This window comes from Athene noctua, chromosome 6 (assembly GCF_965140245.1).
Source record: "Athene noctua chromosome 6, bAthNoc1.hap1.1, whole genome shotgun sequence".
Lineage (NCBI taxonomy): Eukaryota > Metazoa > Chordata > Aves > Strigiformes > Strigidae > Athene > Athene noctua.
In genome coordinates, this window is record NC_134042.1 from 24473923 (window position 1) to 24546011 (window position 72089).

Genomic DNA, 72089 nt, shown 5'->3' on the forward strand with positions numbered 1-72089 from the left:
ACCTCCTAGATTAGACATCAACCACAATGCAATTAGAGGTGTGGTAGGAGCATACCCAAGACAGACCTGTGCTGGTGGAGCTAGCTCAGATACAGCAGCAAGGTGACAGCACAGACTCAGCGTGGGCCAGCTACACACGTAAACCACCTGCATGTCCCCAGTGATGCTAAAACTACCTCTTTGTCAACATCAGGGTAAGCAAGCTGACAAAGCTGAGGAATCCCCCCTCAGAAGCTCTTTTCCCCAGTGTTGTTTAGTTTACCCTTCCTCTGGACTTACAACCGGTCACTCTCTAAAAACCACTGCCTCAGGTTGCTCCAAATTGCCCATTGTGAAGGGTCCTCTGACAGAGCTGTCAATAGAGCCTTCATCACCTTCTGGGACATGAGCAGAGCTGCTGGGAGCTGCTGGTCCTGGGCACCCTTGTCCACAGCCAGGTCCCTCCACACACACTGCCAGGAGGGCAGTGCTGCAATTGCCCCCCCCCCCCCCCCCCCCCGAAGCTCTGGAAAACGCCAAGAGTTGTGAAGCACCAGTCTGGCCAGCACTTCACAGTAATCCCAAAGGATCAGGAAAGCACATATGGCAAAACTCAGCTTCAAAGATGAGCCCAGAGAAGCCAAGATCGCTGCATAGCTTTGGGCTTTGAAGACCAAAGAAAACATATTCTCACAGCATTACCTGGGCACTGCTGTCACCGTACTCTGCACACCGGCTGCAACAGCAAAAGCTGAAGCAACAAGAGACCTCCCACATCCAATGGGATGTGTCTCAGCTGCACAAGTCATTTGCTCTTTGTATTTTAAAGACAAGAACACTGTTGGTGACAAACAAATGTATTTGGTACAGTAAAAACACATACTTCTGCAGGTTTCACCACAGAGCTGAGATTTATATGGGCTTTGGAAAGCTACAAAAGCAAGTATTTGTTCCTTTCCCATACCAAATGCTTCCGATAACAACAGTCAGCAATCTGGTTATACAAGCCTTCCCTGACAATAAGGGGAAACCTCCATTAGCATCCAAAAGCTGCGGGCTGGAGTAGGTGATAAATAATAACCAGAAGTGATTTTATGGCAGACCAAGCCAGAACAATATACTGGACTCTGGCTCACCAGCAGTGCTCCTAGGTAATCTGTAACTAGCACCCCACGCTTCTTTCCAAACCAAGTTATCTACAGCTGCTGCACAAAAGCAACCTCAGCAAATAAGTACAACACAAGCGTAAATCTAGATGTTGAGAGAGCTCAAAGAAAGATCAGTAAGCAAACAGGAAAAGTTGATATTCTATAGGGTATATTAAAAATCAGACCAAATACAACCAGAACACTAGCATAATAAATATAGAAAGGATATTATCTATAACCTAAAGTACAGATGTCCTTAAAACAAGGAAAAGGATAACCAACCAAAGGCTTAGAAAATGGGATGAACCAGGAAACAGACTTTTAGTACAATCAGAAAGGGTATAAATTTAAAACAGTATAGGAACTGAAAGGGAAAAGAGTGAGCAAAGAGGGGAAAGAGGGACAACAGCAAAACAAAAGCAGGAATACAACAGAAAAGAGCAGTCTTGTCAACTTTCATCTTCCTAAAAATAAGGATTCTGGCTTCAAAATGTCATTAAATTAAAATAAAAAAATAAATATAAAAACCTTCAGGATTTCAAGACTGAAAGGACTTCCCTCCCCCCGTTTTTTAAATAAAGAATGGGCTTAACCTTATTTTGTTTATTAAAGATTTTGACTGTGTGCAGAGCCTGCACTTGGGTGTGCCTTGTTTGGCACTGAGTTGCAATATAAACAAACTCCAGCTGTGATGCACAAAAAGCCTAGGAGTAGTGGAGAGCTTAATGTCTCTAATGAATGTCTGTTTGGACATAAAATGAGGCATTAGAGGCTCCAGATAAACTTTGGCATGTAACACATTCCTAAGGGGAATTAGTTTGCCACTGCCATGCTCTGGACATATTTGCAAAATAGAGATGGTGACGAGATCAGAGTACTTTCTTCAGTGCTGTGCCCAGGCACAGTCATCCCTGTGCCTCTTTTTTCACTGCAAGAGCTATGGCAGGTCAAGAAGAGGAGAGAGATGTGAAGGAATACTGTGTTTAACTTACCTTCTGGTCTACCCTTTTAAGCACTGCAGCTATGTCTGAAACATAAACCATCTAAAGTAAAGGTTTGTGCCACTGTAACAGAGAGGGGTTTTTCAATGTAGATAAGCTTTTCAAACCAAAAAGTGCCTGAAAGTCAGCTTTCAGTAGGGATGAACAAGACCAGGTTTTCGAAGTTTTCATTAAACCCACAAGCCAGAAAATAATCAAAACCTTTCTGATCTCTGAGCATCACAAGATCACCATGCAGTGAGTGCACTCCTGCTGGAAAGTCGAATCCCTTTGTGGGCACAAGCCATCCCCACTCAGCTCCACCATCCTCAAAGCACAGAGCTGTTACTTGATTCCATACTCCCCTGCCAAGGTTTCACAGGCTAAGATAAAAGCACAACTAAAGATAGCTTATGAATCTCATATACCTGAACTCTCAGTCCAGAAGTCAGGATATTTGCTCTTCACCTCAGGACTACTCTCTACCAGGCAATGTTACATATTTCTATGATGTTGCTTCATTACCTAGGCTCTCATTAGTCCCTACTTGCCCAGGCTTGACCACAAGTACTTAGATCCATAACAAAAGAGACATCTAACTCACTACACTACTGTGCAGCCTACCTCCTACCCTTCACAAATGCCAGGAAAACATCTGGTTCTTAGGCCACCAGCTTGGGGCTGCAGAGGATGGCACAGGCACTGACCCCACACTTCCCAGTCACTAAAGACCAGTTGGAGCCAGTTCTGGAAAGTAAAACAGGAGTTGAGACTGACCAGAGACAGCGAGGTGGTAGGGGCCAACGAGGTCAGCTACGGAAGAAATAAGGTCCTATACAAAAACATTATTTCAGCTTTTCATGCATCAGTGTGCTGGGTTTGTGTGGTGGGTTTTTGGTAGCAGGGGAAGGGGTACAGCAGTGGCCCCTGTGAGAAGCTTCTCGAAGCTCCCCCAGCTCCAAGTTGCACCTGTCTCTGGCCAAGGCCCAACCAATTAGCGATAACATATTTAAGAAGGGAAACCTAAGAGGGGGTTGGGGGACTCTGAGGAGGAGTTACAAGACAGACACCTATGCAAACATCAAGGTCAGTGGAAGGAAGGAGGAGAAAGAGGGGGAGATGTGCTGGAGCATGGGACACCCCTGTATCCATGCTGGGATGGCAGGGCCACCCCCCTGCCACCCATGGAGGTCACTAGAGGAGCAGAGATCCGCCTGCAGCCTGTGGAGGACCCAACACCAGAGCAGGCAGCTGCACTAGGCTGGGACTCTGTGGGAAGAAGCAGCCCCCGTTGTTGTAGTTTGGTGCTGGGAGGACTGCAACACATGGGCATGACCCACACCAGAGAATCTCAAGAAGAATGCACCCCATGGGGGGGACTCAGGGTGGAGAGAGTTTGTGGAGGACCGTCTCCTGTGAGAGGGCTGCCATGTGGAGCAAGGAGAAGAATGCCAGAAGAGTGCTTTACCCCACCTCGGAGGAAGAAGCAGCAGACTGACCACACCCCCCATCCCCTGTGCCACTGGGGGAGGAGGTAGAAACATGGGGAACAAAACAGAGACTGGGAAGGGAGGGGTGGGGGGAGGTGTTTTTAAGATATGGTAGTGCTTCTCACTGTCTCATTCTGTCTGTTAAGTTTCATTATTGTTAGTGTTTTGAATTAATGTCCTTTTTCTTCCCCTAACAAGCCTGGTTTTTGGTTGTGACCATTAACGGGTGAGCAAGCCCTTCTTGTCCTTATCTCATTCCTGAGTCTTCTGATTCATTTTTCTCCTTCCCAGTACTAGGGGGGAAGGGGTGAGTGAAGAGCTGCGTGGTGCTCAGTTGCCCTTTAGACTCAACTCAAACCATGACAGTAAGAAAACACCTAAGACTGCCAGAATGCAGCAAAGTTGCATTCTTCCACAGGTGTATGGTAGGATGTATCATAGAAATAGTATGCTCACAAAGTGCAAAAATTCATTATCATAGTATCAAACAATAACAACAACACCCACACAACCACCATCTGAGATAAGTCAGTATAAAACAAAGTCAGTTCCCCCTGTTCCCAAAGCAAAGCATAATGTTGTGGACATCTACAAACCCTCTAGCCCAAACTGCCTGGAACAGGCCTGGCTCTAAGCCAGCGTGTCCAGGTAACTAGCTTCCTCAGCTGCCTCTTTTCCAGCCAGGTCATGGCCTTCAGAAGTGGTTTCTAGCAAATAGGAATTAGTAACACCTGGTGCAAGGCTCCATCTCCCTTCAGAAACACTTTGTGAACAGGAACTTGGTTTCATCCAGTTTCCTGTGTCTTCAGATAATTGCAACAATCATCTGCTCTATCTAGTGGTTCACTATAAAAACAGTAATTAATAATCAAAATTTTGAAACACAGGTATCTAGTGTTACTGGCATAATTAGGAGCTTCCATTGAGTAAGACAGGAACATTCAATACCAGGCAATCCCATCTTTCAGTTCAGTACCATATAATATAAAATGGCCCTTACTTCAAGTCAAGATTGAATCATCCTATCACCCTACCAAAACTCCAAAATATAAGGCATTAGGAAATTTTTTTTTCTTTTTTTAATAAATTACTGGATTTCTACAGGTTAATAAAAACCAAGAAGTCCATATGAAACATATGTTCACACAAAGTATCAAAAATTTATTCCATCCTTTAGAAGTGCCTTTGTTCCTTGGAAGAAAGTTTTGAATGCTCCTCAGCTTGATGTCCCACTTTAACCCAACCTGGACACAGTTAATATCATCAGAAGTGAAGAAGGCATAGAACTAATTTCATTGGATTACCCAATTTTTAGCCCTTCATTATGCCAAGAGAGATTGTGTTAGAACCAGTATAGGTCTGTAGGAATTAAAAATCTCTGGTGTTTTTCCTTCTCAGTTATCCCCAGTTACCTTCCACCTCCTCAGCTGTTGCAAAACTCCCCATTAAAATTAGTGGGAATTGATCTACAGATTATGGCAAGCAGCAGAAACCTTTCTCCCTAATTTTCTAGGGCTTGCCCTGGTCTCACCCATCACCTTCTGGCTGTGTTGCACAGTGGAGATGAGGTAGCACCGTCACCACTGGTGGAACAATAAACACCCAGGCTGAATAAAGACGAGGTAGAGTTTCGCGTGGCTTTGAGAGGTCTGAAACAATATCAGAAAGCTAATGGAAGTCCTACCTGAATGTCTCTCAAGGGAAGGCAAAGAGCCTTTTCCACGCAACTCCTAAACTCAGCCCAAAGTGCAGTCTAAGCTGTGAGAAGCTTTCTGGACAGTTCACCAGTCATCTACTCATTACAAAGTACAGCAAATGAACTTTCATCAGAAAACATTTTAATTTTATTCTTCACTTAAGTTCCATGTACCTAACTGCCCTTAATAAGAAGTAACATAAAACCTCACATGGAGCTGCTCTGTACTGCCACAGACTGAACTTTATCCAGTACTGCAGTCAGCTCAGGCTATCTGCAAGTTTTCAGTCCTGTGCAGATCTGAACTGTTCAGCCAAGGATTTTGCATCAGCAGTTAGTTCCCTGTTGATTTGCCTTGCAGATAAGAGATTTCCAGCTTCAAAGCCTTCAAATGGGCACACTTCATCAGCGTTAAGTTCACTTTACAGAAGCATTTACACTGAGTGCAAGGAAAATACAAATGTTTATGCTTTGAGAAAAGACTTTTATTTGGTTTTCACACATATTCAGCTCCACTTCAGTGGATTTAGTTGGCTTAACGTTTGAATTTTAAGTACCACTTATAGAGGGAGAACAAGTAAGTGGTAAATATGCTGCACTCAGCAGACAATACAAACAGGTAGTGTGATCTCTCCCAACAGTTCAGACACACCAAGGTGCAATCCTGACACTTGGCAATCATCAATGACACCAATGTTTATTGACTTGAATGGGCCTGGGATAGCTCAGCATTTTGGCTAGGCTACTACTCTAACACCAGAGTTACCTAATCCCTGCACTATCTGAAGACAACTAGGAAATTGAGAAGGAAGTAAGAGCACTGGCTCAAGTCAAGCTGAGACCTGTCCTCTATTCACAGCTTGTTGCTATGCCATCACCATTAAGGCATGGGGCTCACGAGGTCAAACCACAAGGCCCCTCACAGCAGCACAGCTGAGCCTGAAGCCAAGGAGCTGGGCCTCTTGTAAGCGCATACTAAGTGGAAAGAGAATGGAGCTGAGGGAAGGCAACAGGCTTCATTTCTTAGAAGCACCTGAAGTGATAGGCTGTATCCCTACCAGCTTCAGCAAAGTTTCAAAACAAGCTACAACATGTTTTCCCCAGTGAGACTCTGAACAAAACCTAAAACACAAGTGTCACAAAATTATCTGCTGCTATAATCTATACATCCTACACTACTGTTTCTCTCTACTCAATTTCCTTTTAGTCCATCAAAAAGCGGGCTTTCATCAGTGAGCATCAGAAAACCACTGAGAATTTCTGTGGAATTTGTTGCCTTTGCAAATTCTGATGATAATCTGACAATCTTCCCAGGCTCAGTGTGCAAAGCTCTGCTCTCCACTCCAGAGACCAGCCCTATCAATATCCCGTGTCCCTCATTTCCCTTCAGTTTCATTACCTGTATCAAGTAGCTTTGGACAGATGCCTTTGCATTACTTTAACACTGAAGTGCCTCATTTATTCAGGTCAAGATGAGCCCTACAGAGAATACATTTAGCTCACAGTTTCTCATCGGCACTCCCTGCTGCCCTCCCTGCAGCCTGCCCTCCTCACCTTCCCCCACCACTTTCCATCTCCAATTCCTCTCCGCTCCACAAAGAACATGTCCAACCTCTGGAGATCTCCCTGTCTCTACCCTCTCCTAGCTTCACCAGCTCAAAGTAAATGTTGCACACTTCTGAAGGCTGCCAGGAAAGAAAACATTATGGGAAAGAAGAAGGGAATATTTTCCTGGGGGCAGGGGGTTGTCTTATTATCTCTTGCCAAACATATGCTATAGTCATTCAAACTTTCATTTTTAGAAGTGCTGATTTAACTTGGGGCTCCTGTCATCCTTTCTTTAATGACTGCTGTACTGCATCTCCCTTTTAAAAGGAGATTAAAGTGGCATGGGAAGCATCATACACCTGATCAGAAGATCTCCTCCCTTTCTGTAACAACACAGACAGACACTTTACTAGCTCTGGATGCAATTTGCAAAAATTTTAAAGTTCCTTTTTCTCCAGGCATTGTATACAAAGTGTTTGCTAAGATGCCTAAGTAGCATCCTTGGGTGGGAAGAAGGGTGCCAATCAGTATTTCATACTCAGTGACTGCAGTGCTGAGAGCCAGAAATCATCAAGCTTTATAATTGATTAGGCCACATGATCTATTTGCTACGTATTCAGTGGCCATATGACATGTCCTCCCCTCCTTAATAACTAATATGCAACTCTTCCCCATCTTCTACTCCTCCCATCACCTGATATGGGTTACCATTGCATACAAGTGCTGTACGTGGCTCCAGAGGAGCATGGAGCAGACTGTATGGTATCTAGAGAGAGGTACTGATCCATGGGCCATACAGTTTGCTTTATCACATACACAGAGTTCCTTCTAGAAGGACAGGTAAGCTAAAAAGAAGAAAAAACTGTTCTCTTTCTTGGAGAATGCTGTGAGGTCTGGATCACATCAGGAGTTAAACCTGCCCTGTGGTAACAGTGACAACTGAAGAGGAAAAGAAACATGCAGATGTCATACTGAGGATTGATTAGTTACGTGGATGAGGCTTCCTGGGAACACACACCCCTCTCACTTGGCAACGTTACACAAAACAGTAATGGCAGAGAAATACCTACCCAGGCTGCTTTTGGGAGGGGAGCACAGCAGGACACAGCCCTGTGGGTGGCAATAAAAATGCTTTCTGACACAGAGCCAGGCGACAGGCACTCCAGGAAGGCCTGCCAGAGGTGGTGCTAACATGTAGGGAGGGATCAGTTGAGAAAGTAAACGTGACAGCAACCAAGAAGTGGTAGACCGAGTAATCCTTTGGAAGGCTGAGTAAAAGATTAAGAAAATTACCTTTAAGACAAGGTAGACTCAAAACAACTTGCCTGTTATGAACTCTTACTCTGTATTAAGGGAGGGGAAAAACAAAAAAGGAATCAGGGTGACAGTTCCTCAAAGAAATTACACAAAAACTCTTTATTTACATCAGATAAAAGTGGAGAAGTGTACAGAAAACAATCTAGGTCATACTACTAAAGATGAGTATAAAAGAATAGCAGAAGTGTCTGGGACAAAATCATGAATGGCAATACAAAGTGAGATGTAAATAGGAAGGGATATTAACACAAATATTTCAGCAGCTGGAAGAGTAGGAAATTTAGAATAGGAATTCAGAGAGGAAGAAAAGTGTCAAAAACCAGCACAAGTCCAAAACATTTAATGTCATTATACAGGAGGCTTCACTATACATATCAGCAGGATGCAGATAGAATACCAACAACAAAAAGGGTAAGATTACATATGGCACAGTTACTCAAGTATTTCTAAGAAAAATATTTTAAAAGTAATGAAATAAATGCAGATTCACAGATTTCTTGAATTTTTAACCCAAAAGCCCCAATAAGAAGAATAGGTTACTATAACTTCGCCACCCTTTCCATATTGGTTGGGCATGATGTTGTTTGTTCTAGAATAATAAAAAAAAAAAAAAGTGGAATTAATCCCAGAAGTGTTGACAGTCATCCTGGAGAACTCATAGGAAGTTTCTGGCAGATGGAAAATCTACTGCACCTCTAACAAGGGGAGGAAAAGAGGAGCTGGAAATTAAAAACCTGCCATGTTCAATTACCAGAAAAACTACTAGAATAAATCATACCATCTGTAAACCACCAAAGGTACTGAAGCAGATGAATGGTAGGGAACAAATCATACCAAACTAAACCAATCTAATTTCTGTCTACAACAGACCAACAGGCCTTGTGGACAGGGAAGAAGCAATAGATGTCAAAACTTAATTTCAGAAAAGGCCTATGATGTTACCTAACATGACAATCTCGTAAGTAAACTGCAGAAGGAAAAACTAGATTAAACCATCATAGGATGGCTGCAAAAGTCAGACACTATTCCTAAGGGGTAAATATCCACAGTTCCCTGTCAGGAAGGAAAAATACATTGAGGTAGGTGTTTCATAGATAACTGCACTGCTTCCAACTTCATTCAGTGCTTTCACTAATAGTCTGGGCAGTGCAATAAACAATCTTATTAAATTTGCATATGTATGAGAAAGTAGGGAGCACCGCAAGTACTCTGGATTGCAAACAATTCAAAATAAACAAAGCGGAGAAGCAGTCAGGAAAAGCAAACAAACTGAGCAGGAATTTATGGCAAGCATTGCATTTTCATAGTAACACCCAGCTGAATTAATCTGTGTCAGGAAATGGCTAGCAAGGTAACAGCTCTTGAGAGGTTTGGAAGGCAACAGATACCAAGCAGAAGGCAAGACAATATAATAGCACCATGAAAAGGCAAACATCAGACAGGGATGTATGAACAGGATCATTTCATGTGTCTTTCGGGATACAATTGTTCTACTTTAGTTGACACTAGTAAAGCCTCAGATAAAATAACATCCAGTTTCAGAAGATTTGAGGCAGTTTATCTTATAGAAGACTGTTAATTCCCCATCTCATCCCTCCAGCCTTCAAGTATGAAAAACCTGTTGCAAAGAGAAAAGGAACAGTCATCTTTGTGCACAGTGAACAGGAGAGGTAGTGACAGGCTTAGATGGAAGCAGGATTATGGTTACAGATGAGGAAGACCCTTGTAATCTGAAAGATAACAGTCCCACCCCACCACATATTACCTGGCTTGTTCCTTTATTTGTACGAGCATATGATGCATACCAAAACCATCTTGAAAAGAAACATAAGGACAAGAACAACCAGAAGACCTTTTGGCTCCCAAAACTGTAGATGACCCCACTGACCACAAAAACGGACTCCCTTCTCTTCAAAACCACATATTGCTTTTTGCTGTGCTAGCAGTCCCCTCTGCACAGCTGGGAACAGCTGGGGAATCAGCCACTTCCAGACTGACTGATGACACTTCCTTTTCACTAGTGCAAACTCCCCCTCTCACTGACACCTTGTTAAAGGGTAATTTGGGGGAGGTTGTCATTGGTTGATGGCTTTGTGACAAAGTTGATTTGACTAGAAACTTTAAATTTACAGCTCATTTAAAAGCATAGCAGTTATTGTTTGACATTTGTAACCCACCTGACATTCTGGCTTGTTATACCAGTACATCAAGCTGGTATGACAAACAGCCAATTAAATGGAGAGCAGGGACAATTTTCACAAGCTTCACCCACACTGTAGAGGTGAGCTCTAATTCCTTGAGTGCTGTCACTCAAAACAAGTCACTGCATTTAGAGTTGTTGCTGACAGGGTTGCAGAGATGAGGTGTAGTTACCCTGACGTATCAATTGAGCTGTCAGTGGGAAATCTATCTCATTCCGAGTGAAATTTTCAATCAGGTGTAAAGAAAAGCTGGAAGCTAATGCATTTGAGGCCAAACACGTAGTGTGGATTGAGGGATACCCAATCTGGACATGTGCTAATAATGATGCTACAGTCTCCCCAGTACTCTCCTAAACTCACTCAGATGTGAAAACAAGGACCAGAGGCTGAGTTCCCCCAGGTGAGTGACCATACTATGGCATTTCAGCTACATAAGTAAAGCTGGTGCTAACTTCAGCTAGCAAGGACAACCACATCCCTTACCCATTAAACTGAATATAGCGAGAATAAAAATTCATGTTAAACAGATCCTTGTTTTTGCCAAGATGTCAGAACCCTTGTAGTCCAAAGCAGCTAAAAATTACCTCTAGCAAGAGCAGAGGCTCCCTCCCACCCTTTTCAACTACTGCAAAAGGACACAAAATAAAGGTCTGCTCTCTGTCTGAAGGCACCTAAGTGATGCTGTTAAAGTGTTCTGACACCTACAAACAAGCCAGTTCTTTACAAAGTGCTTTTTTTCTTGTTGAAGATCCAGGACTGGGAGACAACAAAACATCCCTTTTTAACAATTCTTCTTAACCACACATAGTTTGGGAATTCACAAAAGAACATCAACAGCAATTCTATAATAACCAAAAGGAAAGAAAAAATTACCCCATAAATACTGACTACAAAACCAGGCTGTTTTCTCTGGTTTACAGTTTCAGGCCTTTCAAGAGAACATAAATAAGTTATTTTCAACTTCCACGAGGAACAGCCTCAAACTGAATTAGTGGAAATTAGATTCTTCTTGCCATCCTCTTCCAGAAACAATAGAGAAAATGGAGATGAGACATTTTGATTTCTTAACCGAAGAGTAATTCATGACTATGACATGTTAAATCTCCAGTACAAAAGTCCCTGGATGTGAATAAGGATGAATCAACCTTTAAGCCCAGAAGACAACTCAGGACATGCATTCCAAGGCAAAAAACCACTTTAGTGTTGTACCAACAACAGCAGAGTATGGGGCAAATCCATGAGACATCTATTCTGAAAACAGAGGTCACAAGAAAGTAATTCTGTTCAGCTCACAAGCTGCTCAGTTTTATAAGGAACAGAATTCCACAATGTTGCGGCACATGCCTCTCCTGATTGTTTTTTTCTTTTTTTCATTTCAAGCTCAGAAAATAGTGATTTCCATTCTGTTGTTTTCAGTCTTAATAACTTTTTATTGACTAATACTAGCATTGACAGAAATACAAAATGTTGCTATAGAGATCATCTTGGGACCACATCACCACCGTCGTCTCAGCACCTTCCTTGTACTTTCTCTGTCATCCTGTGAGTTTCTAACACTTTGGGTTCTATATAATTCTCCTAATGCCTGCTGCTTCAGTTACTATTATGATCCACGTGAATTTTTTAGTGTTGCTCCTTCACCTGACTTTTTCCCTAGTCTTTAAAGAACAATAGAAAAGCTGGTTCAAAGGGACTTCTAGAGATGACCTAGTCCAACCTCCCACTGCAAGCAGGTACACTGTCAGCACTAGTTTCAGTCAGGTTAGTCATGGCTTTGTCCAGTCAAGCCTTGAAAACCTTTAAGGACAGAGGTTTCACAACCACTCTAGGAAACCTGTTCCTAACTCCCAACCATCTTTGCAGCCTCTTCTGGATAGTTTCTTGCCAAGCTTCTGGAATCAAAGAGCCCAAAGCCAGACACAGTATTGCAGCTGCAGCCTCCACAGCATGAAGAAAATAATCATTTCCCTAGATCCCTAGATCTGGTGTCCATGTTCTCCTACTGTAGCTTAGCATACAGGCTGACATATTTATGTTGTGAACTCACTGTTGGCTCATGTTCAGCACATGCCACCATAACTCCCAGGATCTCTCTCAGCAAGGCTGAGGATTTTGTACTTTTTGTCATACTGCACGAGGTTTCTGTCAGCCAAATCCTGAACCCAGTCTCTATCTTTCAGCATATTAACTCCCTCCCTCACAGAAGAACACTGTCTAATAATCAGAGTCATCTGTGAAGATACTGAACATCAGTCCCAGTATCACCTTAGAGGGTACTTCACTTTTAGTCACCTTACAAAGGAACATGGAGCAACTGATTTGAGTCCAGTGATCCAGCCAGTTCAAACCACCAACAAACAGTCCATTCACTTCACTCATACTTCTGGTGCAGATGAAAATGCTGTGGGAGGTTGTGTCAAAAGCCATTTTAAAAGTCAAGGTGCAAGAACATCCACCACTGCCCTCATCCACATAACAAGTCAGTTAATCATGTAAGGCTGTCTAAGCAATGCTTTTACAAATCTCCTTTGTAGGCTGTTCTTACTTCTTCCCAGTTCTTGTGTGTTCTTTTTTGGCCTAGTTCACTAACAAGCACCTTGCTAACATAAGTAAGCCTTTTGCAAAAAAAAAAAAAAAAAAAAATTAGAAAAAAATTCACCCTCTTCAACCTCATAGGTAGCAGGTCACACCAGACCCTCAACACATCATCAGTGTTATTTTCCATGTCTTGCTTTCCTTTGTTATTGTAACCCAGTGCTTTACCCTTGGTAACTCCAGTCTCCAACTGTCAAAACACCTGTAGTAATTCAGCAGGTGAAACAAAACAGACATGAATCAATTTGTTTCTCCTATCCATGTTCCCTCTTACATCTACCATCCTTTTAATCTAGGCCTGAAACTATCTGAGAAAGTACACAGCCATCAAAAACACTCTAAGGCACAATGCAAAGGGTTTATCAGTAGCTGTATGGAGAATTCAGATGTTGCTGACATACCAGGCAAAAGAGGTTTTCCCAGCAGGACTGCTTCTTGCAGTAGGTAAAGACATCCATGACACTAGTATATCATAGGATGCATATATGTTGGCTTTAAAAGGAATAATTACTGGCATCAATCAACTTAGAGACCGCATCTACTCCCCCAATCACAGCCAAAGAAGAAGGAATGAAAGGCTTGAACTACGTTTGACACTCATCTGAACAAGCCTTACGATTTTCAAAAGACACAAGAGAGAACATCTGTGCTCACACATGCACACCACATTTAGCAGCAGTACTGAAAACCAAGACGTCTAAAGCTGCCCACCTCACACCACTCAGCACTGCGCAGAGACGAGAGCTACCACCTCTGCATGCTTCAGCTTGTTCGGGATTCCTTGCAAACACTTTCATTCGTTTCAGCATTAATGTAACACTTTCAAAGGAAACACAGAGAAGCTGCACAAGCCTTTCTGCAGGGCACTCTCAGATCTCAGCATGAGGCATGATCACATCGCACAGGCACACCCTGCAGCTGTGTCCCGACCCAGAAAGCCTTAGTTCCACAGAAGGGGCCTCTTATTCCCTGGGTATAGATTGCTCCTTGCTCACTTTTCAGTGAAGCCCACCTTTCCATTTGATTAGATACCAGGAAATCAGCAAACCATCTAAATATGGTCCCTGTTTCTGTGGCCTAGGGCAGTCAGACTGCACATTTTATCCTCAGTCGCTTTGATCTGAGCACTGCTTTTCTGTTCAGCCTCTGGAATACTCTACAACCAGACCGGGGGAGGGGGAGATGACTTTCTGAAACACGGTTAATGATCAAGAAAAAAATTTCATATAATCACCCACGAATTCAATCCTGGGAACTTTCTGATAATTCTGATTTAAATTTAGCAAGTATTACCCAAGCATTTAAACTTCATGGGTCTTGAGATGCAATACAGGTGGCTTTCTCTCCAAAATGTTAAGTTTTGAGCCGGTAACATAAGCAAAAGAACAAGCTGTCATGAGTCTGGCACCTGTGACTAAACACTCAAATTCAGACCAGGTGTGCTTTTAGATAACTCCTCAGATGATACGATAGCACAACCTTATTTTGCCAGCAAGAATATTACGCAAAGATGTCTTCCAGAATTTCGTAACCTTACCACTGTGTATTAAATAGTAGCACTGAAAAACACATTCTGAAGCATCAATTTCTTGCTTTTTTATAGCACATGAAGTGGGAACAACTTGACAGAAAAATAATCCAAATGGAAGAGAGAACAACCGCTAAACATTACAGAAGCAGGAGAGGAACACAAACCTTGGCCAAAGGATCTAGACCAAAAATCCTCATGTGATCATAAATAGTTTTTCTTCCTAGGCAGGCCCAAAACAAGCAAATGAACTTCACAGAAAAGACAAATAAGATCAGTCATTGCCAGGACAATTTTTTTCCCCAAAAATTCTTTTGGGGGGCTATGTAGTAAATCTTCTTTTCATTGTGAAACACGGGCTTGAGATACAGTGTCTGTCTCAAATTGCAGAGAGCATAAAATGCAAGATATGCCAAGACATTCCACCTGCGGATATGAGCATGAATAAAAACCAGACACATCAGACATGATGTTGTAGCCATATAAATATTATACTGATCATCTGTCGGTTCCAACTATCAGATAGTTCTTAAGCAGGGAGCTTGTACAGGAACATTCAGGCTTGTGAAAATTCACATCCAAGTTTTAATGAGAAAACAACTGGCTACAACTTTAAATTGAATCTTGGGCTTCCTTCTCAAACATTATCTGAATAACCTAACAGGATGAAATAAAATAAATAATATTAATTTTTTGTGGGAAGATAGTAGTAAGCTGTTTATAATCATACGGTTCATTTCCAAAACTCAAGCAACAGTGTCACCTATGAAATTCGTCAATTTTTAACTGTTAAAACACCCTCAACCTAATCCAGCCTAATGAAATTTATTGCTGTGACAAGATCAATAACATATACAGCATGCACCCTTCAAGGTTAAGAAAGAACAACAAAAGACCAAAAAAAGTAAACTCTTCTGTTAACATATAAAAGTGCGTTTCAGCCAGTAACAGGCTGTGACAGAAGATCACCACAATGATCCTGCCAACGCAGAGGATGACCATTCCCTGCATAGACATACTATCTTTTCCAAATTTCTTATGGTTGTAGCTGCAACTGCCACATTCTATATCCAATTTAGCAATTACTGCTCCATGATTATCTGTCTAGCTTAAGACAGGTGTCAACACTGCAAGGTTTTCCATCAGTTCATTTCATCAAAACATCCATTTATGTAACACAAGATGTACCAGTAAAACCTTCAAATGATTATTCAGTCACTAATCCCAAACACCATAACTTCAAACGTTTAAATGTATAAATAAATCACCATGACATCCTACCAGTGCTAGCAGGTGACTTTATGGCATGAAGGATCTTCAACCCAGGTGGAACCATAGACCCACACATTCTAGCCACGCAGTCTAAATATGCAGTGGCATAATCAGAGTGGTATTATCACCCCTCTAATGTAAGGCGTAACTGTTATATTTACATGAAATACTTTCTTTTGTCTAGTAAGTTTTGGGGTTTAGCATTAGTATCAGCTTCAGTTTGAAAACAAGATTACACTTTCTGTTTAGGGAAACAACTCCTACATTTTTCAAAACAGCATAAAATCCCATTTTGCTAGAGTTAAACTTTCACAGAAACCAGAAGCTTTGTAAAAGAACTTTCAATCCTCAGTTTGTCCTGTCACTTGTCCAAAGATAAACAAAATTATAATTTCCAGACTCTATTGATATCAATTCCACTGTATGCACTTTCCCTGTGATTTCTCATAATGCACCAATTCCAAATTAGAATCTCTGTAACTCATTTAAAAATTCCTCCAGAATGAAGAATGACAGTAACAGAAGTTCTTCTCCAGACAGGAAAGTGGAATCTCCTTAACAGACTCCAAAAGGCCAAGGAGTTATATTCTTCTGGCACCACTTACCTTAGCAACAGCAAAACACAGGGAACTCTTGTAAAATAAGTCTCTGACACTTGACAGGGCTCCCTCCAAAATAAAGCATACTTCTGTACATCCATATTAAAAGGCTGAAATACTTGATCCATGAACAGATGCAGCTCATAAATTGTACACGTATATCATCTTCTTGTTAACTGTTAAAATAAGCAGTGCTAGCTCCAAAATAAAGCGCTAGCCAGTGCCTTAGTTTGGTTTGTTTGGGGTTTTTTTAACACAACAAGAACTCCACCCACAAATAAGCCAAATTCTGTTAAGCATACATGTTGGATGGCTTGCTGAATCCACAGAACACTTCAGAAGTGGCAGCAGCAACAGAACCTTGGCACGGTCTGACTTTCAGTCAAGGCCACCTCCCAGCTTCTGTACATTGTGTTAAACATCTAGGAGTAAGATACTGTGTAACATAGCTCCCCATTTTATTTAACCGTAAATACTTGTAACATTTGAGATAGGCACCTGCTGCCACTGCAAAATTGTTGCAAAAAAACCTGGACTTCAATGATACTTAAGAAATCAGATCAGCATTTGAATCAGGTTTACATCCAGGCCTATTCAGCTCACACCCAGCCAAACTCTCGGGGAGTGGATGGTCATGATTTCTTAGTCTTCAATCACACTATGATACTTTAGATGAAGATCTTGTGATGAATGTGAAGGTTAAGAAAAGCAGAGGGGTTTCTGCTGAAATCCCACACTGGGATATTTCAGATCTAGAATTTCATCTCTCCCCATTACAGAGAAAGGAAGTGTGATCCAGCTCTGGCCTATGATGCCAGATTTTCTCTTTAAACCATCATTACATAAACAAAAGGCAGAAAAGACAGAAGCTATTGTGCTCAGTGATGACTACTGTTTAAGGCTGACCTAGCAGATCAGACAAGAGAAACCATGCAAACCAGATGGAGAGCTTCATGCTTTTTTCTCTTTAAAAAAAAAAACCAAAAAACCACAACCAACACAAAAACCCCCCACCCCACTGGTGTCAGGATAACATGTCAGCAAGAGGGGAAGAAACTGTTTGCCTACAATAGGTGTTGTAGAAAACATGGACAAATTAGCAGGTGAAAGGAACTTCTGGCACTGAAAACCTTACTGAGGTCCCAACTCTAGAGTATGCTGCTCTGGTATTTCAGAGGATGGCTTCTGTTTCCACAGCTTTGCGTACAACCCATTTATCTCATGGTTTTTCAAGTTGGGTCTCTTCACCTCAATACAACCTTCACTCGTTGTTAGCTAACAGCAGGTACCCCTTCTTCAGTATTTATAATGCACACTTCATTACTGCACCCAAGTGAAACAGGGCATCGCTTCACACCATACCAGTTGCATCAACTGGCAGTAAACCAATGCATATCCATCACACCAGATTTACCTCTACAGTGCTATGCCCCTTTCACACTACTTCCTTCTCATATTGAATGTTTATACAAAAATACAAACAAATGGCTTTCTTGCTAAATTTTGCTAAGAAAGTCTCGATTTAGGATTCTTTGGTGTTTTCCTCACAGGGTAGTTAAGAAACCAGAAAAAAAAACCAACCAACCAACCAACCCACAGCCTCTGTCTCCAAACTAATTGCTACATAGTAATTTCTGACAAGAAATAAACAGGGTTTTTAAATATATATATATATACACAAAAAGAAATAAATGGGGTATACGTATAAATATAACTGATCCAGGATATAGATACATACACATCCTGGATCAGTTTCTGGCTCTAGACTGGCTTCCTGCAATACTATGCCTCAGTTTCCTCTTTTGGTTATGGCAGCTGCTACTGCAAAGATTTTTAATTATTGTTTCTACAGCACCCAGCCCTCATGTCAGCCAGGGTGCCTCTGCAGAGCTGGCTCTGGAAGACACCACAGTCACAGGCTACTGGGCTCCTGCCAGAGCAACAAGCACAGCGAGTCATCCCACCTGGACGAGATGGCCTGGACACACCTTTTGCCAGCCTCAGGCTGGGGCTGGCTGATGGACCTGGTATTATCAGTTGTGCTGTAACACAGTTAATGCATTTTTAAACATTTATTTCTGATGACTCAATCTAAACCCCAAGAGCTATTACTATTAAAAGACTGACATAAAGCCACTCGCAGGGTTCTCAGATTTTTCCCCCCCCCTCATTTCTAACAATTATTTTGTCCTACTTTATATAAATTACTGATGGCTCAATTATTATCACCCAGTTTAAACAGAAGTATAATCGACCAGCTGCCTCCAAATGGTATTTAATCTGCCTTTGACCTCCAACTTGCACAGAAAAAGCATACGGTTCTATCAAAAAGAAGATATGCTCCCCCAACTAATATGACAACAGACTGCAGTGGAAAAACAATTTGGCAGCCTTATGATTCAACTACTGCTCTAATTTAATGATTAATTAAATCCCTACCAATACTCTTACTTTAAAAAAAGAAAACTTTCTCTGCTTCACAATTACCTCCCCTTAAACCATCTCTTCACTGGATAAACTTTACGAAAAGGACATATTGCAGGAATTTTCTTCTAGAAATTCAAACTCTAGTAACAACAGTATTTTATTCATGAAATTATTCCACCTTTAAGAAAGTGTCCAGAATCTAAAAGAACAGTCCAAGACTATGAGATTCTTGATTTATAATTAAAAAAAGAAATGCTGAAAAAGACTGTACTCAAATTATCAAAAAGTATGGTATCGATCAAGCCCACTGATTTCAACAGAAGTTGCATAAAAGATAAAAGAGTACCTATTATTACTAGGCTATTAAAAATAACACAGTTCTTTGGTCAAGTATCATTTTTCACTTTTTGAAAAGTTCTGACAGAAGTAAGCAGCATTCGGAAACACATTAACTTCTCAAAGAAAGTTTTGCATCAAAGCTCTGCTTTTAAACTTTTATTTTTTAAACAACAAAAAAAAAATCCTCCACTTAAGAAAGTTAGGTTGTCACCATCTTACATTTCAGAATACAAAACTGAAAAAAATCCCTATAAAAAAAAAAAAAAGACAGGACTTCAGCCAAGTATTCAGCTACTTATTGCTGTAGTTCTAACTCAAGTTAATTTAAACCCCTACGTTTTGGTCGTTTGTAGCAAGAACATGTTTGGAACACTAGCGGCAATAGAAAACCCCTTTAAGATCCAGACATAGTTACACTGTTGAGTGAAAATTAGCAGAAACCATAACCAATGGAACATAATAAAGCATCCTGTAAAAGTACAATTGAATTGGTAGCTAGAAAAAGAGGGTAGATTTAAAGTGCTATCCCAAAGCCTAATGTGGGCCTGTATCAGTAAAGAAAAGTCCTTTTTCCCTCCACTAGATAAAGCTCAAAAGCACAGCACTACTCCAAGAGTAACAAATGCAGTCTTCACTCCGCCTCAATGCCTCATCTCCCCTACCCTCCTCCTCCAACAGGTGGAATGCAGAAACTTGAAATAATTCTAATTCCAGATTTAGGCCATATGCACAAATATACTGTTGAACAAAGTTTGGACAGCAAACAGTACACCTGAGTTCAGTCATACAAACTAACTTTTGTAAATAGCATTAGACGAATATATCCATGTCTCTAATATGAATCTAGATGTATTTTCTTACAAAACGCATTAATAGAAATATCCAGGCAAATACATACCATACAATAGCAAAAGCTTTAAGCCCCATTTAATAAGATGACTTTCTGATTAAAAATAGAAGGCAATTAAGATTTACTCAAATTTACTCAAAATTACAATTAAGAAAAGCTTTCACAGTGCAATATTGAAACTGTCACAAAGTTAAGAAAATACTGATATCAAAGTACAATCACAATGTTAAAGTAGACAAAACTACTATACAAGGGCATATCTTGTAAAATTAAAAGGAATGAACACAACATAGGGGACACCTCATGTCCCTGCTCTACATATCTTGTTTCCTAGTCTTCAGAGTTGTAATTGTGTTTTCTGACATCAGTAGAAGTCTTGTTAAAAGGAAGAGGTTCATTCTTCTTTGTAGACCAGATGTCAAAGCCCGCTTACTTCTTGAAAATACATTCTTCATCACTGCACAATTTCAAAGTAGTGCAATATTGCCATGATGTGTTGAGGCATGAACACATAGCCCGTGTACAGTGCCATTCCAACAATGGAAACTAGCATGGAATCTGAATTACAGTTGAGGAAAAAAGCATTTGAAGTAGAAAGCGCATTAGACATCATATAACTATAGCATTAAAACTTTCCTGGTAGCTATCTTATAACATTACATTTTAAAATCAGACAGGGTCAACTGTATTCAGCAATTACAGCTACAAAAAGAACCAACTGAACACCAAAAACCAGTATACCGGCAGGAATGATTAGCTGAATTATGGAAGGACGCCTTGCAAGTTATCCACTGCCTTGTCATGGACACAAGAGGATGGGCCAAAGTATGGGAGGCATGATGGAGGAACAGAAAACGGGTACTGAGAATATAGTTTTTACATGCATCCTCCTAGGTGTTAAGCAAGTCTTGCAGAAGCCAACCCTATTCAGCCAGGAAGAATAAAGTCAACCATCACAAAAAAAACCAAAACAAACACAATAATATCAATAGCTGTACTGAGTAAGAGTTCTTCTTTGTGGATGACCTACTCATTTTTAAGCAATAGAATAACCTAATAAATTAAATTTATGATGCACAAAATACATCTGGTGTGAAAGTTATACTGTTAGCATAAAAAAGTCAGGAAACCTCAAATTCATTTCTGGCTGCCAGTGTTCTCCATGCTCTAAATCACTACATTGCTTGGCTCATTTGTCCATCTGCATGTCATGCTGAGACTCCTCCTCATGAGCAAGCAGCGCAATTTATGTACTGTTTGGTGATACTTACGAAAAAGAAACTGCAAGGGGAGTGAAAAGTGTGAGTAACATCGTGACATGCACTTAACTATTTCACTCACAAAGACTCAAAGCCATGCTGATGCTCTGAGGCAAGTTGTGTACCGAAATAAACAGACACTCGTTAATACTTCAATACAGCAGATCACACTGTAAAACAAACTTCACATGAAGCTATCTGCTCAACAATCTTAAGATGACCACTTTCTTAGCTGAACTCCTAACAAGGACCTTGTGTAAAACTTTATACAGAGGAGACAACTATATATGTACAACAGGACCTTTGTCAGGCTCTAGGGTTCTTGAAGCTTATCTAAAGAAGTTACAGCATCAGATTACTGGAAGATTATGCCATTCAAAGTTTAAGGTTGCAAAAATTGAAAAGAAAAATTTTACAAGTACTGAAAATTAATAATAACCTGTTTATTTCATCCAACTACCTGCTGAGATTCAGTAAATTTAGACAGAAACACTATCAAAAACACTGGAGATTAACAAGCATGATAACACTGGACAGCAGTACTCGGTTTCCACAGGTGAAACCAGAGGAGTTGCGCATGCTCTGCATCTTGGAGAAATCAAGTCACCACAGCACACATGTAACAAATGCTCTATGACCGACTTCCCTGTGGCAGAGCAGAGGTATTAGTTGCACTTATTAGAGCATACTAGCTGCTTGGTGTATTTTTAGTCACAGATGATTATACAGTAAGAGATACTAAAATGAAGGTCAACCCATAAATCCACGTTTCCATACCAGCACTCACTTCTGATTCTGGAGCACAAGCACAGCGAGACACGGAGCAGAGCCACACTCCGGTAGCTCCCAAGGCCGCTGTGCCTGCGCTGCATCCCTACAGCACCCAGCAGACCTGGCCCACCTATGGCAAAAACGTCCAGTCTGAGGACATAAAACTGTTTTGCTGACCCAAGATCGCAAGCAATAGTTGTGCCACTCATTACATTTGTAAGTTAAGTGGCAATATGAGCATTTTATAAAAGTAAACAGGCACACACGATTTCATTTACTTAAATATTTTGCATAAGCTAAAAAGCTGCACAGTTAATGCAAAAGAAAAAAGCACTCATGACTAATGTAACTGCAAGGAAAGCAAAGGTGATGTAGACAGGACACAAAAAGAGGAAGCTACATTAGCAAGGAACACAACATCTTGAAGGTAAGAATCCCTACCTAAACAACTGTGCACAGTAAGTCTATAAATATTAGAAAAGAGAAATAACAAGTAAACTCCACTTGTACTGACTTTACACAGGAAAAAATTAAACATCTGCTCACACAGCTGTAACTTGGGCAACCAGTTTTCTATGACAATTGCTAGACAAATGCGAGTTTCTTTACAAAACTGACCAGTATCTCAGCAAAAGCAGCTTCTCACTACTTACACCCACCTCTTCGTTAATGTTTTGGTTAATTTCCGTCTTTGCCTCTCAACACTGAAGATGGCTCAGGGTCATTCATGTGAGACACCATTTTACATCAAAGTCTAAACAGCCACACTTAAAAGAAAACTAACAACGCTTGAGAGAATACACTGCCTGTATGAAAGGGCTGGGTAAAGAGGCAAACCTCTAAGAAGCCTTTGTACAGATGCCGTCAGGTAAGCATCTATCAAGTTCTTCCACTCCGAAAGAGCCAAGTAAACTCACCAGCTCGAGGATTAAATGCTCATCTAGTAAAAATCACGTGACAAAGCACCACGCAAACCTCAGCTTGCAAGGTTTTGCAGCGTGCACGTTTACTTTCCACTAGACAAAAATACAACAGAATTCACCAAAGACACCTGTGCTTAACTGAAGGCTTGAGATTGCAGTGCAAAAGACGAGAGAAATAACTACTACAGAACTCTACAGAAGAAAAATTAAAGGAGAAATAGCTTCGAGATATAAACTTAAGCCCGAGCATAAACTGCTGGACGCCCAGCGGCAGGACATGGGTCACCAGCATAAGGGATGTTCCCCACCCCGGGAGCACGTCAGTCCGCGAAGGTGAGGAGCTTTAGCCTCTGTCTGCGGGCGGGGACAAGCCCCGGTCCCGGGCGGAGGCTGCCGCTCCCCTGCCCGCCGCGGGCACCGGCCGCGCTCGGCGCCCCAGGCCAGCGACCCCCCTGCCCGGCCCAGCCCGGCCCGGCCCGGCCGCCCCTCGGCCCTCACCCCCGGGAAGCCCCGGCGGCGGCCACCCGCCCTCAGCACGGCCACGGCCCAGGCGCTCCCCCGCCACCGGGTCGCCCACCCGGCACCGCACCCGCCGGGGAGGCGGCGGCACGGCCGGCGGGGCCGCCTCACCCGCCCGGCGGCCTCGGGGCGGCTCCGGAGCCGCCGCCAAGCAGGACGCGGCAGGGGGAGGGCAGCCCCGGCCGGCAGAAGGATACTGAAGACGGTGCGCTCCCAGGGCTCCAGCATGTAGAGCGCGGTGACCAGCAGGTACTGGTAGTACAGCCACGACATCTGCTTCCAGGCCGAGCCCAGCGCCATGGCGCGCCCCGCGCTCTCCCCGCCCGCCAGCGGCCCTGCGCCGGGCCCAGGCCGAGCGGAGACGGGGGGGGGCGGCGGCAGCCCGGGGCCCGCCCTCCCGCCGCCACCGCCGGGCCCGGCCCCGGCCCCGCCCCGCGCCCGGGCGGCCGCTGCCCCCCGAAATGGAGGCGCTGGGGCCCGTGGGCCGCGCCCGCAGGCAGGCCCCGGCGGCGCGGAGTGCCGGGGCGCGGCGGGGATGCCCGCCAGCACGGCGGTGCCCTCGTCCCCTGCAGAACGTTAGAATCCAGCAGGGCGGGCCAGCCCGTGTCCGAGCCGATTGAATCACATGGCTGACCGCGAACCTGCCGGAATCAGCCGCTCTGAGTCATACCTGGGAGATGGTGCTGCAGCCTATTTTCTCTCATCCTATTTAATCTGAATTGATATTCTGGGAATAACACAAGACCCGGAGACTGCGCTCGGCAGGGCCCACGGGAGGTGTGTTAAAAATGCTCTGCAGGGGCCTCCAGTGTCTTAAGTTCTCGGAGTGTAGAGGCCACCCAAAATCATGGCCCAGATAAGTAAAGACCTTAACATCATCCAACTCTGTCAGATTAATCCTGTATGAATAGGAAAAACAAAGAGGCAATAGATTGACTGCTTACTGTAACTCTTGCTAACTTTGCACTTCCCTCAGGCACTTGGGACCAGAAAACAAGAGGGCATGGGACACCCCTGCCCCGACTGCTCACTGCCCTCCGGTGAGGAGAAACGTGCAGAGTTGGGCCCCTCCGGTGAGGAGAAATGCGCAGAGATGGGCCTGGACTGCCCGACTGAAAGGCTGCTGGCAGTTGATACTGGCACTCTAGAAGGCGCTAGTTGAAAGCCCGCTGGAAAGGGACTTCCACACACACTGAGTGGTGTGATTCTGTTCATGCAGCCACCGCACCCCTACGTTCACCCGTGCTGTTGGAACAATGAAAAATAAGGAAATGCACTCACAGGAGGATGCACTTAGAGGTTATTTACACAGCTGCAAAATACAACTACAGTACCAGAAGATAACTGAAAAAGCAGCTGGCAGAGGCAACTTAAGACTGTACTGTTTTGTGTGGCAGAATCTGAAAAGGATTCAATTCAACCAGAAGACATTCAGACACACTATGCAGATGTATTTCAGCACGAGAAGAAGAAATGAGAGCATTCACGTGACTAATACCGCCCACGACTGGCTACAGGAGCTGTTGTTCCTATCCAGGAGCACTGTTGTTTGTAGCAATTGCTGCTGGAGGAGCCTTGTGTTGGTGTTGCTGCTTGAAAAACTGGTGGTAATTTTGAAAGTGTCCTTTCTATATAAACACGTACAAAATTCAAGGACAAGTAGGGCATTCAGTGCAACCAAAACATTACTCCATTTCAAAGCTGCAAGAACATTATCAATATGGGACAAACGAGTTCCAGTCCTGGGTGCTCCTACACTTCCTAACAAGCAGCTCTGCAATCCAAGTGATAAGGCAAGCAAGAAGCAGCAGCAATAAAGTAACAGGGATGTGAGGAAAGGTAGTGTCTAGAGGCATGCCAGCTTCAAAATCTCCATCTGCCCTGACCCACCAGGTGGTGCCCATGCACCTTACACCTTTTTGGTATGGTGCCTACTGCGAGACTTTTTTTGCTAGTTAGCCCCTTAAGAAAATTGACAATATTCCTCTGTATAGTTTCCTCTCCTGTGTCAGCTCCATTCTACCCTGCTTAGGGACTGCCATCATCTGTTGTTCCTCCTGCTGCCACCTGCATCAACACTTGAGCCCTTGGACTACATCCCTCCCAAAATGTTCAAGTTTCCAGTAGCTCTGTGCAGAGACCCTTAACCCGGCGCTACGCAGAGCCTTCACACTTCACCTAGAGTGGGAAGACAGCTACATGAAGGCAAGCATGCCCTACAGCACAGACTATATCCTCCCTCCACGCTTCTAAGAAACAGTTCTTCATATGTCCAGAATTTTCCATATACACCTCCTGGCTCAGGGCACACAGTACCAATTTATCCCACTTCAGATGATCCCACAGCTATCAATGTGCAGTCAGACACTCCACTAATCAGTCCGACTGTAGGGAGCAAAGAGGCAATAGAGATCTCATATCAGGCAGATCCCAAGCCACAAAACCAGTATGGGCTCAATTTTGATCACCAGTTGCATGTGCAGAGAGGAAGGTGCACCACACTGGCCAACCAAGCATTCAGCAGCTGCCTCAGCAGTTCTCCACTTCATCAGAGGTTAAGTTTCTGCTGACTGGAAAATAGTAAGTTAATGTTTTGCTTATGTAATCCTGACAGAAGAACCAACGTATTTTTTTTCTCCCTAATCTTACATAACACTGTAGAATGAGTTTGTGTAGGTTAGTAAAATACAGCACCAGGGATTACAAAAGGTAACCAAAGAATCACAATATTTTATTATAATCCAAGGCACAAAAGAAGTATATTCGTCAGGTTCCTATCTCCTAAGTTAAATATTTCTGACAATTCCTCAAAGCACATATAACAAATCATTCCTCATACTATTAAAAGAAAAAGCATAAAGATGAGATTTTTTTCAGACAGACCCTTGTTCAAAGTGAAGTGTTAAAAAAATACCAGGCTATTAAGGAGATGTTACCTACTAGTAAAAATCAAGAGTTGACCACTCGGGAGCATGCCTGGAGGAAAAGAGGGAAAGATCCACTGTTAACACTGCAGTTGCTTCACAGACTAAGCAGGAAGTCTAAATATCAAGGAGCAGAAGCTCTTTATGTTTGTATAAAGAAGCTGTAAATCTACTAAAGAAACAGAAAAAGCACACAAACTAGCTGTATGGTCATAGATCTGACCATAAATTTCTTTTTAAGATGTGTCATTTTAAGGAAAAGGACAATAGAAAAAATGTCCAGTGTTTTCTTCATATACATATTTACATTTAAAACTCTTAACTGTATTACTAGGCATTATGTTGATTTAAATGATCCATGCCAGAAAGATCCATGCCAGCAAACTCAATATAAGCTAATCTTCCACTATGTATAAATAAAAGTTTCCATTTTTGAGATCTTAATGGGCCAAAATTCCAAATATGATGACAATTCCTTCTTTATCAAACCTACCTGTGTGCAACTCTACCAAGAATACCAGCCTAAAGAAGCCAAACATCCTGACTGAGAGTTGTTTACCACGTGCCATAGAAATGACCAATGCAGCTATGGAAAACCAGTTACTATACAGTATTTATTCTAAGCAGCAGTTCTAATACATGAGATAACAGATAGTATATATACAGGGAATGATCATAATACACAGATCTTACATTGTATTTACAAAATTTTAAATTCTCAGTGATGCAACCACCTGACAGCATGAAAGAACAGTGCTCTCAAAAGCACGCAGTTAACTGTATTGCTTTTGTAAACTCTTCAAAAATCCAATCGCTATAAAGTTATCTGATGAAAATGCACATTTAAAAATACATATTTAAAAAAGGTTAATATGACTGCATTTCCGATACTTCACACAGTCTTATAACAGTGCAGGATTTTTTTCCCCTGCTTTTGCACATTAGCAATGGCTGGCTAGAACATTGAAGAAGTGAAAAACTTCATCTTTATCCATTACTGCCACTTCAGTTGAGCATTCAGTACATAATACTGGATGATACACTTCCTCCTCTTCTTCATTTGATTGTGTAGAGGTAGTTTCTTTGCTGTGCTTCATTTTCTTACTTCTTTTCTTTAGCTTCTTTCTGTATTTCAGAATTTCCTCTTTCTTAACAATGCAGTTCATCACAAACATTGCTCTATATTGTGTCTTGTAAGATTCATGTCTACGGAGAAGGAGAGAAAATGCAAGTCATACCATTAGTAAAACTCTGCTTCCAAGAAATCAGTTATCATCATTGGAAATGGGATTAAAGATAAGAAGTACCATGCCAAAGAGCTGAAAGCCAAATAAATACAAAGTTTCATAAACAATATGGAAGTCACAACTACAAAAATAATTTAAAAAATAGAGTCGTAGCCATTGGTCTTGCTTTTAAGGTGTTTTTAAAAACATGCTGAAATAAACACCCTGGAGTACAATGGTACTGGTATTACAGAATTATGCATTGCTACGTATAGCTGATGATAGGCAAAAGATCATGACCGCAAATGACTCAACTACTGGCATTTATATCCTAAAATGTCTTGCAAGCCTGAAATTCCTTATTTATAAATAGCAAACATCGACACATCCCACTTGAAAAGCACGTCTATAATAAAATATAAGATGTAGTTTCAGCTGTCATCAGTATAACAACTGCATAGCTGGAGTACGTAGCAAAATTCAGGGCTGCAATTCAATTCAACACAATGTCCCTCAGGCTGCAGTTTTACAGCAGCCTAAACCAACATAACAGGTGGCTGCAGAAGTCCTATCTCGACTTCTGCTGGCTTTACTGCTTGCATAACACTGTGCCAAACCATTTCAGTTTATTAAGCCCACAAAAGACCCGCTGGACAACAAAAATGGACCATTTTCTGTCAGCAAACTGAAATACTTAAGTACAGAACAGGGTCTAGGAGTACCAGAGCCAGCAAAGGGAAGAGAGTGAGAAACAGCCCCCAGTACTTAAATGATTTTAGGCTGCTGTGGAATTTCATCCTCAATCATTAAAAGTAGTCAATAAATGAGAGGTAGTTTACTCCTCAGCTCAAAAGATTTCTTTCTCCTTTACTGCCAGTTCCAGAGTCCTTTCCTTAGCATGGGTCAACAGTACTAACTAGGTTTGCAGTGCAGTCAGATACCAGAGAGCTGCAAAACACCCCATGGATTCTCACCTAAATGCTTTCCAGGCACTTTTAAATGTAACTACACTCAAAACCACAACTGCTAAGACTCAAACCAAGTAAGAATACACTATCTTGATTTTGCTTAATCCTCCCCTAAACAAGGCACTTTTACACAAAAATAACCGGAGTAATTTTATGCCTCTAAACATCAACACAATATTAAAAAAAAAAAAAAAAAAAATCAGCCTGAACTGCCTGTTTTAGTCTCCATGATTAAGTAGTTTACCTTCTCCACTATGCTAAAGGTCTACCCTGTTCTTCCTCATCTCCACGTTGCAGGTCAAACCAATCATCTTTCTTACAAACTAGCATTCACCCCTAAATCTGCTTCACATACACCTGCCTTCTTTACCACCTCGCAAGACAGACTTGATCAAATTGAATAAACTAAAAATACTAGTGACTGAAAAAAAAAGACATTACAAAAAGACGCCTTATTGTTTGCTAATTACCTCTGGCAGTCCAGGCATAACGTTGTCATGCAAGCAGGACAATTCAAAACAGCATCACTGTTTGGAACAGCTGAAGGTTTTGGCTGCTGCTGCTGCTGCGGCAGCACTCTTCTTTGATTACGGTACCTACCGATTCAAGAAAGAAGGAGAGACAAAAAGTGAAATTACATGCCCTTACTGTCAGCCATATCAACTCAACTGTCAAACCTTTTTTATATTAAAATACACCAATTAATATTTGTCTCCTTCTGGATACCCTTTTCCCTAACTCAAAGGACACAAATAAATAAGCTGCGGGGAAAAACGCTAACCAGTACCTTTCCATTTACTCTGTACAGAGAATTTTCACGTCTTGAGACAAATACATCTGGCATGAGAATATGTGCTTAACCACCTGTCCTGGGTTGCAGTGTATTCTATTACCATCCTCATGAGCTGTCGAAATCAGGTGGGGCAGTGTTTCTTTGCTTCCCCCCCCACCTGCAGACTATCTTTCTGCTAATGGCCCATCAATGCCATGCAGCATGACTCATTATCCCATTGTGAGATGCTCCACCCAAGGGGAGAAAACCAGCATTCCATCCTGGATATAACCTGAGATTCTGAATACCAGAGAGGCTCTCTTTTTCACGGGGTTTCCAGAGGAGAGGAGCTACTTAGCCACCACTGGACTTTCCTGAGGAAGAGCAGATTTTTTTTTCCTACAGAATCACTGCTTCGGGGGGACTGCAGCCACCGTTCTACCAGACTGCCACCACCACCCTGATTAACAGGGTGTCAGGTCGTATCCTGACTCTGTTAGTTTAACTCAGTGTTATCTGCCTTTATTTTGTGTTTTTGTTTTTTTTTTTTTTTCTCCTTATTAAATTGTTATTCTGACTTGGTGTCTCCCACTAGTTTGTTTTCAAACTAGCACACCACCTTCTCCTCTGATGAGACAGGTATCTCAAGTGCAATCCCTGCAGGCATAACATTATCCTTTTCAACAGATTTACATGGAGAATTTTACTTCTGCTGCAACAACCATTTTTTTACTTCACCCTTAAAAAAACCTCTCAGTAAAGCATCTTTGTGCTATGCCTGTTTTATCTTAACATTTTGTGGCTTGCTAAATTCATAGATTTCCAAAATTAGAAATAAAATATTTAGCAGGAACAGATACTAATTTAGCAATCAAAGTATCTCACAACCTCTTCATCCACAGCATGGTTATCTACATACAAAACTGGCATACAGAACTAGAAAGTCTTGATTTTTAAAAAAATTGCAAGTTTTAGAATTGTGTAATTTTGAAGACTTCACTTCTACTACACAGAAGCCTGTAAAAATTTTATGTCTAAGTTTAATATGCTGTAAATTCTAAATAATATTCTCACTGTATGGACTTGACAGTATAGGCTTTTTCTCTATATTCCCCATTTTTGCTTAAATTTTTCAGTTTATGTTAAACATCCTACAGTTCAAATTTTTATGGTCTCTTACCTCCTCCTCTGTGAGTCCACCCAAGCTTGGTCTCTACTGTCTTCTTCTGGGTCATACAGCAGTTCATCATTGGAAAGAATCCGACGCTGCTGATGTCTTCTGTTTTTCCAGACATCCTGTGTAACTTGAAAGATTTGTGCAACCACATGTGACATCCGTCAGACATATAATGATTCTCTACTTAAATAATCAAAATATCAGTTTTTCAGTTTTCCTTTTCCATACTCGCAATAAACTTAAATAACTACACAAAGGTCTAGTTCATCTCTCCTCCAAATGCACCACCCCAAAGCCTTAACGCACCTTATGTACACAGGGATGCATCATACAATTCCAAGAACTACACTGAGATGATATAGGCTGGTAATGGTCCCCAAAAGGTCACCTTCAGGAACCCTGATCCCCCCCAAGAGATTCTACAGGACCTGAGAGGGTGAAGGCTACCGTGAAGATGTCCTCCTCTCTTCTTCTCAGATATTTACCTATTTTATCTTCATCCTCTGAATCAGAATCGAAGTAAATGTCATCATAGTATTTTGAAGTGGTGGCAGGTGCAGTCTGCCCAGTACTTGAGGAAGTACCTGTGCGTGGAGTTAGAGAGAAGTGGTAAGAACACCCTACCAAAAGGATAGCAAGTATACAGCCCAGAACAAACCTTCATTTCTAAGTTACGCTACCCAGGAGTGCTCTGCTTTATCTGGGGGTGTTAAGTAACAGCTCTCCCAATTTATTCCCACATCCTGATCATCCACTTCGCTCGTGTTACTTCATTTACAGATGCTCTCTCAGAACAAAGCTGCTCACTTCCTCTGAGACAAACATCAGGTACAGTTCAAATGGAAGCTTTCTCCAAGATACACTCCCTTTAGGCACAGAGGATACCACATCAAATACGCCTGCCTCTGTCCTATATAATCCACACATCTTGGACACTCCACAAATCTTTTTGTCATGTGAAAGAAATACAGATGTGACACATTGCTTCACAAACTTTGATTACAATAAAATTCACTAAAAAAAAATCCCCCAAAATTTCAGGGCCACAGAAGTTCAAAAAAGACCCAGATGGATTGCCAATCATGTGTCACAGCCTGTCTGCAGCAAAAATTCTATTATGTGCTGAATGGACTGCACAACCAAAACCTAAAGAACAAATCTGCCCATAACACAGATAAAACTAACAAACCTGCTAGTCAAGTCCCTACACTGAGGTGAATACTACACTGATTCTCCAGGAAATTAAGAACACTTCACTAGGTATTTTGTAATAGGTAGAAAGAACAGATGCTCTTCAAATACCAAAGCAATTAATCTCTTGCACCCATAGTACACAAACTCCAGAACACAGATGTTATGTACATGTCATACATCCTCACTAGAGTTTTACAATTTGATGTAACAATTATGAGCAGGTAAGGGAGGAAGAGATTAATATTGTTCCTGATTGATTCTGCCAGCTGATTTGGGATTTTAATTTACCATGTGCATTCCTTTCTTCAAGAAAGGGCTCCAAATCTCGACAGCCACCTGGAGCCAATAGACAAAGTACAAGAGACCACAACCTGCTCAAGACGTTTCTAAGATACAACTTAAACCAAAGAAATATTGGAAAAAAGGTGACTGAAAGCAACAGAGAGAAATCATATTAAAGCAAGAAATCAAAAGTGCAGAAACATCAAGTCTTAGAAAAGTTTAAAGAGAGGCATTCACTGATGCGGCACCTGGTGACCATTTCTGCAGAAGCAATCAGCCATTTTTTCCTGTTGGCTTCCAGCAGCACTGGACTACCATCACACACCTCTAGCCACAAGAATAAAACATTAACTTCACACCTTAACTGGACACCACTCACAATTTCATATGCAAGCAGCTGTTAGAAAGCATTTACCCATTTCTGGTGATTTCCATTTGCCTTCCAAAGTCCTCATGGTGGTGTCCAGTTCCGCTTCCATCTCCTTTTGGAACTCATCATCACTGGAAGACTCACTCTCCCCAGTCAGGCATTCCCGAATCAGCTTCCGCTTCTGGTCGGGAGTGCCGTGTAAGAGCACATCCACCTCATCTTCCGAGCTACAGATATCGAAGTGTTACACACCGAATTATGATAACCAGCTTAAAACACTTGAGTCATTTGGAGAACGAACATCTGAATGTGTAGGAGCATTAGGAAGCACTTATTCGTTTATTTATGGGAAATGCATTTGTGAAAATGTTTTATTTACTAGCTTGCTGGTGTTAAAACTCCGCAAAGGAGTTTCAGCTGACTGGCTGCGGGCTGCCGCTCCGCCTCCGCAGCTCTGCTCAGCGGCTCCGTGCAGGAGCAGGGCCCTGTTTACACACTAGCGCTTACGGGGTCAGAAGTGTAAATACGCCCGTTTCAAGGGAGAAAATCGCCGCGGCTGCACCGAGGCGATCCTCCGTCAGCCCCAGGGCGGCAGCCCGCGGCCCGGCCCGGGGCCGTGAGGGAGCCACGCCAAGCAGCCCCGCCGCACACCGCAGGGCGCCGCCGGCCTCGCCGCCCGCGGAGGAGCCCAGCACTCGGGGCTGCCGCCGCGCCAGGCCCCGCCGAGCCTCCCCGGAGCCCGGCCAGCAGACGCCAGGCGAGAGCTGGAAGCGGCGGCCCGCTGCCGCCGGGACGGAGCCCCCCCGGCCTGCCCGCCCGCCTCAAGGCGAAGAGCAGCGACAAGCCGCCCTGGGCCCGGCCAGCGGCGGGGGCTCTCCAGCACCTGCTGAGCGCTCGCTCCTCGTCGCTGGGCTCCTCCACCACGTACGGGTCATCCTCCTCCCTCAAGCAGCTCATGGCGACACCCGCCCGCGGCCACCGCCCGCCCCTTCCCGCCCCGCCCCTTCCGGCCCCCACGGCTTCCGGCCGCTCTGGGGCCGCCCCGCCGCCAGCCCGCGGGAGGGGGCGGGCGGGGGCCCCGTCTTCCTTTTCTCTTGAGAGGTGCAAGCGCTCGGGTCACATTTTAAATATTTTTCTTCACGGTTACAGAGCCAGGGCTTAGAGCTTTAAGAGACACACCCAATACCAAGAGGCTTTAAAAAAATTTAATGAGCTAGTAACACTGAACAGCAAGGACTAATCTAAAAACTGTTCCCACATCCTACTTAAAATATTTACAATTCCGTTAACCGTATATACATTGAAATCTTTGTCCCTTGTAGTCTATTTATAGATGAGTTCCTTAGGAATTATACCTGTTATATCTGGAAGATGAACAGCACAGTATTAGTGTAGTAGCCATTGCTGGGAAGTATTATACACACTAGAGGAGCTGCTAATGACCGCTGGGCACCGGTAATCTGAGGCTACACCTGTGCAACTCAACGCACAATGCAAACAGCAGGTTCAGCTAAGAAACTTCTCTGCCTTTGAAATGTTCTGATGTGCAAGGCAGCAGGGTAAGCATACTACAGTGTACAATTCACCCTACTGGAGAGAAAAAAAACCAAAACAAACCTCACACCTCTGTGCAGTACAGGGAGTCTGTAATCACAGAGACATTGACTTACATGGATCAGCGTCTCCAAACAACCCATTCACCCAAAATTCTGCTGCTCCACTGAAGGTCTACAAACCCCAAAACAAAGCAGCAATCCCACTGAAGAGCAGTTCATCCAGTAAAGCCTAATTTTATGACATCTACACAACAGAACAGCACCTCTTGGAAAAGTTCCATGGTTCAAGTAAGAGACACAGAGCAATACAACAAGTAAAACTGGATTTATAGCTCTGTGTTTTAAGTCCAGTTAGCAAAGTGAGATCCTTTTCAGGTATTCCTTTATTGGGGATACCTTCACTTTTTATTTTCTGGAGCAAAGCTTCTTATCTGTATCAAAGTGGGGCAGTATTACCTTTCACTGATACACACTTTCTGAACTCCCTTGTGCTACTTTATTTCCCCTTTCTGGAAAGAAACCCATTACATTTTCTGAAAAGCATTTCTGCCAAAGAAACTTCAGAGTCAGCCACCAAGCTCAAAACAGTTTAAGTACACTGGATAGGAAAGTCACAGACAAACAGGTAGGCAAACAGATAAACCTGAGAATGCAAGTGAAAAATTACTAGGTGAGTATTTAGTGTCAGACCAATCCAATAATTACTCAATGTTTTACAGGATGAATAGAGAAAAAGCTAATTAATCTGATTTACTAGAAAATATGAAGCTTACAGATGATACAGTCTCTGCATAATTTTAGAAAAATCATTGATTCATGGTTTATTTTACAATAATTGGATTAGTCTACAAGTTAAGGCAAACATACTAATGCATTTGCTTTTCTTTTTAAATCATAGTTATAAAGGTTACACAAAGTTCTCAAAAATTCCTAAGAAATGTTCACAATTGAAAAAAAGATTAAGTTTCTTGATATCAGTACATGGAAAAAAACTAAGACAGTGTATACAATGCCATTATAGTAACAATATTCAAATATCTAATGGTAATATTTAGGCCATTTGAACAATGTGCTTCAAATGGTGAACTTCAGAAATTACTTACAAAGGTAAATAAGTTTGGCAGCCGTATCATAGTATTCATAACATGAACATAATTATATTGGCTATTTTCACAAAAACAGAGCATTTGGTTTCTGAACAATGAAAGCATATAATGGTTAAATAAACATGAATATGTACGTATAACAAGTATGCTGTTGCTTCATATAGTCTGGAGCTACTTTCAGGTGTTTGTTTTAATTCTTTTGAAAGAAAGAGCTTGCTTATGTGCACTTCATCAAATGTTTTCTCCAGGGAACTGTAAATGCTTATTTAAAGTCATGAAAACAAAATCCAGAGGAGGGCAGCCCTTGTTAGTGGGAGGACGGAACGTAGCTTATGTGTCACCATTTAACACTGCCAGGCAGCTCTGCAGCAACTGTAAGTTACCCTGTAAAAATAAAGAAAAATATGACCACATTTCTCTACTTTCTTTTACACTTGTGGCAAAAAAATATTATTTAAAGAACAATGATACCACTGAAAGAGGACAGGTATTAAGCTTATTTTGAAATATTTAAGTAACTTTTACACATTAGAGTTTTTTGAATGTAGGGGCATTGTGTCATAGAACTAAACGGAGTCAATGAGATTCAAAAATAAGCATTTAATACCCCTTCCATGTTTCTTCACAAGTTTCTTACTAAAGATCTAGTCTGGCCACAAAAACTATTCGCTGCAGAGCACTGTCTTAGCAATGAAGGTCAAAGGTTACAAAGTTTTAATTTTTGATATAGTATTGTAGAGTAAATGTCGCTCTGGAATATTAATTCCAAACCAGAAGTATTCATATATTATACTGAATACTGAATTCATCAAGATGTGTTAACCAGTCACAGCACTCAGCATCTCTTTGCTGTGACAGCCATCTAAACTCTAGCTCTGTTCAAGGACAGACCTTGTTTGAAAGACAACAGACTGATTTACATGCTTAGCCAGGTGATTTAGTTATGAAAGTAGAGTTTAGCCAATGGAGCTGGAGCTACAGAAGTGATTATCAGAACATTAACTAAGCTTTCTCTCTAAGGCCAAGTTCCACTCTTCTTTTCAAACACCTGTAGATTAGTTTTTAATCTTATTTAAAGCATTCTGACTCTATCATAAAAACGTACAGGTTGACTTTCAGATTTCTGAATGAATTTACAGAACTGACACTTACAAAGATACCCTTGTGAATTAAGCAAATGTGATCAACAAGTAAACCCAGATTTACTTTCCAGAAAAACAAACAAACAACCTGGTATTCACAATATTCACCTTGTTTTGTTCATTCATTTATGCTTAGATCACTTTAAACTACTAGCTATTCACTGCTAAATAGCTGTACTAGATTTGTTCCCAAGTCTGAAATCTCTGTGTAAGACACAATGTTAGGTTGTTGACAGGGTTAAGAGTAATTCCTATCAGGTTCAGATAAAATGCAAGAACAAAACAGTCTGAACATCCAGTTATGAACATGGGAGAAACTGCTTCCTTCTAAAAATTTTTTGGATCCAAAAGGAAACCTGTAAAGAAAACTTCAAACAAACAAAATAATATAATTAAACAGTACCAGTAGCTGTGATTTGTATGTCCTTGATAAACAGCCCGCACAACTACTACAAGAATTTGTAATTCTTACTTTTTCAGTTGAAAGCATTCCAAGTGACCTGTGGTAGGCAGGCAGAAGGACACTCATCCCTCAACCCAGAAAGGTAAGAAATCATAATTCTATCCCCCAGTAAGGTTGCTATAATCCAGATTAAGCAATTAACTAAATTAAAGGCTTCAAAGTAGATGATTCTCAATTGTGTCTACTGAATCCTTTTCAGTCTTCTCCAGAAGGCAGCGATTTCAGCTACAGCTTCAACAGCTTTTTGTCCTTTTATGCCTATCCTGGCTGAGGACACTCACAAGCTATTTAAAAGGCTTGTAATTCTGTGATACAAACAAATTCAATATACACGAAATGCATGGGGACTTGGTGGCCCATCTTTGTAGTGTACAAGATTCATAATCTAAGGTCTGTGTTACTGAACAGCTGTATTATTAGCTTTAATTAAGTAATCAATGAAAAGGAATCCTTCAGTCTGAATGATAATTGTGAACTGCATGGATGTTACCTGTAAGAAAAGTGCAACAGTCACCTTTTGGCCATCCCCTTACAGCCCATCCGCAGCATGAAGTATGCTTGCAATTCACTGGCCACTATATAGCACTCTAAAGAAAAAACAGTACCACGACACCTTTGACGCATCAGTCATTTCCAGACTCAGCCAGCCAGCCTACTGAAATTTTCCAAATAGGCAAATCATTCATTTTCATTAGATCAAATTTACAAAGTTCACAAGAACAACCTTATTTAAATTATAATAAACCAAGGAAAATAGAGGCTGTGAGCCATTACTCTTTCTGTCTGCAACATCAGACATACTTGACTTATATCAGCATAGCTCAAGAAAGTCCTATAAATTCAGATTCAGAAAAGTATTTTTTGCCAACTCAGACTCCTAAGCTCTAGATATTACAGTTACTGGCAGAACCACGGTGACAGAAACATCCTTTTCAGGAAAGAAAGAGTTACTGACAAAGCATTTAACCAAATCCCTTAGCATCAGATTTTGCTTACTCCCTTCTTCTGTCACTTCTAAACTGACATCTGTTGCTAGAAATGTGACAAATTCTTTTTCTACAAAAAAAAAATAGAGGCAAGAGCATGTATCTTAGTATTTGTGGATAGAGATGTTTAGATTTTTTTATTTGAAGGAGGTGGTTATCTTACTCAGTTACAATTCATATGTCAAAAGACTCTAAAAGTATAGCCAAGGCTATAAATGATTTAAGTATATGATTACAACCTTAACAGCTCCACCAGCTGTCAATCCTCCCTTCTTCAACATTAAGGCCAACACAGGAACATCTCAAAATTCAACTGTTTAAAACACTGAATAGGCTTAAATGCAGCTTTTGCACTAAATGCCTAAACAATCAGGTCTTACATTAGCTACAACTGCATGAAGTCATGAATAAACACTGAGCTAGCAAAACAGAAGCTGAACCCTACCTAGAGGGACAGTCAAGATAGAATGACCGTGAGAAAAAGGAACATCAATCTGTTTAGTATAGGTACAGACCAAACAATCTAAAGCTGCGGTCTGGCAGCTATTTTAAGTAAATCTAGGGTACGTGCTGCTGATAAGAAGGCAGAGCTCTCATACTCACAACCCCTCCCAGTCAAAACTGTGTTGACACAAGAGATGCTGTGAAAACAAGACTGAAAGTAAAGCATATAAAAACCCAGAGCAAATTTTAGCTCCATCTTACTGTGCAGCTGGACACATAACAGTGCCAACATAAGGGAAAGAAACAGTCATGCATCATCATCCTTCCTGGCAGTAGTCTGCACTCACATCAACTTAAAGTAATCTCAACCCACAGTCTGATTTTTAGCTTTTTCAAGTCCTGAGCTTCAACCAGGAAAGGATAACAGGATATTAGCAGATTAAAACAAATATTTTATAAGGAAGTAGTATAAACATAACTGGGCAGAGAGAGCGCACTTAATATCTGTATATACGGTGCCCTTGATTTACTACAATCTTGATTTCCCCATCACATCACCCTCCAATCTTCCAGAGCCACACAACCAGATACAGCTCAGGAAACGTGAGATGTGTCTTATAACCTTCTCTCCATACTTTAGTCATTCTGACTTCTTCAGCGCAGCAAACTGTATTTTGGGATTTGTGTTTTTCTTTCTGCACAAAGCAAATAACTTGTAACAGTAAGTCATGCAGCAGCCTTCATGGTGGCTGAATTCCTCTGAAAGACAGCCTCTCAGGTGAGTTCCAGCATTACTGCATCAGATTTCACCTCCACGCTTTCTGTGCCAGGCAACTCCAAGTCCAGAAGACACATGGCTAGACTGATTCAGTCGCAGATACACCTGCACAACATCTAGTCTGGAGGTACTCATTCCAGAAAAAAAAAAAACAAAATAAAAGCACAGCAACCAAACTGATCCATCTCTTCAGGCTCTTCCAGGTAAACTGAGAACACCGAGAAGCACATAATCAAGCAAGTTGAAAGCTACAGAAATTAAGCATTTTCCCCCTGCCTTCCACAGTTAATAGCTGTCAAAATCCAAGAGAATTTTACTACAAGATTTTGACTTGCACAGAGTTAATACAATTGATTCTTTGAGGATACTTTAGAAGATAGAGACATTTTTTAAGTATTCCACTCCAAGGCATGCCGGGACTTCAGCGAGGGTCAGTTACAAGAGATGATGAGTGTTAATGACTGAAGCAGGACAGAAGTGCTGTGGATCCACTCCCTTAAAGCATGATATGACCAACCAGTAAAAACTGTTTAATAGTCCTAACAGTCATACTTGAATTTCACTAAAAACCATAACCAGTACATTCATGACTAAACACAGAGATTCCTGGGAGACTCAGGGCTGGATACAGGCAGCTGTTACACACAGAGAAGTAGGAAGGCTGAATAGTAACAAATACTATGAGATGTTTCAAGACTTTAGGGGAAATATAGCTGAATTTCCAATATAGCACATTAAAGCAAGCACTGTTCACCTGAAAAAGGAGCAAAGAGTTCCAAACCTTACTGATTACCAGCTAAATATCCCATCAAGCTGAACTTACACCTACAAAGATTAAAGAAAAAATCCCCCAAACAACCCTTTTTACAGTGCATTAGTTTTACAAACAATGGGTTTGGCAGAATGAAGAATTACACCATCAACACTACAGAGTATATAAGCAGCAACAAGTTAACTCAGCAACACAATACAACTCTTAACTAGTCCTTTTAACACATATATTCTGAGTTAATTCAAAGCCTGGTAGTCAACACAGATTTGTGATGAGAATGAGAAATGCTAGAGTTGATTTTTAAAAGAAAGATGCCTCCTGCTAGAGGACTGTTAAAGTAAGAGACTGTTTACTTGTCTATGAAGTCAGAGCAGCTAACCCGATTTAACCAAAAACATTAATTTCATACGGAATAAACAAATCAAATACATTGTGAAATTTAAGGACAGTACAAGCTCCTTTTTTTTTTTTCCTGAAAAGCGTATCTGCAACATTCTCCTTTTGTTAGCACTTCATAGTTTAAAGGCAAAAAGGTTAAAAAAGCATAGAGACACTGATCTGATTTCAGACAGAAGTGTGACCTCATGCTTAATAGTGGGCTTATCCTATACATCCAGTCCTGAACATCTGGATAACAGCAGAAACCACTTCCTATCTCAGTAAAATGATGAGATGAGGTTTTAAAAATAGGCAGGTATTCAAAGTCTGCAGCTAGATATATCAAACAGCTAGAGGAACATAAAACTGAAGCCAAAATTGTCTTAAAGGAGATGAGTTTTCCAAAGGCACCTCAAGCACACCAGTCCCTTGGAGATATTTCACCTATACTTTTTTTTCCCCTCCCTCTTTCTGATTCAAGAAAGTTCACCTCTCTGGATGACGGTTACATTCAAATTCCTCTTCCCGAATGTGAAGTGTGTCAACAAATGTAGCCATTTCTGTTATTCAAGCATATAATATTTAACATCAATTGAAATACAGGCCAAAAAGGATCACAATTACCTTAGCATGCTTTAATTCCAGTTCTGCTAGTTCCACCAGATTTTTTCTGAATGCTGCAACTCTTCTTGTCTTAAAGTCTATCAGTTCTATAGAAAATAAAAATGCATTCATCAATGGTATTATTGCTAGTGCCCTCAACTGTTAACAGACTTTCCTTCAGGATGGAAGAGGTAAAGCATGAGAGAAGGCAACAGGAAAAAACAAGTTTTATCTCAGCACATTCCAGGCTCAGAGATACTGCTACACTGGTCATCGCAATTCCTTACCTCTAGCTAAGCTTTTGTGGACACCAAGCTCTTTGAAATAAGACTGCAATGTGGATGCTTTCAAACATTTAATTCGCTTACTCCATGTGCACTGTTCTTTCAAAGCTGATATGTGGAAGACTTTAGGAAAGATACTAAGCTAAAACTAGCATGAAGAACAGAAACAGCAAGCATGCTTTATGCATATACCCTGGCGGCTAATAGGATCACTCATTCTCCACTGTCTCATTTATAGGAATCATTAGTCAGTTTTACAGGGACAAACAACTTCTAACTGATAAAAACAGAAGAGCATGGTGTTTAAACCTTGAACAAATCTGCCCCAAAAAAATGAGTCATGACTACTAACTCACAACAATCTTAGCCAAAAAAAAAAAGTTTCCAGGAAAAAGGTAACATGTAAATAAGGTTCCTTTTCTCTAGAGCTACTGTAACTCTGCAACTTCGGTGAAATCTCATTTCATGATCTCTCCCCCTTTTCTCATGTACTACTACATGTAGTATCATCTCTGCAACAGTCTGCTGCCTTCACAGAAGAATGCATAAAACCAAAAAGGGAATTTCAACAGTACTTTAAAAGATTAGGTTTGCCTTTATTGCTAGCAATTATTAATTTTGGATCCTATCCTATACATATTTTAAGAAGCGATCAACAAGTAATTTGCACCTAGACTTTTGCTCTACCTAATGGAGCTATGAGGAGCCAAAGGAAAATATCATGTGAACTTTCTAAAATAAGTAAATACTGATTAAAAGGTAATAGTTCTGCTTAAGAAACAGTACAAAAATCTATTCTTATTACTAATATCCTAAAATTTGTTCATTTTCAAGTAGTAATGTAGGATCAAAAACCACTCAAATACCTTGCTTTGCCGATTCAGAAATTTTCTCAAATTTCTGACAGCATATTTGCTGAGTAGTTTCAGCTTGCAGCACATCTTTATTTTTTGCTCTTGCTTTATCCAATGCCTTATTAGCATTTTCATAATCCACTAGTGACCTAGATCTTCTATAGAGGAGATCCTATAAAAAAAAGCATAAAGGATGTATAGTTTATAAGAATCTACCCAAGGATTTCAACATATAGCAAATAATAAAACAAAAAAATCAGATTAATTTTAGTCCTTCTTGCTGTGTGTCACTTCTTACTAAATTATTTGCATTCACTTTACTTTATCCTGCAAGGAATGTCCATACTGGATCAGTATTTAATATTGTTTGGTCTGCATCTCGTCTGACAGAGGCCAGCAACAGATGGTTTAGATGATACTCCAAAAAGCCTAAGAAAGGGCAATCATGGGAAATTTCACAGCTTCTTAGATTAGAAACAAACTATATTTAGATTATGTATTTGATATACACACAGGGCCCAAGAACAGCAATAGCATTTTTCTGTACAACAGTTATTGCTGTGATCTTCTAACTACAGACATTTTCTGTCAAATGCTTCCACATTCTGTCATGTTACTTAACCATCTTACATCGAATAACACTAAGAATTAAATTATCTGTAGGTATAGTGTATCGAATTTGGCTCATGTGTTTCTGTATCAGCACTTGCAGATCATCTGGAGCATCCAGTTTTAATATTAAAAAAAGCAGAATTGCTTACAGTCTACGAGCAACAAACACGCTGCAAACACATGAACAATTCACCAACAGCTCTACCACTGTTTTTAATTATACTGCTCAATTTGGCCTCCATAAGTGGATCACACAGTTCCAGTCAGTCCCAGTCAACAACTGCATCGTTATTCCTTATGCAACAGATATACAGGTTGTACAGTTGAGTGAGGAATCACAGGCTAGACATGGCAGCATTTTAAACTATCTACTGTGTATTTCTCAAGATGATCCTTTCTCTCAGTTTGGGTTTTTTGGTGTGTTTTTTTAAAGAAACACTATTTCACTGGACAAAACCCCATAAATTCACCTTAGCAGCTTGAGATTCCCTTAGGTAATATTTCAGAAGATCAGAAAGTTTAAGATCTTCATCAGCTGATACCCGGGCCTCTATTTTCTGGAAAAACAGTAAGTAAAAGCATCAATTTAAAAACATCCAGATTTTGGGTATTCACTTGTATGATATAAATACAACATAAAACGTACATCAGTACATGGCAGATTGTCTTTGTCACAAATGTCTGATCTTAGTTTTTGAAAGAATACTTGAAGATGCACCATGAGAAGCAGTATTAGGATTTTGTATTAAAATGTAAGCAAGAACCTACTGTGCGACCAGTAATTAACAATAGCTTTCTATTTTAAACAATGCTTTCTTCCCAATTTCAATTATATGTACCATATACTAGAAAAACAGCAGAGAAACAAAAACTTATCTAGTATAAAGAGCTGCACAAGAAATTTTGTGTTGGTTTTGAGATCAAAGGAAAACAAATTTTTAAGGCACCTTTGCAGACTGGTTGTGTAACTGCATGTATTAAATGGTTCAAAAAGGCCAATAAACTTATTCGCTTGTATTTGAAACAGACATTTCTGTCAATTTAGAACAGAGTATGCAAGTGCATTTTTAAAATCTTAGTCTAAAAAAAAAATAAATTCTAAAATGCAGCATTTTAGGTCAAAGCAAGTAATTCCATTAACTTCATTTTCTTTAAAGTACATATTTATGCAGATACAACTGTCCATGTTCAGGAAACATACATTTTTCATTTGAAAGTTTTCCCAATACATGTCATGCATCTTCTGCTCTACCAAGTCAAACAAATAAGGCAAGTGAGACAAGTGTTTGAAAACCTGGTTAGGAGCATCAGCAATAGTATTTCTGAGTCAAGTAACTGCAGAAACACATCTTGGTTCCAGAAAAAAAAAAAAAAGCAGCATGACTGCCATTTTTTGGATTAAGGATTACATTTCTTCATTTCTTTTTCCATAACGACTTCCATGATACTCAGTAAGAAGTATGCAAGGCCTCTAAGCATTTTAGAGGAACAGCAGCTTTATTAATGTATTACATAGAAGACAGGAAGAGTGCCTAGAAGTGTTTAGTAGACTGAAGACTCCTAGGGATCAATCATTTTACAAAACAGATGACTGAAATCATATACTTCTTCATTCTCTATCACACATTGCTTAAATGCTTCATAAAGAAGCATCCATAAAACATATCAAAGTCTAGTTGACAGGAGATGTCCTGCCACTTCCAGGGTGTACACACTGAATATATCTAAAAAGGTTTCATAGTACATACCCGTGTTTTGTCAAATAACTCTGATACCTTCAGAAAAAACCTGCACAAAGGAAACAGCTTATATTACAACAATAATTTGAACAGTCTAATTACTTTCTAGAACTCAAAATATAATCTGTGTCTGGCAATAAAGACTGTAAAGGCACTGCTTAGAATTGTAATTCACAGGACTCAGAGAACATAATAATTTCAAATTGTAGCACTTCAAACATCTGGGAATTGTATGACTTAAGAAAATGTAGGGGACAAACAAAGCACAACAGATAGATTTTTTTTACCAAAGAATAATTGCACAGCTCCTCAGGGATTCTTTGTGCTTCTGTGAATCAAACCACAACCACCACCACCCTAGTTAACAGTCCTACGCTATTATCAAGTGTCCTTCACTCAAATTTGAATGTACTTTTCTTCACACAGTAAACATGACGCATGCTGTAATTGGAATTCAGGGAGGCTGAGCAACAATGTGGCACATCTTCATCACAGGAGACAATACAAAGGTTCAATGTAACAGCAGACTGAAATACAATTAAATCATACTATTTTGACAGAACATAGACATGATTCCTGACAGACCCCAACAGACTACATCAAATCTCAATTCTGTAATCAAAGGAATCGTTATGTAAGCTAACACCACATTTGGAAGTGTATCACTCTAATGTACCTAAATTAGTAAGCTAACTTTCATACTTATCTCCTACCTGGTGTCACACTAACTCTATTAAGTGTACATGTTTACAAGCATCAACATCTTTAAGCTAGTTAACCGAGTTTTACTTTCAGATACACCAAACCTCATATTCAAGCAAATCACTGAAAGATTAAAGGACAGACATCTGTACATAGAGATCCTCTTCTATTTTCAAAGTTTTTCAAGATGTTGGTCCAGGGAATACCCACAAAAATCAGTGTACGCAGACTGAGACCTGTTCTTGTTGCATGTCAAAGCACTTAAAACACTTTTTTAAAAAATGGTGAAATAGTTGTTTGGGGTATTTTTACTCTATGAGGACTTTTCCATCTCATCTGTGCAATTTTCTACAAACTGCAGAAAACAGCACTTTTTTCCCAGACAAATACTGAAGCAAAAATATTGAAGTGGCCTGTTACAGAAATTAATTACTAGACAAGAAAAATATCTTAATGGGATATAACTATAATAAATTCTGGTTTTCTCGCAACAAGAGAGCTATTGATCTCAGCAGTTAAGATTGCTACTTAGCAAACTCCCCCATAAGTTAGTAACAATATCTTACTTGCATATATCTGTGGAGTCCTGCGTTCCCAACGCATATAATGAAGAACCAATTCTATTATAATCATCCGCCACATCTAGAAAAACAAACAAGGACTTGTTTTACTACTTTACTCCTCCTCTTTCTGAAAATTTTGAAGCTCCTCTCTTTCTTCAGGAGTAGGTGTTTTTCTAAAAGGAACATGCTCTAACACAAAAGCAGAAATAAAATTTCAATTATGTCACTTATAAAGGATAACTTCACAACACAATAAACATGGCGCTTTCACCAAAACATGAAGTCTGTAATTTACCTAATAAGATTTAATATACAAAAGACTCAGTCTTCATACAACAGCAAGAGAAGCATCTGAAGAGCTCAGTAAATTCTCAGTTTAATGTCTCATTCAATATCCACTTTAGAGTCCTTATCAATGAAGATTCATAAATGTTTTGTAGCCTGGTTTTGTGTGATTTATATTATTGTGGCCTGATTTTGTGTGAACTGTATTACTGCAGATAGCAAAGACAGCATCTGTGAATCAGACACAGACATCAAAAAAGTAGACAGAATCTAGTAGTTTAATTTTGATTTATCTAGGCACAAAACCTTAAAAATCAAGGGCAACAAAGGTCAACATTTTTCTGAGCTTCTCAAAACACAGTAATCCTAAACCAAACACAGTAGTCCTAAACCAAAGATTTTCCATTTTCTCAAATAAATGCACTGCACTTGAGAAGACTGTCTAGAGCTTCTAGAAATTAGCTAGCACTCAGCTCTGAAAGAGAAATCAATAGCTAAGTGGAAAATCTCACCTGCAAATTGGTCCTGCAAACCAAGCTACTGAATGTACACACTCCAGTCTCCATTCTAAAAGCTGAAAAATGGAAACCTGACTTCTTGATCTAGAACTAACCGCCCAAATAGGATTTGCAATGCTCAGTGTGCCAAGCAACTGCACTCTGACCAATGCAAGCTGGTCTAACCAAGAGCAACTTCATTCAGAGTAAAATCACATACACTGGTATATTACCACCTTTATACTTTAAAGACTAAGAATCAGACTTCAAAAATAAAATTATTAAAGTGTGTTTCTCTTCAAAGGGACAGCATGAAGAACCAAGATATCTTCAGTGTTGCATCAAGCTGTTCTTAACTCCATCTGGCCTACTACAGCAAAGGCTAAACTCTGAAAGTCAGATTAAACTTCTCCAGACTACCCAAAGACTATACTTGGAAAAATTAATTCACTTTCCACATGCAAAAAGAAAACTAAAAATTACTGCTCCTCACAAACCATTTCGGTACACTTTAACTACTACTATTTTCACCCTGGAAAAAAAAAAAACAAAACTCACTTTTATGTGATCTTGTCATTTTATCAGATTTGGCAGAGGCATCTTTGACTCGGTTGTGATATTCTACAAGGAATGTTCTTTCATGTTCAAAGAAGTCATCAACATCCTACAAAAAACAAGAACAATTTAAAAAACAGGATTTCACTCACTCTGTACAGGGCAACTGCAGACTAAGTTTGCATATATTGCAACTGCTGACATGAAATGCAATCTATTTTTATTGTCTAAAACACCATTTACGTAAACCAATTTCTTCTTCACTTATTTTATCATGACCTGAAGTTTTATTAAGAATTTATTAAGATTTTGTAACAAGTATCTTAAAGGTCTAAATAACTAAACCTGAAGCGAAGGAAGTAGTTTCACTACTAACCACAACGTTGGTGACAGAAAAATAGAATACATGTCAAGTATGTAATAAAAGGACATCCACCTAGAAAAAGGGGAGGGGGAAGAAAGACAGCCAGTTGCAAAGAAGCTGCAGTCACAACAGGGATGGTATGAACTCCTAGCTCAGGAACACTGATCTTGATGACAGATTTCTTTAAAGTTGGTAAATTTTAGTATTTTCTGTATTACAATTTGAGGTAGTTGTTTATTTTTTAAACCTCTCTAAAATAGCACAGATGCTCAATACCATGGAATAGTCTACAACACGGGCTTCAAACAATGTGCTTATGAAAACCACTGGTTATTTGGACTTTATATTTTTCTCCAAGTCATAATTCATCCATGGTTACATCCACTTTCCAGCAGTTTCAAAACTCAAGATTTTACAACTAGGAACTTTAGCTCCTCTAATTTGGTTCCAGCAGAAAGAAAGGAGATCAAAATTATCTTCTGGAGTATTTATGCTTTTTAATTAAAGTGATTTAATTTAAATGAAAATTAAATTATCACCTTTTTTTTCAGTCTCAGTTACATTCTTGCATCTACTGGGAAAAACAGTATCACCTCTACTGCTGCTCTTAGCTTTTAAACAGTAGAAGGATGTTACAAGGCTAGTAAAATTTAGTGTAACTTCTGAGCTGCAGTTGTCAAAGCTAGTACACCTTTCCACTATATAAAAATGACAGGCCAGAATAAAAAATGGATTATCAATTATCAATGGATTAAAAAAATGCTTAATTTCCTAAAACAGTGGAAAGAGTACTGAAAGCTCTCTTTCACAGAAGCAATCAGATAGCTCTTGGTTATCTTGCATCCAGGGCGATAGGTTTCTTCCCATGACCTGCCTCTAATTCTTAAGTTAAATACTGCTACAAAAAGCCCTTTTTTTGTAGCTATGTAAAATTCTCTTTGTTAAAAAAAGGGGACAACAATGTTAATACATTTTAAATCTTTATATGTTAAGCAGTAGTCACCTTTACTCCTGAAACAATGACACCATCTGCTGATTTCACCATATTTTTAAAGAAGTCTTCAAGTTTCTCTTTCTTATTCTTCCCACGAACACTCAGCTGAAAAACAAATTCATTACCAAGTTAGTTCACTTTCTGGAGGCAATAAAAGCACTTTTTTTAAAAGAAAAAAAAAAAAGACCACACCCTCTTCCTGTCTATTTAAATTTGCCCAGTTTAAATACTGAGTTCCCGAACCAGTAAGTGTTTCTACATCAAGCAGCAAGAGGATCCTCTGTAACATATTTTGAAATTAAGCATGTACTCAGTTGAACCAATTTTTGTAATGATTTCTTCAACATTCAGTGCTGATCTCTGCAATTTTAAAAAGCAACTAAAAACTGTTTGCAGCATGAGCAACCACTAACTTCAAAACCAAAGAGTTATTATGAATCCAGACAGTCCTACACATTAACTTAAAATTAAACAGCAACTCAGTATGTAACATGTGGATTGCCACACTAGTCCAATATAGATATATAAAAAAATTTCACCTACATTATTAACAAAAAGGCTTTAGTTATTAGAACATTCCATTAGAAATTCTCTCTAGTTCTGCTAGCAACACAATTTAAACCACAGTTCCAAATGCTAAAAACTACCACTCTATCTTTGTTACATCATCCTTCCTGGCAAAAAAAAATTTCAGTCATAGAGTGGACAAGCATAACATCATGTGAAATCACCACCAAAAGCTAATCTTTTTAATCCAAAACATATTGGATATTATTTCCATTAATATTTTTGATGCCGAGGGTAGAGCACATAGTGCATATGGTTCCCCAGGTGGCAGGAAAATTAACTCCTACAGATTAAATAAATTTCTAACTTTTACAATACAAGTATGCCTGGTATGAAGGAATTGATGCAATTTGCTCCAGGAGGTAAAGCCCTCTTAATCAACTTTCCATCCCACCATAAAAGTACATCTTGATTTCTCTTGCCAGCGATTCCGTTTTCAATACTCACATCCTGATTGTATTCCAAGAAAACATGGAAATTTAAATCCTTTCTCAAAATAGGATGTGCTGCCACGCGACACAAAAACACTTCATGCATTGCAACTGTCTTCTTGAATATTGCCAAATACTCACTGAAAACAAGAAACAAGACAGACATAAGAATTTCACATGAAGCAATTAAGTCTGAGATAAGCCTAGTGAGCAGCTTTAAGACATCCTCAGTAAGGATACAAAATTATAAATTGATATAGTAGAAGTTATCGCTCCAATATTTGATATATACATAAATAAACAGTACAATGTTAATACTAGGGTGAAAGGTGAAGCCCTAACATATTACAGAGAGACTTTTAATGAAGACTTAACAAATAAATAATAATTTTTAAGGCTAGCTAACACAGACTGGTTTGCTGAAAGTGTAACTTCATTCAATTTTCCTTTCCCCAACTCCCCAAAAATCAAGACATTGAGATACAGACTACAGTCACTATGCACTATGTATCTGATGTGCAAATTCCTTCCTCCCCATCTCCATCCCCTTGCCTATTTGCACCCTCCTTACTTATTTAAATGTCCATGTTGTTTTGTTAGCTGTTTAGATGGCAGTCTTTTATTCCATGTTAAAGCACCTAACCTTTTTGGGCTGAAGCTTATATGGATGTCTTGCTTCATAGTGGTTATAAAAGTGAAATTAAGTGCTGTATTTGCTAGGTACAACCAAAAAAATTCAAGTTTAACCATGACAATCTCATAGTTGCCCAGTTTAGCCAACTCAACTTTAAAGCAATTACTCATTTGTGATTTAATTAAGAGGAAGGCATTCTTATCAATACAAGTTTGCTAGAATTCATTTTCCTTTTCAAGTTCAATAAGACGTAACTTGTCTAGATATGAGGAAGGGGCTCTTTTCCCCATTCCAAGGTCAAACAGTGACATGATCATCAACACTTTTGCTTCCACTATGTGCAAGGAGGTTAAGATTTACATACCAGCAAACCAGCAGGGCCAGTGTTGGGAGATGTTTGATCTCAGTGAGAGTAGTAGTCATTCAGTGAAGACAAAAAAGGAGGATGCAGAGGATGGAGGTGGCAGTAGAAGAAACCCAAAGTTTTCTGTGTTATCCAACCCCTAACCAGACCACAAGAGAATCATGATCAGGGCCGCTGGAAAACCACAGATTCTTTAAAATCTATAGTGTTTTGCTAATTTCCAGTTTTCTGCATGTGAAGTGTATATCTACTCTGCTATAAATTATGTTGTACGTAACACCAATACAGAGCTTTTTAAGACATTTGCTCACAGCAGCTGGAGTTCGGAGAGAAAGCAGCAGTTCTAAGAGTTCTATGTACTTTTCTTGCCAATTCAGAGCTCTTGATAGAAGCAGTCTAGAAGCAGCATAAATATACACTTGAAAACTGAAACCAATGACAGGAAAAAGATCAAAGAAGTGAATGCATGATAAGGAAAGTGGATGAAGCAAGGAGAAACTTCACTGTTTAATTCAATATGGAACCAAAATCCTTAGAGCAGATATTTCAGTACACATTAAATTCATTTGTAAAAGAAAATAATTTTTTTCAGGAAGTATATTCTCCTTGTGCAAAAAAAAAGGGAGTATCAAAAAAGTATTTTCGAGTAATCTCCACGGTAATTTCGAGTAATTTCTCAGGGAACACAAGGTTGGCATCTCTGTTTACAGTACCAACCACATGCAAAAATCCCTAATTCAATCACTACATGTATAAACCTTAAATCATTATGCTTATAAAATGTGGAATCCCAGAACTAAAAATGTTACAGGTTACCTCCTCCCTTTGCAGGTGCTCTGTGAAGAAAAGGATCTAACTAGTTTTTTCCTTTTTAAAAAAATGCTCAAGAACAAACTGGTTTTTTTTTTCTGTTTCAGATCTTCCATGAAATTCTTTCTACAATTTTCCTAATGGCTCTGATCATGATGACTAAGATAACCCTGGTTATGTAGCAACTGGATTCTCAAGCCTATACCTCACAGAGAACAAAACATGGGACAGAAAACAGCATTAAAAGGTGAGGGTTATATTAAAAAACCCATAAACAACAAAAAGTAGTAATCAAGTCTACATACGCCTCCAGTTCTTGTTTCATCTTGGTGAATTCTTCTTTAGTCATTGATCCTTCCCCTTCTCCAAGTTTCTGCAATTTCTCCCTCGAGGCATCAAAGTCAGGCCTGGGTGGTGCTGGTGGAATCTGGAATTGACTCAAATTTTTTTTAATTGTTCATCTTCTCAGTCAAACAACATTCATTCAGTACAGGAACTGTAGATTGCCTGCAGCTTTTTAATATATGGCTCTCTTTCATCATTCATTACAGCATTTATGGATAAAGTCTCCCATTCATGAGTTAGACACTCTGCAATACTATACCAATTTTGGCCAATTTTCCTTGAAGATTACTAAAGTATTAAATAATGGCTTCAGTAGTTTAATACAACAGAAACCAAATAATACCTAGCTTTCCCATGACAATGAATTAAAACTTTAAATCATTATTTTAGAATTAGTTTTGGTTTAGCTTATTTGGTAAGGGTTGTTTCTTGTTTAAAGAAAATAATTCCACAATTGTTTTCACACCATCCATTTACAACTCTCCAAACCTTTAAACCAAAAAAAGTATTCTATATTGCTTGTAGGTACGAGTTATTTCTTGCAGCACTGTTGACATTAAAGATACATCTGTTGATATAACACAGCACACAGTAAACGAGTCTCTAGGTTAATCTCCTAATATAGTATATTAAACAGTGAAATAGAAACGCTGCAGTCAAACTAATCCTGAATTGCTACCAGTAAAAGGACACAGAGCAAAGATAAACTATCCTTAAATTTTAGTTCACCAATACTTGCCCACTACATTCATTCGTTACAAAAAATAAAACTCTAGTGTCTATGCAGTCAGCCATCTGAGACTAGTTACTACCACAATGAAGGTCTAGTCACTTTGAATAGCTTTTCTGACTAGAAAAAGATTAGCTCAAGAATGGTATGACACATCACAGATTATATTCATCATGTACCCACTACTCAATGAGAAATATATGTTTGCCTTCTGAATCAATAGACACCCCCCCAACCACAAAATGAATACCTACCTTTCACACAAAGATGAAAAATATTCTATTTGTAACTTAAGTATGAACAGCAGCACCCATTTTTAATAGGCAGTATCGTAATGTGACTATCTGGGGACCTGTGTTCCCCAGAGGCCTGAAATAAACTTAGAACGTAAGTTGTTAAGTCATATGTTAAGGTTCTCTAAGTCTGGATGGTATTTGTGTTGGTTTTTTTCTCTCCGACTGATTTATGGTAAAATGACTCTGAACTTCATAACAAAAACTGGAAAAGTCTAATTACTAGAGCTCAGTTACTGCACTCTGCCATTCCAGCTAAAACAAAGGCAACATGAAACTTGTAACTAAGTTAAACATTAGCTTGTAAAAACAATATCACCAAGTTATACAGTTCACCTATCTCCCACACTTTTAACAGGGTGGACTAAAAATACACTTGGGTACAGATTAAATTACTCACTCCTTAGGGGTGAAAGGCAGGAAGGTATGACAACTACAGTAACTTTCCTCCAAGCTTGCTTCAACCATTAATTTTGTGTAGTTGCATAAAATGAAGTATTAGAGCATCTGATCTGATTTTAGGAGGAACAAAGATCTGCCATTTTCATTGCATTTAAAAGCAGTCACAAGTATTTTTGATACAGTCCACATAAAAATGCATGTAAACAAAAAGAACTGTAATACTTACAATATAACCAGCATAGTCCTCGTTCTCAACAAAGGAATCATGAAGCCAAATAAACTCTTCATGTTGTCGGACAACAGAAAATTCATTTTGTTTGAAATTTGGTAAGGAACTCTAGAAGGGGAAAAGGAGGAAGAATTATGGGGGAAAAAACCCCAAACCCCGCCCCTCCCAAAAAAACCCAAAACACCAAAATGCTTTCATTACTATATGAAAAACACCTTGAAGGAACAACGAAAATATTTCTGTAAAAACAATCCAATCATCCAAGTAAGGATTTGGAAAAAAAAAAAAAAACAACCAAAACTTGAGAGCAATAATTACCACTGTCTTAATTAATGCAGCAATCAATTGCAATGGGTTGCTCAAAGAGGCTGTGAAGTCTCCACCCTTGGAGATACTCAAAACCCAAACAGACAAGTCCTGAGCAGTGCACTCTGGTTCGCCCTGATTTAAAGGTGGGAGTGAAGGATGAGATGGGACTAAATGATCTCCATAAATTTTTTTCCAATCTCAACTATTCTGTGACTCTACAATCAATAAACATTCAAATCTAAAAAAAAAAAGCCATAAACAACCAGTAACTAAAAATTATCCTTGGATGTAATTCCATTATGAAATTTTATTTTTAGATTCTGAAACCATGGCTAATCTAATAAAAACCTATACTGAAGAATATTGAGGTATATCAGAGATTCTACCTGCAAACAGGCCAATTAATAAGCATGGGAATGGCATGACAACACATCAGTACAAAAAACTGAACATTACTTTTTTCTAAATACTTTTTTAACCTCTTAACTTTTTAGCCATTTTTTTCTTAAGCACTGCAGCTACACAGTCTCTTAAATGTAAGATAAAGCTACTTTCTCATTTCCTTTGGATTGTGTTACACTAGTTTCAATAAACAGTTTAAGCAAAATTTCTTTTCTAGATAATTAAGAAAATGTCCAGCGTACAAACCCAGGCTTTTACCTTTGTATGGACAGTGAATTTCACTTTGTCTCTCTCACTAAGTGCATCTGAGATATCCACTTGCAGAGCAGCATCAGTCTGGAGATCCACATTTATTGCTCTAAGCTAAACAAAGAAAAATCTAATTAGCTTAAATTAAAAAAATATTAATTATATTTCCCTTGTTCTTCCCTTGAGAAGACCCCTGATCCTGAAATGCTGAACATCCTTAAAAGACTGAAGACAGATTACAAAAAAACCCAACATTAAAGGATTATTTCCAGTGGAAAAATAAATTCCAGTAGAACTCCCTATGGCACACATGACCATACAAATAATTTCCTTTACAGTACTCCTTGATAGCACACTGTTTTAATTTCTGTGTATTGTTAACTAGCTAGTAATCAAGATGGTCAAGACAAAGTACATTTACAGACAGCATCAAGTTCAGTATGTTTTTCTCTTCATCCCCCCCATTTCCCCAAATTGACAACCTGCTGTAAGTAAATGTACTTGTAAAGGTAATTATAAAGGGACCAACAGTTGGAAAGGTACTTTAAAGGAGAAAAGTGGGCCTATAATAGCTCTTGCTTCTTTGAAATAAAGACCTGGGTTACTCACACCATCTTACAATATTCTTTTGTTCAATGTTTCCCATGATATACTGAAAAAACATTTAAAAAAATTCCTGAATTTTGCAGAGCTAAGTCTCCTTGGAAATATTTTTTGGGGAAAAAACCAAACACACACAACAAAATCAAACCCAAGATTTTAATCTCTTCGAAATCAGCATGTGAAATGGCTAAAGTGCAAGGAATTTGCATATTTTTTTCCACAATATGTGAAACCTGAACTCTCTCACAAAATAATTCCCAAGTCACATTGAAAAGAAAATGAGACAATGATCAAATATAGAGAAACTGGACGATTATCGGAGCACTGCAATGGTTGGCGGTCACTGGACCAAAGGCTTCACCAGTACTTGGTGAAATGATCCTCATCTAGACCTCAACTGGAAATTTAAGTCCCCTCATCCTTGCAGCTCTAGAGCAATTTGTCCCATGACAATTTCATCATCACAATCAACAGATATTCAGAATATTTCTACAAGTAGTAAGGCTAACTCTGACTGTCAAAAAATATTTCAATGTCATGTCATGAGGCTTACTTTTACTGAGACACTGTGTTTTCTTTGAGGCTGTGTTTTTTCTAGAAATATCATATTCTACAGTATAAAAATGCTTTGTCATACAAAGATACAGATTTTTTCCTGCAAAATTTTTCAGGACTGAATTTTGGAACCCGTACTCAAGTACAAAAATGCTTTAAGTATCAGCAACACAAAGTACAAAGGTTACACGTGAGCAGATTACGAAGGTAACACTGCAAGGCACTGGAACAGCACTAGGAGAGAATCATCAATTGCCACATCTTGTTTTCCATGAGTTATCTTTATCTTTATTTTAAATCATAGTGGTCAGCTCCCACTCTAGATTCCCTGTTAACCTCAATGCACAGACAAGTCTGTTGCTTATGTGGCAGCAACCAGACTAATAGAATTAGTCTACTAAAGTAAACCAAAATCATAGAGTCTAGCATATTCTGCTCGGCTAGCAAAATATAACAGTTCAATAGCTTTAAAAAATTTAGTAATAGCTTTTCCTTACACCAAAGTTACAAATCATGAGAACCACTGCACGGTAACGTATTCACACACATAGCTTTTTGTTTTATTTTCACAAGGTTTAGGGGGTCACTGCCTCACACAAAGGCATATTATCATGCAACAATCCACTGCAGATCACTTCTCAGAGGCAGAATCTCCTAGCTCCTACCGAGTTTTCAATGTGCTTAACATCTAATTTAGGAAAGAAAAACATAATCTGACATACCAATGTCTGCCTTATGTCATGACACCACATTTTTCAGCTTGTAAAAAAAGTTTTTAGTGGTCTGAGGTACTGTTTGTTTTTCTCCGGTCCCCCAGAATACATTAGCAAACAATCTCAGCAAATAATCTGGATTATCCAAAAGGTACTTTTGCAGACTTTCACGTCACAAAAATTTATTCTAAAATGCTTTTTTTTTCCCCCTTTTTAAAAAGTGCTACAATACAAAATTTAAGATTCGGTATAACAGCTGTTCAAGTTTGTCATTACTGTGTATGCAGACTCCTAGTGCAGCTCACCCTGGCTATATGCACTATTCACAACTTTAGAAATAAGATGCTTATCTGTGCTGAGAAAACGAAGAACTACCTAAACATGACAACTTCACTCATGACAATCAACTGTAAAGGACTATTTGTTTGATTTATGCTGAGTTAAGTTTGTAACAGTTTTGAAAAGTTTAATCATATGTTAAATTATGCTTTGTAGCCTGACTGCCAACAGGGAACATTTTCATCTGCAATGGTAATGAAGCATTTATGAAAGGTGTCAAAGACAATTAAAAAGTTGAAGGACTTTAAATGCACTCGTGTGACACAGTGGTTCACATTGCATTACTGGGAATTAAATTAATAAACATCATCACACAACAAACTTAAGCAATCTCTTCATCACTACATTGAAAAGAAAACTGTCACCAATGGATGGTTTTCTAATCATGAAGGAACAGAAAATTAAAATGTTACAAAACCCAGTTTGGATGAAAAGTGTGATTTGGATGAAAATGGAAAGTACCTTAAATTCTGGAACAGACTGAGGTGGGATACAGTGCCTTTGTATCTTGCCCCTCCCCCATCTAATATATACAACATAGCCCAATAATTTTATGCTTACATACATACTCTATGCCCATGCTGAACAACATGCAAAACAAAAGCTAACTTAATTTAGCTGCTTTACAGTTTCCTATGATAGACCAAGAAAGTCCCTGTTTTATTCAAAGGGTCTAGGAAATACCAGAAGCCAAAACAGCGCTAAGCAATGTTAGAGCACTAAAAGAGAATACAACACAAGGGAAGGATTTAGCACCTAAACTCTTGTTGAAGGATCAATTATACTTCAAATGGCAATGGAAGGAAGCTGGTGGAGACAAGGGAAACTGCCAAACCTTACACTCCTAGGTAATGTCATCTGTTAACAACAGTTAACTTCTATAAACTCTTTCAAAAACGTTAAGGAGAAGAAGGACCCTTTCTTCAGGGAGTTCTTTACAGGCAGATAAACACACAGAGCAAGGCAAACAAACAATACTTTTACAGCAAAAGATTACAAAGTGTCATCGCAGCATTAAGTTTCTGGCAGACCTGTTTTAAGGGATAGCTCATTTCTCCTAAATGAGCAGACAAGAGCATTAGCCAAATCGGCAAAAGTTTATGTAGATACAAAATACACAAGACAGTACTAATAGAGCAATACTGTATGTAGCACCTTTCAAAGCATGTATTGTTTATGTTAAGGGAAGGAAAAAAACCAACAGGAACTGAGTTACTCCAAGCGAACTCATTAGTATCTTCCTAAGTGAGATTTAGAAAAGCAATTCCCACAAGTTCATTTTATGCAGACCATTTATAATAAGTTCCCTCTACAGACCACCCACTGCTACTTCCTCAATGATGACTCTCAGTGCTGTTTTATAATTCTCCGGAAAAGGCTCCATACGGTATAAATACAACTGTTTGAGAATTACTGTTCTGTGTGGCACCAGCGTAATTTCCAGTCCTCTTTTCATCCCATCACCCCCACGTTAAACTTAACACAACTGTAGCTGACGAGCACGATTCTGAAGAGTTAAAAGTACAGTTGTCATAGCAATATCTGACTTCTAGAGAGGAAAGGGCACTGACTTTCAAAACTAAAAGCTCAATTACTCTAACCAGAAATTGCCATCCATGCTTTCAAATAAAGGCTTGACCTATTAGGCTTTTAATCGCAAACAGAGGAAGGCAACAAACCAGAACCATGGAAACACTTTATGAAAAGCTGTTTATTTTTACTACTGCTACTGAGAAAAAAAAAAGTTATAAAGATTAAAGCACAGAAAATCCATTTATGTATGAACAGACTGTCAGTATTGCTTTTGATTAGATTTTCTGTATCACAATCAAAACCATGCAGATAACCTGTGTTTTAACCCCAGGGATTTACACAGCAGTGAAAAAATTAAAACCTGGGAGGAGAAGGACACTGTTCTGGTTTAATTCCTCAGTGCTGAATGAAGATGGGGGAGGGGAAAAAAAATAAAAATAAAGGACTGCACTTGGCCAACTGGGATGATGTAAGTTGTCTAACAGCACAAACAAGGCTGCTAAGAGATTTCTTAAGGCTTCTAAATTACCTCGTGAACTCTGACTACCTGTAGCCTTAGAGGGAAAACTAATAACCAACCAACCAAGTTTCACATGTGATCAATCTGCATTGTTATGTTCCACCTGCACCTTCAGACAAAGACAGCTTAACTGTGCACTTCAATGAATGTTCCTAAACACCAGGGACAATCTGTGTAAAATATAACTCCATAATTAACAAGTTCTTCAGTGCTTGTTCTGAAGACACTCAAACGACAACAATTTCCACCGTCTCTCTTTTTTTATCCAGTACTCTTACTAAAGTGGATGTATAACTAAAGGCAAAAGTTCTACAGCGGCCAGAATCAGTCTAAAACAATACTATAATTCCTTTTTTAACTTCTGGTCATAAACTGGAACATAAAATGCACCAAATTCCTACCACATGCATACAGTCAAAAATCGCTTGGTACTTAATATTATATTTGACACTTGAGTATGGCATGCATGATAAAAGGGTATACCAACACAGTGTTTTTCAGACTTTGTATTTTAAGTAATATCCTGGATGTAGCCACTTTAATAACCAGCAACAGCCAAGGCAAACTTAAGTGACTGAGTAACAGCATTCCTACCTTGTTCAGAGTCAGTCTTTCTCAAGATACTGAGAGGGGTAATCAGTCTGAATAAATTATACTAGATTACTTGATTTGTTGCTTAAGTGAGGCAGGGAAGTTAAAGAAAGATGGATGCAGAAATGAAGGCCAGAAACAGCAGGGCAGAGGAAACAGATTTCTCAGTAAGAAACATAATCATGGCATCCTGTCCCAACAACAGAACTTCTTTTCAATAAAGAGTTTATTATGCAGTGTTCGCCTGCAATCTAAACGTCCCATTGTTATCTATGGGAGAGCCTCCAGGGCCTAAAGAGAGAAGAGAGGGCAGGACTGTTTCACCTAGGCCCTGGCTCACGATTAAAGATGGAACCTGGCGCTCTCCACAAGGCTGGTCCACCAGGTCAGGACCACAGCACGGCCCGGGTGTGTGCGGGGGGAGCAGGGCACGTATCTGAGCAGGGAAGGACACGGATCTCTAGCAGCCCTGAGCCCCCTCCCGAGCCATCCCAACGAAAGCACGAAAGAACTGCCCTTCCAAAACTTGGGTGACAGAACAATGAAAAATTGAAGGCAAAACACAGGCACCCAGAGACCAATGTCAGAGGGAGGCTCTGCTATTCCCGCATTACGAGATCCCCGCGCCCGGACCGCCCGCCGCCCCCCGGCATCCCGCCGCCCCCCCCCCCCCCGGTGCCCAGGCAGCGGGCGCGGGCCAGGCGGCCACTGCGCGAACCCCCCGGGGGAGGGGACCCCCCGGGGGAGGGGGCCAACCCTGCCTTCCCCCACCCCGCCCCCCGGCGGCGGGGTCCCTAACGCCTCCCCGCGGCACTTACACCTCGGTCCTCCTCCGAGAGGAAATCTGGGCCGTCGTCCGAGCCTTCCTGCTGGGGGCGAAGAGGAGGAGGAGGCGGAGCGGGCCGGGGGCGCGGAGCGACACGGCCGGCAGCGGGGAGCGGGGGGGAGACAAAGCGCACAGGTTAGCGACCCGGCCGCACACGCCCGCCCCGCCCCGGCACCGCGGCCGCCCCGAGACCCACCATCATGGCTGCCCGCCGCGCTCGCTCGCGCCCGCCGGCCCGCCCGGAGCCCAGCGCCGAGGCGGGGCTGCGGCGCGCGGGGGCGGGGCGGGGCGGGGCGCGGCGCGGGGGTGGCGGTGGGCGGCTCCTCTCGCGAGGGAGCGGCGGGCGCGGGCCGCGCGCCTCTCCCCGCCCCTCTCCCGCCACGCGCGCGCTCGGCGGCCGCTGAGGCGAGGGCGGGAGCGGCCGCGGCGTCGCCGGCGGGCGCAGGACGGGGCCCTCCGCGGCGGCGGGACAGGAGCGGGGGAACCAGGGGGCCTGAGGCCGCGGCCGCCTCGCACCCTTCGCGCACAGGGCTTAATGAAGGGCCTGGCCTGCGCCGAGACCCTGGTGTTTCAAAGTGCGGCCACGCTTCGATGGTCAATGTTTCCCGCGCGTGGTTTGCAGAAGCGAGAGGGGCTTTGTTCATGCGTACGAAGCTCAGAATGCTTGGCACGCTGAGCAGGTGTGCAAAACCTCTCAAAATGTGCGGGACGAGTAGAACTCTTGTCTGCTGCCATCCCTGACCTTTATTCATAACCAATTGCTTTCCTGCTGTCCTGCACCTCTCTCCATCATTTCTGTGAGAGATGGGCTTCGCAGCACCGGCCCTTCACCACGTGCATTTTTACAAGCCTGTGTGAAACAGGCTATGAAGTTACACGGTGCTAGAAATTAAGCAGTTAATAGTGTTCCTTTGATTTATGTGCAGCTATGTGAGTAAGATTGATGACTGCTTTTTGTTCAGAATAGGAAACGGAGCCATTAAAAGCCCCTTTGTCTGATGACAGTGGAAAGCATCAGCATCCACAGACTAAACCAAATATAAGCATGGAGGATAGGGAGTCCATGCCTGAGACTGCATTTCTCTGTGAATCAGAGCTGAAACAGCCTCAGGGTGGGGTTTTATGAACAGCGTAAACCCATGTAAGCGTGTGCTGTTGCTGAGAGCTGGTGGCAGATGTGGACATTGGCACTGCCATGGATGTACAGTCAGACAGACGAGGGCATTGATCCAGCTGAAAATTAATCCTGCAACAAATGATTGGTTTCCATCTGAGTCGTCTCCATGATACAGCCAAGTTCATGGTTACACAAGCCTTAGTGGGACAGGACCACTGCTTGCCACAGTAGTGCCATGGATTTAGACAGGACTAAGCCGATCAGGAAACTACACCTGGAGAAATGCTATTTACGCAGCCTCAAGATACGAGAAAGCTGTCTGAGCTCTGTACTGCTTAGAACTGTGCTTTGCAATGTGGAAACAGAAATTGTCTCTTGGAAATTGTTCTTAGTATAGCTGCGGAAAGAGGCCTTTCAATATGCATTTTGTAAATAATTTGAAAACCTGTTCTTTAAACAATTTTCATGTATGCAGTTTGTTTCTGTCTTGATACAGACACATGCAGCACTATCTAAAGTACTGTCTTACTACTCAGGTCAAGAGAAGTAAAAATACTTGAAGTAAAAAGACACTGAGAAAGCGTATGTGACTTATGATTAAACACCAGCCTTGTCATGCTGAAGGGGCAAAGACAAGTCACACCAGAAATCGATTTCTGGGGGTTCACTTGCATGCGTTAGCATCCTATTCTGCGCAGTCTGGGCTCAGTACCATACTACCACTCCACCTAGCAAACATCTGTTTTTCTGGAAAAACTAAAATCAGTGACAGAATGAGCTTTTTTTTAAAAAAAATTTATTATTTATTGTTAATACATTTGTGTAGGACCAAAGAACCTAAGTCAAAGGGTTGAGAAAAGGCTTCACAAGAATAAAGAGACAATTCCCTCCTCCAGGGGACAGCTAGGTAGTCTGGCTGACTGGAGTGATTCGGGCAGGATGGCCACCTCAGGCACATCTACAAAAACAGTTCCACTGTTCCAATGTGACTATGTTCAGTCATGTTTTGGATGTCACAGAGGTTCATGACGGACATACTCCAAAACAACAGCAGTACTGTGGCTCTAAAGGTGCTCTGCACCAAATGTTACCAAAACTGCAAAGCAGCAATACTATCCATGATACTAATCTTTTGTCCTGCCCTCATCAACTTATCCCAGCTCCATGTCTTGCCCTACTTTTATCCCCATGCTCCTCCCTGCTGGCAGAGCAATGCTTGTGCTGCATGCTGTTTCTGCTTCAGTGGCTGAGAGACAGATCATGTATGCCGTGGGGACATCCTAGATAGTAGGTAGGAGAAGAGCACTACCTCTTCTCTGTGCTCTTTTATCAGGACTCGGTTTAATAAGCACCTAAGGAGTTTCCATCTTGGCTGTTTGCACACTCTCCTCTATGACTACATAACAGTAATCAACCAGGTCAGTGAACTAAATATAACCCAGCAAGAATGAAACTACATGTTGTCACTGACACAGTCTGACAGCCCTTTGGTACCATCACGTTCCTCCCCTCCTTTTCCACACATCTGGCTGTCTACACCAGCTCTGGTTTTCAGCAGGCCCTGATGCCAGTCAACCTGTCTCACTAACAGAAGAGTTCCACAGGATAAAGGAAGGGAAAGCTGCTTTGATGGGTGCGTTGCATTGACTCCGATAAGCTGTATGGATGACCCAGAGGAGGATGCAGGAGTTTGAAGCCAGAAGAAAGTGTTGGGGATCTCAAATTACATCTTGAGAAATTATTCCCTTTACCAAAAACATCTCACTTTTTCTCTAGGACACATTCTGACTCAGCTACTCAATTTTTGTTTCATTTTCCCCTCCCTTTTTTCCTCTTTTTTTTCTTTTGGGCTGCCATTTTTTATTTTGTCTCATTTTTAGCTGCTAAACATCTGAGGCCAGGATCATCATTGTTCTGAGTTTACAGAGCCATAAGTAGAAAGAGGGACCGATCCTGTGCCAATCAGGGGAAAACTACTGCACCCTATTGTAACCCATACAATATGTAACCCATTACTATTGTAATCCATAGATCTTCAGATCTTTTTGAAAACATCCCCTGCAAAGACCCAAAATGTCAGTAGATGGTGCTATATACATGTATTTGGGAATGCTTTTCAGCCCAGGTTTACCCAACCAATAACATTTCCTTTGCGTTTGTGATATCCCTGGAAACCTAGAAGCCACACAATTTAAGAAATATTTGGCTTTTATCAGGGAATCACTGCAGAGATCTAAAAGCTTTCCACCCCATGGCATCATGTAATATAGTACTACCTGTACTGTGTGACTAATCATGGAGTGATGCAATGAATGCAAGCATTTGATGTATGCGAGTGCTGTAGTTCTGATATTTCAGTAGCTGATATATATTCTAAAAAAGTGTGAGGAACTATTCTTCATGCACTTTCCTCTTTTGAGAAGTCTCTCGACTTCCCTCTCTAAACGTAATTGCTCTCAGTTTCCTTCAAACAACCTCATGTATTGTTCATGTGGAGCTCAAATACAACATCTTGCAGACAAACTGCGGTCATCATGAGCAGCTTTCCTGTATCTCAGTGCCAGATTAATTCCTCCTTTCGTTTCATCTTTGAGATGAAAATATTTTATTCCCTTACATACTTCATTTAAATTTTCTCTACTGCTGCTAACTGAAACTGTATTAAGGAACCATATCATTAAATCTATATTGCAAGGCTTTTTTGTGGCAGGGCAGATAATTACATTTTTAAAAGATTAATCAATATTTACCTTTTATTTCTGTGGAAAACTAGGGCTTTTAAATTTAATGTTTTCAGAAGATTAAGGCTGAAAGAGAAAAAGGCTTCAAAATCCTATTATAAAACCAGTCTAAAAAGCTCAATTAGCAATAGAGGTTTTTTACCTGTTATGGAGATAGATCACTTTACAGCAAAAAATGACTGTTGAACTGATCATATTCCTTTAGGAACACAAAGAGGATGTGAGCTGTAGGATTAAAAGAACAGAGACAGGAAAAAAAATACATCATATTCTAGAGAAGAAGGCAAAATATAGCTTAGTACAGTATGTACCTAGTAACTTCTAGCCACTCTGAAGAACAATCATTTCCATCAGGAAAAAAAAAATCTGTTTCTCAGTGTGGAATAGACTTCTGCGAATTCCAAAGCATAATGGGGCCATATGCAAATAATAAGGATGTGTGGGTTTATATTCAGACTGCAGGGACCCTGAAAAGGCTCACTGCAGTTTTAAAAATCCTGGCCTCCTTCTGCCAGATGCTGATTATATGTATGCATATACATTATAATGCAATTCAGCACACTTCTTCCCTAGGAAAGAATCAGATTTTTTTCTTTTTGCCTTTAAAAAATTAATTTACATGGCATTATAGACACATTCTGTCTTTGTCTGCCATGAATGACTTCATGCCTGTATACAGCTATACCAGTGCAGAAAGTTGAACTATCTAAAGCCTCATTTTTCACCAGTGCCATGAACTAATGCCAAGAAGCTGTAAGAAGAAGAATATATTATCCAGTAAGCAGAGGTAAAAATCACTTATTCTGAGCTCTGAACCTTTTGAAGCTTTTTTCCTTTGGATTGCATACTGTTATTAATGTAATCATCTTAATGCTATAACAGATTGTAGGCAATCATTGCTCTACACAAATACTTCATTGCAAATGGGTGCACAAGGAGCCTGTATTTCCCATAGCTCCTATAGGATTGACTAGGAAAGAGCCTGTAAAGCTCTCTCCTTCCCTGGTACACAGGGGTGCATGGAAATGTTTATAAATAATGTCACAGACTGATCAGCATTTCAGCTGCCTACTCAGTATTTAAAGCCATTGAACTCATCTCTTCTCCTAAACTCCAGTCCCTTCTCCTTTATAAACCAGCCGAAACATGGAGCAATTCAGAGAATATTCTGAGAGAACCATTTTTATCACTCTTCTCTATTGTTAGTATGTCTGTCTTTATGAGAAAGCCAGAATTTCTGGCCTCACCTTTGCTCCAGGCTAAGGGTTTTACTTGCCCCAAGTACTGGCACAAAATGCATTAAATTATTGTAACAGATTTTATTATTGTAACAGAAACAACCCTTTTTGTTGACATCACAGCTGAAACCAGGGAGAGTCTTTTCCCATGTTGCTTCTGTTTTTAAAATTATAAATAATTTAAAAAATAAAAGCTGCCCAGTTTAAACCCTGGGTTGTAGAGGGCAATAGGAATGCTTTGGATAGCAGCCTCACAGTGGAGTTTTAACTCTATCAGTCAGTAACTGCAATGGTAGGAGCATTTTGGGAGACTTCTCCAAAGCAGTTTTATTACTCTTTTCACGTCAGATGTTGACGGGTCTGAGGTAAAAATACCAGAAGGCCATTTACAGTAGTGCTTTCATCAGGGCTAGCACTGATGAGTCTTGTCAGGGCTAGGGAATAATAAAATAGATGCAGAAAAAATCTCAGTATAAATAAGGCCTTGTTGATGAAAGTGTGATCAAGAAGGATAAAAAGCAGATTTGCTAACACTGACCTCATACACGTCATTCCTCAAAGGGCAGCTCTGCCCCAGCGGGCAGCACCACGTGGGGCAGACAAAGCAGCTCTTGTCATGTCTTGTCACTGGTACAATAATGGGTATCAGGAAGGACTGCACAATGCTGCTTATTTTGCCAGAACAGACTGAATGACACTTTCTGCCTAATTCAGTAGATACCTATTGTTGGGGACTATTAGTCATTATTCTTTGTCTTTTGCTCCCTGTTATCTTATTTCCTTTTCTCCTAATACTTTTTGGTTTGCTTTTCCATTACTTTTCCCTCTGTTTTAATATTTAGCATTTTTCCTTCCTAACCTCTCATTCCCCTACCAACCTGTCTCTTCTTTTCTCTTAGTCAGACCACCCCCTTCTGTGCCCTGATTTCCTTTGGTCTTGCCTGAGGGCAACTGTCCTCTCCAGCTTATTGCAAAATGACACCTCTGCCTCCACTCCCCAGCCTTCAGGTCCTCTCTGTAATCAGTCCCAGCTCATTCTATTTTTGTCTCTTCTTACTCTCAATTTTACACTCAGTCTTCTTTTCTCCTAATGTGCTCCTCACTGGCTTCTTGCTCACTTCAATTTCGGTTTTGCCCTTTTTCATGTCTGGCAGGTAGCCACACTCTTCTGAGTTCTCCCCTGAAAACCCTGGATGTCTCCTAGCACATCCTACGGATGCCAGTAGTATTAGAGCATCACCTGCAGCATGAGAGAATGTGATGACCACTGACCTGGTCTGCTTGAGGCAACATCCACAAGCTTGCCAAATAATAGCCAGGTGTCCTTAGTCTTCTTACACATATCAGGTGGGCCTTACCTGATCAACATCCTAAAGACATTCTGACCAAAGGGGTCTCATTCAAAATTATCAAAGATAAGCCAAGAAAAAAAAAAAAAAGAAAAAAAAAGGAAAACCCCATGTTATTTCTGATACATGTTTACCAGAGAAAAAACTCAGTTTGATAGATGCCATCAACCAGTATTAAAACAACAATCAGCTGAGGCATTATTTAATGGCCAGGGGCAGCTCTTCAAACATGGTGATGTCTGACTCAAAACCAAAGCTGCTTCCATCTCCAGCTGAATCTGTTGTGACACTCATATTACAGCACAGCTGCATGGGAGCAGCCACCCTAAGACACATCCTCTGTTTCATTCACAGTCTCAAATGCCTGCTTGCCCAGTGGTCTAGCCAAAAAAAAAAAAAAAAAAGCATCCAAATGTGTTACTTCCTATATAGTATCTTTAGAGTCAGAGGCCTTAGGACTGACTTGAGGGCTAGTCAAAAAAAAAAATAAAATCAGGCCACGTAGACATTAGCTGGCCAAGCATATCACCCTCTTGGTTCTTCTTTCCTGGCGTAACAGATATGGAGATGCAGATGCTTGTTAATTTTAAATTGTGTTGGATAGCCAGCTGCAGTAAGAAGCACGGGTTAAGATGCAGCCGCACAGAGCACTCACTGTTAGGCTTCACTGCAGTTTTACTTCCAGCCGTCTGCTTTTGAGTTAACATCTCCTGAGACAGTTTGACTTGACTGATGGTGGTCCCTGCAAAACAGCCAAGATGTGCAGGGTGATGGTAATAGTTGCACTGAATAACTGATTCTCACAATGTGGCTGCCAGCACTTGAGCTGCAGCCCATTTCCAGACAGGCCTGTTCTGTCTGGTTCATCACACCGTCTCTCTGGATCTGCAGATGCTGAATGTGAAACAACCATAGAGCACAGTTTGGGTTAAGCCCACCAAAGGCTATGCTGCTGCTGGAGAGGGAGTCATGCTCCCCACATGCGCTTACTCCCTCTGTCCCAGCGCTCCCTCAGTGCAGCCCCAGGGGCAGACAGATGAGGGAACTGACCCAATTTACCTGCTTTTCTTGCAGGATCAGTTTCCAGCCAGCTCACTTGAGCCAGCGCAATAGGAACATAGAGTATGAGGGGTAACACCCCACTTCTCAGCAGCAGTGCACTTTTACATTGGCTGAAACCAATCGGGAAACCTCCTTTGGCATTACTAACGGATTATTTCAACCTGCACTTCATTGAAGATGAGCCCACAGATACATTACAATAAAGCACCCTGCTATGAAAACCCAGTGAGCACACCAGGAAAAATTCATGTGGCTCCTGCTATGGTGCTTTAGTGTAGTGTGGTGGTTGCATTGATGGGCGGGACATGTCATCGGGCAAATGCACTGAGCCTGTCTCAGCACCAGTTCAGCTAGGAGAGCTTGCATCACAGCAGAGGTCTGCACAAAGCATGCACGGCTGCAGATAACAAAAGCAACTTGTCCATCAGCCTCTAGCCAGCACAACTTTATGATGTTGACCAGGCCAGGCTATAATCTGGAATGAAGGCTAATGGAATAGCATTTGGATCTCCATTAGCACTTTATTGAGTTGCAGTAGTCCCGTGGTCAAGGCAAAGATAATACGATACTATGAGAGGTTATATCTTTGTAGGCAGAAATTAGAACTGTAATTCTGTATTTGAGAGCAAACAAGCCTTGTGTTGCAATGTGGGGAACTGAAGCGTTCAGTATTTGAGACACTGACCTGTACTGCAGGTGGTTAGAAAGAGAGATACTTGTGATGCTCATGAACGGGTCCAGGATCAGCTCTTCAGAGATCAGAGCACTGTTACAGGATCAGGTCTTCAGAGAAGAACCAAGCAATGCCAGGGATGCTTTTTGTCCCAGCTGGTCAATGTGTGGTGGAAGGAAGAAAGAAAAGCACTGATGCTTTTTTTTTTTTTTTTCCACAATTGTGCTTTTTGACTTAACAGATTTTTGCATCTGAGTGGGTGAATCTGATGTTGAACAGGTGATCCAGCGTCACTCAGAATTCTACATGTGGCCAAAGGGAATGCTGGGTCACATGGGTGGCTCTGTGACCAGGAACTGAGAAATGGGAGCCAGCCTAGGAAATGCTTCCAGTGCTTCCGCTGGGATTAAGCTCTCTCCTTCCCAAGGTACAAGAACAAATCCAGAACATTAGTTTGGTTATCAGGCGTGTTATCATAACTTCTGTGTTCAGATCTGTCCACAATTATCAGAGCAACTATAAGGCCAAATCCTGCTGACACAAGGAATAACATGGCACCAAAAATTCTTCTATCAGGGCGGTGTTTGACTCCATACAATAGGCAGGGGGTTCGGTGTCCTGTTCATTGCTGCCAAGTTCCCAGGCCTCCCTGTTAGCTCTCTGCCCCTGTGGTAGACACTGTAAAAGTTCACAAAGCAATACATACCAGGAGCAGAGCAGGGACCTGTGTTTCAGGACCGGTGAGGCATCCTCATCCAGGCCATGGAAAAAAGGGAATAAATTCAGACCCTCTTCCAGAGTGGGTTCCTCGCACTTTGTACACTAGGGCTTTGGCGCTGAAAGTATAAGGACCTGCAGAATGGAGCTACAAAAGACACACAGATGCTTAATAATCTTTACTTTTGAGAATTACTTCAGGGAGATTACTCACATGAGCGAGACAGTCAGAAATGCACCTCCTTCCACTCAGCTCTTCTGCTAGTGCAAATCAGTGTTTTTCCATTAAAGTCAATGGAGCTTTGCTGATTACATGAAGTCAAGATCATTATGTACAATTTACTGGCTGTAGTCATTTGATAATAGTCTACAATGGGAAATCTTTCACCTCTGATTCTTTTATAAAACACAAAGAACCCATACAGTTTCAGATCCTTATATTTTGCTCCAGTCCCACCTTCTCAAAAAAATTCCTTTTGTTATTTCTTACTTGAGGGGGCAGCTATGACTAAGTGGCTGAACAAAACCTTCAGATTTACCAAACCTGCAATGCAGTTCATTTTCCACCATTTAAGATAATGCTATTCTTGGAATTTGCATTTTGAAATCTCCCCACCCAGAGAATCAGTGCTTTGGGACAAAGGTAGGCACCAGTGTAAAGTCCAATTGCAAATGCACCACATAAAAGCTTCAGGTTAAATTTTGCCTTTCACATCTCATAGAAAAAGCGTTTCTTTGCTGTATTTCTTATTTTACATCTCCATATAATCACCCAACTGTAGCACCAAAGACCAAGGAGTTCCAGCAATATATCCTGGCAATGGATTTCCCTTCCAGTCTGGGCTGACCTTTCTTAGCTCTGGACTTCATGTAATCCTGTCTGCCAGTCATACAGTCACAAAATCAGCTCTGAGCCACCTACAGATAAAACTTTTGCTTACTCATGACTACTTTATCTTAGAAGGTATGTTAATTTCTGTCCCATAAAACACCTCAGTGTGCTGTAGTGGTACAATGCTGTATCAAATCCTGCAAGGACAACAGAGTTGAGTTACGCCAAGTTGGTTCCTGTGGGACAAGCTTATGGGAAAGGACAGCAAAAAGTGTCATAGTAGTAATTCATTAGGTGATGCTTTTCCCTCTGCAATGATTCTGAACCAATGTCCTAAGGGACACAGGGCTCTGACTTCCATATGAATCATAAAATATTTTGTCTGCTTGTGTGTGACATCAGTAATCGTTGTGATGAGCTAAAGCAAATAACAAGAGTAAGAAAGGTTTGATCAAGTTCAGTAAGGCGCTCTGTTAAATCTAAACTTTTTCAGGTCAAGTCTCCTCCTAGCCTTCTAGAAATTCTTCTAACCTCCTCCTCTTTGGGTCACCTGCAGCTCACATCTGGTTCTGAATCTAAAACACATCAATGCTGAGATTTATTTTAAGAATGTGCAATGTCACAGCTTAGTCTGAAGCGCTGCCGGCTATTGATACACATTGGGCAATAAGGCTATCATGTAGGGCTCCACAGTAAGATAACAGCATGCCCCATAGTTTGACAGTTGGTTAAATGATGCTTATAGAATTTGTGAATGCCACCCACAATGAAATTTATAGCTATTTCATTGTTTTCATATTTCCCCTCTTTTGTACATTTCTGAGACACTGTTTTATAATTATTAATAGAATATTAGAGAATCACTTAATTTGTTCTAATTCTGAGCATTTTTATTTTGGATGAAGTACCAAATATTTGGGGCTTAATTTATTGACAATAAAAGTGAGATACCAATTTCTTAATACTAATTTTTAGATATATTCAAGAAAGGGAATAAGTGAACTAGGCAACTGCCAAAGCATGGACACCTGCGCTGAATAACAATCAGGATTTTATGACACATTTGGAATGGAAACATAATAAAAGATAAAGCGGGATATGGAAGTGGGATAAAAATACCCACCGATCATTGATTATTATGATTCTAGACTTGTTTGATGTATTTATTTGATAAAATGATTGGCTGTTCTTTACAGAAATAGACACTAGACCTAATCCCACTGGATTCCTGAATGTATTTTGTATAATTTTAGTAAGATGAACATCAAGACTAACATATGAACTGTACTGTATGTAAGAAACTGACTGAAGAGGAGTCTTCTGTCAGGAGAAAGGGGAATTATTTCCTAGATTCACTCTGGGAACAATCTTATTTAATCTTCTCATTAATGACCTTGGAAAAAAAAATAGGAAGTAAATGAGCTAATGAAATCTGCTGACAACACAAAATTGGAAGGTACTACTGATACGGAAGAGGACTGGAGTGTCATGCAGGAAGACCTTCATGACCTTGACGACTGCAGTAACAGAAATAGAATTTTGTAGTGAATAATGCAAAGTGATCTTAGGGGCCAAAAGGAATTTCTATAAACATGAGGAAAGAGCAGAGAAGAAGTAGATCTATCAGTCACATGATATATATCAGACTTTAAGAGAAGGCGGCACAGGATCCTGTGATGCAGAGAAAGCAGTGTATTAATATCTTCAAAACATGTGATAAGACCTGGTGAAACATGGTCAGAAAATATAGATTCAAACTGGACCAGGTACCAAGAGGTGCTGCTAGGACAATTAAGGGGATGAAGAAGGCCATTTTACCAAAATATTTTTGTGTGAACAAATAAAAGAATATAACATCAGGGGACCAAAAAAAGGGAAAGGGAAGACTGTTCAAAGTACAGAACAATACAGGTACAAAAAAATGCCCAAGAATATACTTAGGCTGGAATTAAAATACGGCTTAAAAATATCAAAGAAGGATTCTGGAACATCATCTCCATCCTAGTAATAGAAAGGAAAAAATTAACTAATTTTAAGGTGAACTTGCTACATTTGGGAATAAGAAATGGAGGGCTACATGGCTTGATAGCTGGCAATAGCAAGTCGTTGGAATGAATGCCCCACCGGGTGGCATCAGGTTCTGCATTCCCTGTCAGCCAGATTTGCATACAAAAATGATGTGCAAACTTTCACATCCACAGCATGGAGTCCTGACCTGTACCATGTCTGCTTACTGCAGGTTTGGAGCTCTGTGATCAGACTCACAGACATTTCAGGTGCTGTGGAATATCCTATGGCCAGAAATTGGGTAGGGGAATTCTGTGTTCCTTTGGCTGTGGCAGCAGCAATGCACAAGACCAAACAATTCCCATGTGAGAAATGAACAAAATAGCTTTGACCCGTTCAGCGAGTCCACTCTGCAAGCCCTGGCAATGGCGGTAGTGCTGTATTTGCAGCAGGAATTGTTTTTTATAGAAGTAGCTTACAGAGACTCCTCTCTCACTTTCCAGACTGTGAGTATGTGGAAATATTTCTTGGCATCTCATCATTGGAGTTTAGGATGAGAAAAACACATTCACCTCTGATCAAAGACAGTGATCAAGAGATGATTTCTGGAGGAAGTAAATTAAACACACAGTCATGTTATGCCATAAAAATAAATAAAGAATTCTTCTGACAACTGAATCTGATTCTTCAAAAATCCAACCAGTCTTATTAAAGAGAAGTACTAAACAGACAAGTAACATGAATAAGGCATGTGTTAGATGTGGAAATGTTCATGTTATAATCTCTAAGAGCTGAATCTACGAAGTGCAAAGTGAGCTGGATGTGATGATACATCATCACCACGATGATACAGACATCATCATGTCTGATTTCTAGA

At 40.4% G+C, this 72089-nt stretch overlaps 3 protein-coding genes across 4 annotated transcripts; all 3 read right to left on the reverse strand.

The window, feature by feature from the left end:
* Positions 1-20029: 20029 nt before the first annotated feature.
* On the reverse strand, positions 20030-23827 carry SPTSSA (serine palmitoyltransferase small subunit A). Its single transcript, XM_074909864.1, has 2 exons — positions 23639-23827; positions 20030-20527 (listed from the first exon to the last, which is right to left on the reverse strand). The coding sequence occupies exons 1-2, from the start codon at positions 23739-23741 to the stop codon at positions 20424-20426; spliced, it is 207 nt and encodes a 68-aa protein (XP_074765965.1). The 5' UTR covers positions 23742-23827; the 3' UTR covers positions 20030-20423.
* A 3125-nt stretch (positions 23828-26952) lies between these two features.
* EAPP (E2F associated phosphoprotein) lies at positions 26953-33343 on the reverse strand. Its single transcript, XM_074909865.1, has 6 exons — positions 33238-33343; positions 32400-32581; positions 30994-31092; positions 30512-30635; positions 29030-29155; positions 26953-27571 (listed from the first exon to the last, which is right to left on the reverse strand). The coding sequence occupies exons 1-6, from the start codon at positions 33309-33311 to the stop codon at positions 27307-27309; spliced, it is 870 nt and encodes a 289-aa protein (XP_074765966.1). The 5' UTR covers positions 33312-33343; the 3' UTR covers positions 26953-27306.
* Positions 33344-34483: 1140 nt separating this feature from the next.
* Positions 34484-59755, reverse strand: SNX6 (sorting nexin 6). 2 transcript variants are annotated; one of them, XM_074909868.1, is made up of 14 exons: positions 59673-59755; positions 59469-59516; positions 53806-53910; positions 52834-52944; positions 51143-51264; positions 49046-49169; positions 48041-48136; positions 46677-46782; positions 45340-45415; positions 44081-44120; positions 42803-42889; positions 41733-41892; positions 40604-40689; positions 34484-35400 (listed from the first exon to the last, which is right to left on the reverse strand). In XM_074909868.1, exons 1-14 carry the CDS (start codon positions 59676-59678, stop codon positions 35347-35349), a joined length of 1221 nt encoding a protein of 406 aa, XP_074765969.1. In that variant the 5' UTR covers positions 59679-59755; the 3' UTR covers positions 34484-35346. The 2 variants fall into 2 exon arrangements, with proteins under 2 accessions (XP_074765969.1, XP_074765968.1); XM_074909867.1 differs by having other exon boundaries at positions 59469-59519; positions 59673-59717.
* Positions 59756-72089: the final 12334 nt, after the last annotated feature.

Bases quoted from the DNA above. Each gene is read 5' to 3' on its own strand.
- SPTSSA (XM_074909864.1), bottom strand. From the start codon at position 23,741: ATGGCGCTGGGCTCGGCCTGGAAGCAGATGTCGTGGCTGTACTACCAG. The intron at 20,528-23,638 runs GTATCCTTCTGC...ACTGTAATTCAG, and splicing joins CTGGGAGCGCACCGTCTTCA to ATTCCATGCTAGTTTCCATT.
- SNX6 (XM_074909867.1), bottom strand. The intron at 48,137-49,045 runs GTGAGTATTGAA...TTTGTTTTTCAG, and splicing joins TCTTGGAATACAATCAGGAT to CTGAGTGTTCGTGGGAAGAA. The intron at 41,893-42,802 runs GTGAATTTATGG...TTTTTTTTATAG, and splicing joins GGGAATCTCAAGCTGCTAAG to GATCTCCTCTATAGAAGATC.
- EAPP (XM_074909865.1), bottom strand. From the start codon at position 33,311: ATGAGCTGCTTGAGGGAGGAGGATGACCCGTACGTGGTGGAGGAGCCC. The intron at 30,636-30,993 runs GTAAATATCTGA...AAATCTTTCAAG, and splicing joins AGAGGATGAAGATAAAATAG to TTACACAGGATGTCTGGAAA. The intron at 27,572-29,029 runs GTAATTAGCAAA...CCTTCTCCGTAG, and splicing joins TTATGCCTGGACTGCCAGAG to ACATGAATCTTACAAGACAC.